This window comes from Engraulis encrasicolus, chromosome 1 (genome assembly GCF_034702125.1).
Source record: "Engraulis encrasicolus isolate BLACKSEA-1 chromosome 1, IST_EnEncr_1.0, whole genome shotgun sequence".
In the NCBI taxonomy this organism is placed as follows: Eukaryota; Metazoa; Chordata; class Actinopteri; order Clupeiformes; family Engraulidae; genus Engraulis; species Engraulis encrasicolus.
In genome coordinates this window covers 59833809-59905897 of record NC_085857.1, presented here as the reverse complement: position 1 = coordinate 59905897, position 72089 = coordinate 59833809, and the positions used below count along the sequence as shown (strand labels likewise).

The following is a 72089-nucleotide window of genomic DNA, read 5'->3' as shown; positions in this document are numbered from 1 at the left end:
CATACAGACCACTTACTAATAATATGGTAATACCATAGTAGCATCACATGACAAAACAAAAACAAAACAAAAATGGTCAGTTTCCATGGTCCCAGGTTTCAGAAACTAAGGCAGATGTCCATTTATACACACCAAATGATGATATGTGAATGTTTGAACATTCCTTCTCTGTGTACCTGTGTCATCTTCCCTTTACCGTACTTTAAAGAGATAATCAATGGCTACACTCTCATTTTGTACTCTACCAGTGCATTTGAAGCAGCAGCTGTGTCTTTTGTAGATAATGTAGAAGTACGTCCCGTTGCAGTTAGGTTCCACTACCAGAAGCACATCCTGATGATCCATGACAAGTCTATCTGGTCTGAAGGGAAAAGTGAAGGATGGAGATGGTCCATGAGTATGCAGGAAGTTCAGTTTCACCTCTCCAGTGCTCGGCATACATTCCTCAACACATGCTAGCCACCAGTTGCCATCATATACAGCTACAACATACCCCTTTGATGCTTGAAAATGTAGCACATTCCTTTACTGAGCTCACTCTTTCAACTCCTTCTCTGAATGCGGAAAATGGCCTAATGTCCATTGACAATGGGCAGAAGCTGTGTTGTTTTTGAGTACCTGGAATAGTTCTTGCAGATTCAAACCTCTTCAACAGGTTCTCAGCTTCATGATGGTGCATCTCTCTCAAGAACATCCATTGCAGTTTGCCACAACAGAGATGTACCATCATGAAGCCGAGAACCTGTTGAAAAGGTTGGAATCTGCAAGAACTATTCCAGGTACTCAAAAACTACACAGCTTCTGCCCATTGTCAATGGACACAGTGGAAGTTAGGCCATTTTCAGCATTCAGAGAAGGCAGAGTTGAAAGAGTGAGCTCAGTAAAGGAATGTGTTACATTTTCAAGCATCAAAGGGTATGTTGTAGCTGTATATGATGGCAACTGGTGGCTAGCATGTGTTGAGGAATGTATGCCGAGCACTGGAGAGGTGAAACTGAACTTCCTGCATACTCATGGACCATCTCCATCCTTCACTTTTCCCTTCAGACCAGATAGACTTGTCATGGATCATCAGGATGTGCTTCTGGTAGTGGAACCTGTAACTGCAACGGGACGTACTTATACATTATCTACAAATGACACAGCTGCTGCTTCAAATGCACTGGTAGAGTACAAAATGAGAGTGTAGCCATTGATTATCTCTTTAAGGTACGGTAAAGGGAAGATGACACAGGTACACAGAGAAGGAATGTTCAAACATTCACATATCATCATTTGGTGTGTATAAATGGACATCTGCCATAGTTTCTGAAACCTGGGACCATGGAAACTGACCATTTTTGTTTTGTTTTTTTTTGTCATGTGATGCTACTATGGTATTACCATATTATTAGTAAGTGGTCTGTATGATGCCATATTTGTGAGTCAAATTCTCTCTGAAATGAATAAAGAACCGAACACCAGCATTTGAGGTGTTGCTAATGACATTGCCGGCTACGTTTGGACAAGGAACTGGCCATTTTAAAATATAGTTTTTTTAGATATTCAATTTTAAATTTTTCAATGTATCATAATTCATATTCTGAGAGTTGTTGTATTCCAAGCTGATTGTGTAATATGTAGAGCCAGAAAAGAGCTTTCAAATAACACCACAGGCATCTTTTTGTGACTAACACTGACTGATATATTCAAGGCTGAATGTATAGTGTCCTACCCTAAAATGTGAACCTTTCCTAGTCTGTTTCTCCCTTAATATTAGTGTCAGATTCAAACCAATGCAGTTCTGGGGTGCTACCTTGCTACTAAAAAGGCACACCAAGTATGATTGAAATCCGGGTCGGTCGGGTCCCAAAGTGTCTGATTTCACGTGAAATGACCCTGTTGTGAAAAGCAGAGTAGAATGCACCGTCCGATCTGTCTCTGTCATCCCGTTGACTGTCAATTTGGCCTTTAGAAAATTTCCCGGATTTTGGCTTAAAATATGGGAATTTTCCCGGATTTTGGGAGCTCAAAGTTAACAGGTATGAAATAAACTCCAACATGAAATGAAAGTTCACACATTTTATGGCATGAAAATAAGATATATATATAGGCATTATATTCACTGATACATCCACCCCTCTTTAATTTCACCAAAATCCTGACTACTAAGAGGGTGGCCTAGTGAAATAACCTTAACCACAGGTGTACCACGTTCATGTTCTCTCTACCCAAGGTAACCACGGGACCATATTCCCCATTTACAGCATATATAGCTACTTAGAGTAAGTTTCGAAGTAAACAATAGGTGACCAGACTACTGTTCCTTCTAGTAAGTAAGGTGCCTTTCTACACCATACCAAACTCTTGAAAAGTTACTCAACATACAGAACAATACACTACAACAGTCCTGTTGCTATTTCCTACTGTTTAAAATAATGAAAGCAAGGACATTGACCTATTAGACCCCATAAGCTCTCTCGTGAAGGGTTTTTGAGCCATAGACTCGATCAGACGGTTAACTGCTCTAACGACCCTGCCTGTGCGGGTACGTCTCTCAGGCCCTATGTGTTGTGTGGTGCTCTGACTGTCAATAACTGGTGTGGGTGAAACGACTGGTGTTATCTAAGTCAGAAGTGTCAACAGGGTGTCGGTCAGTGGCAGTTGGGCATTAGGGACTGGGCACGTCTCTTGAAGACGGGGGACTTGTTAACTGATCAGGAGCACCAGGCAGTGACTGTGGCAACTCATCATCCATCTCAGTCAGTATCCTCTTCACCAGAAACAGAGTTGGCAGCGGGTGTCTCCATGAGCCATGAGCAGGTACGGTCCTCAGAGGCGTCCACTGCCAGGTTGCTCACAGCATCAATGGACAAGGGGTCACACTTACTGACCGCATCCGAGGCACCTGCCTCCAGCTCTTCACTGTCTGGTTGAACGATGGGCAAGAAGCTGACATCCAGCATCAGGTTGCGGTGGACAACTTTAGTTCTCCTGCTCTCCTCTCTGACTTGGTAAGCATGAGTCTGAGTTGTCTGCTAGTTTACGTTTCCCTCTTTCTGCTTTGTTAGCCAGCAGGACTCTGTCTCCAACGTAATGTCATTCTGTTATATTCATGGAGGCCTAGAGCTGTTGTGAAAGCTGTGTATTTTTTTGTCGTCTTCATTCCATTGGAAATCTGCATAGGCGAAGGTCACCATTTTTCTTCCAGACCATCACGAAGCGGGAAGCGTACTCACTCATAGACTTGCAAATTATTCCCTGCTCCTCCATCTCAGTGAGAACTTGCCGCAACTTTTGGTAGTATGCTGGTGGCACTCTGCGATATCGAGGGCGGAAAGGGCGGGCATCGGCGAGTTGGATTCTGTGCACAAAGTATTTGGCTTCACCACAGTCCAGATGGTGCTTGGAGAAGACGTTGTGATACTGTTCAAGTAGCGTAACCAGCTGGGCCTTCCTGGAAGGCCTCGCCTCATATCGGTCACCATCAACCTCTGCGAACACATGCCTGAAGTCGCTGTTTGAGATTGGAGTCGTCGCTGTGTCTGGCTTGAGTGATCTTAACTGGGTCATTCTCTCTCTGACAATTGCCCTGGAATAGTGAGATGTCTTCAACTGCAACACACGGAGAGACGTCGGCCACCTTGGAGTTCTTTCTCAGGGTAAGTGGTTTGTCCAGCCATGGAGTCCAGCCATCTCCCCACAGAGGCGTGATCACCCTGCCGACCATAATGCCTCGAGGTACACATCTGGATGTAGATGACTCCACTATGACTGTGCTCCCGGGTGACATCAGCACGTTACTGGGCAAAGGAGGTACTCTTGTCTGGGGAGGAGAGTCACGGCTTGGGTCAGCTTCACGGTACCCACTTTTTCAGGCATATCTGCACCCCTCCACCTCGTGAGGCTGGCCATCATCTCTTGCGTGTTGCGTGAGAGAAGCGTCCAGTAGTTGTCATTGCATCAAATGCCCCCTATGAAAAAATATCGCCTTGGCCCTATAGTAAAAATGTTCTACACCCAGTAAAAACACACTGTGTAAAATATTTAGAAATTTGGATGAAGTCTACCGGGGCCACCAGCCTCATGAAAATAGAAAATAATGGTGATAGTCAAAATCTTGGAATTGTCTGCTTGTTGACCATGTGTTGACCGTATGTTTGTATGTTGGCCTTTGTAAATAGCAATTTAATATTTGATTCCAGTCAGAAGGCCGAGATGCACCGAATTTCTCATAGACTGCCATGAACTGACCGTTCTAGCTGGGCAAGCTACTGTAGCTACTAGCTACAAGTTACATTTCACAGAACCAGACGGTCACAAGCGATTGTTATTAGACAATTTCTTGAAGGTGTAGAACGAAATCACAGCAGTTAAAAGTTACTTAAGATCAAAACACGCTAGTCGTTAACTCATGTAGACATTGTGTTGTGATACTGAGTGGGTTATACTGTATGTGTAAACAGACGTCAGCTGTTCATATGTGATCTCGCTGGATCTGTCGAGGGGTCAGTCAAGACTGGGAGTCTGAAACTGGCTCCCTGCTCTATTCGTGGGGCTGGAAGCTAACAGCTGCCTGCCAGGTAGTAGCTCCGGAACTATTGTCGGCCACGCCGCTACAGTTTGCTGTGTGGGGATTCAATGTGATTGGTTGTTGCGCCATCCTATTGCGTGGCATTGAGTGCCAGGCATTTTGATAGACAACCGATAATCCCTCCCATACGGCTTCCCACCTACTCTTGACCCATGTCAGCTTTCAGCTGTAGGGGTTTAGCTCGCTACGCTAGACGTGAGCAACAATGACATCAATGACACACGCCACTAAAGGGCACTATAACACAAAAAATACAGCAAAATTCCATATTGACCTGTTCAGAACTCCCACACACTGAATGCGTGCGCATCGTTGACTCAAACACACCAGAGAGGTTTTAAGGGTATTACGAGAGACTCCACTCCTCGGGTGGTACTGCACTCTAGGGGCGCCAATGGAGGAGTGCAGACTCCATTCAGAATGAATGGGCTGGCTGCGAACTCTCGACAGCGGCCCCTAGGTGAACTGCAGCCATGGGTAAAATATAGAGTGGGCAGGCTGTATGTAAAACTGGCTGTGAACACACACACACGAACAGAGAGTACAGACCTTAAAGAGAAAAGATCTGCCGTCCTGACGCGTGTATGTTGATTTAAAAAATAGGGATTCCGAAAAGTACACTTGTGTTTTGGAACCCGGGTTGAGTGCCCATTCTTTTGAACTTTCCCGAAGCTAAGGTTGCGGTTTCCGACAACCGAGTTTCAAAAGAATGCACCATTAGTGTGGTCTGGATCCCCATTCTGCAATCTCATTGAGTTAGAGATCGGCCATTTTTTGTAGTTCCATATCCATGTCTTATAATGGGTGGCAATGGCCTAAAAGACTACACTATGTATTTCAGGTTGGCTGTGGTGTTCCTGGTGGTGATTAGTGTGGTGTGGATTCCCATTCTCCAATCAGCCAATAGCGGACAGCTCTATGTCTACATCCAATCAGTGACAAGCTACCTGGCCCCGCCCATCACGGCCACCTTCACACTCGCAGTCTTCTGGCCAAGGACTAATGAACAGGTACACACACATTACACACACACACACACACACACACACACACACACACACACACACACACACACACACACACACACACACACACACACACACACACACACACACACACACACACACACACACAGGCAGTTTTCTGGCCCCGGACCAACGTAGTGAGTACATTTCTGCAGATGTTTAATTAGGCCGTATATCCTTTTATAGGACAATATTTAAGACATTTCACTTTGACAAAATGAACAGTTGCCAGTGTATGTATTTTTCACTCAAAACAATTTGAAATACAGTCATTAATGTCTGAAAATGTACCTCACAAAAGTGACGACACCCTATGTTAATATCCCATAGAATCATGACTACTGCTTCAGTAGTCACAGTACATATTGACATGTCAAAGTTTTTAGGGTTAGGGACTGTTTTGGTCTGGGCACAGCTTTCGTTTAGTAATTTTTTTTTAGCCCATCAACAAAGTGGAAAAAGTATTTCTTAAAAAAATCTTTACTGACAGGTTAAGGATAATGATTGTTTTGTTCTGTGTACAATTGAAATTGCTATAGTATAGCATTGAATTGCTGTAGTATTCTATGATATAGCACTGAATTGCTATATCATTCTATTATATAGCATCACATTACTATAGCATCTTATAGAGCATTGAATTACTATAGCATTCTTTAGTTTGGTAATATAATTTGGCATCTGCCTCAACTGGAAAATGTAGGCTATTGTGAGTTTTCTAATGATAGACTTAACAAAATACTCTGGAAACAATGCTCTGGAAACATATAGAAAGCACTTCCATGAGTCCAAAAAACCTTCGGTGACTCTAGCAGAGAATTTAGGCAAAACTGCCACAGATGTCGTGTTTAAAGCAAGGATTCTGTGAGATCAGGTGTAAGTGTGTAGGGGGCATTCTGGGTGTATAATGTGTGTTTGTGTGTGTATGTGTATGTGTGTAGGGTGCCTTCTGGGGTCTGATGGTCGGCCTGGCGGTAGGTGTGTCCCGGATGCTTCTGGAGTTTGCGTTCCCGCCGCCCCGCTGTGGTAAAGAGGCCATTTATGTAGTTCAATAGCCATGCCTTAGAATAGGTTTGAATGGGAGAAAAGACTACACACTAGGCTACCTAAAGATGCCATTTTGTAGTTCAATAGCCACATATTGTAATGGGTATCAATGGGAGAAAAGACTACACACTAGGCTACCTGAAGAGGTCATTTTTGTTGTTCAATAGCCACGTCTTGTAATAGGTTTCAATGGGAGAAAAGACTACACACTAGGCTACCTCAAGATGGCATTTTTGTAGTTCAATAGCCTCGTCTTGTAATGGGTATCAATGGGAGAATAGACTACACACAAGGCTACCTGAAGAGGCCATTTTTGTTGTCCAATAGCCAGGGGCCTGTTCCATTCTCCGCACTGTGTACTGAGATTCAGTGCACTTTCCACCCTCAACTTAACGGCAAAATGTGAGGGTGAAGTGCAGGTCCAATTCACGTTCTGTCTGATACACTTAACGGAAATGATGGTTGTCGTGTGTCATCAGAGTTTACCAACCGCCAATATACAATTCATCACGGAAGACACTGTTCCTTATGTTGACAATTTTTTTAGTTTACCCCTTTCTCTTATACACATGGCTATTGTCTTAGGAATTAAAACTATGCTGTCATCACAGAGATTCGGCAGTTTGACCGATCTGACACTCAACTAGGCCTACGTAACAAACATGGTGGCCGTTGAGTGCAAAAAGTCTGGTACCGCCCTGCGTACCCAAACACAGTGCGGAAAGGGCGGTGAGTACGAACATTGGAACAGGCTCCAGGTCTTAAAAGGGGTTTCAATGGGATAAAAGACTACAAATGGCTAATTCTTTTTAACCAGGTATCCATGACGACGCCCCCTCTGTCCTGCGTTCCGTCCACTATCTGCATTTCGCCATTCTACTGTGGGCCATAACTATGGCAATCATCATAGGCATCAGCCTCCTCACACCTCCACCACCCCCAGAGCAGGTACTCACACACACACACACACACACACACACACACACACACACACACACACACACACACACACACACACACACACACACACACACACACACACACACACACACACACACACACACACACGTGTAAATGCACCTCTAGTGGCCATGGTGTGTAAATGCACCTCTAGTGGCCATAGTGTGTATATGCACCTCTAGTGGCCATAGTGTGTAAATGCACCTCTAGTGACCATAGTGTCCAAAGCTGGGCTTACACTATGCGGCTTTTGCCCCGATTTTGCCCGGATTTGGCACTCACAAGACTTTTTGGGAGTTGGGCCGATTTCTTGCTCAATCGCATGTCAATCGTGAGTCTCGCATCGTGCAGTGTACATGGGGTAACGACAAGCGATTTCACCTCACGATCGTGCAATCGCAGTGTCGCAAGAAAATCAAAACAGTTTGAGATCCTGGTCGCTCCTCGTGACTAAATCGCACAGTTAAAGCAGTGCTACGACCCGATTTGACACTACACATGCACAGGTTAATAGGGCCGTGCGATTCGCTCTTGATCGCGTCCTCATCTCCACCTCAGGTGCGCATGTTCCCTCCTCTGCAGCCCCGGGAAATACGCGTGTCGTGTCGCACAGTCAGACCATCTGCTCGCATCCGACTGTCGGCTCGTATAGTGTGAGGACGTGAGTCATGAGATATGAACTTTTAAATTGTGAAATTTCCTTGTGTCGTGTGAGCAGGAGCTTAATACCCACGACTGAAAATATCGCACAGTGTATGCCGGGCTTAAATCAGGGGTCGCCAACCCGTCGATCCAAGGAGGAAATAAATTGGATGATTAAATTGGATGGGCTACAGAAATATTGAAATAGCCTACACTGCAGTAGCCTATCTGATTGGCGTTCATATTTGCGTCTGTATTCCGTTACGATTGGCTCACCACAGCTTTCCCCCAGGCAAGGCAGGCAGCCGCTTGGGGCCCCCACTGCATGAAAAGAGGAATTTGTGGATGAGTTTTGCACCTTAAATTGCCTCATACCTCAAGCCACAGCATTTGCGGCTCCCCCATGCCCCCCTCCCATCCCCTTCTCAGAAGAGCCTTTAATATGTAAATGCCAGTGATCAGGTCGGGAGCTGCCCCAGTCAATTTCAAGTGGGGTGGGGTGGGGTGAGGTCAGGTGGGTGGGAGGGAGTGGGGGGTCGGGGCCCTAGATAGTGAATAACAGCATACTGTACTACAGTAGTGGTAATTTTGGTTCGAATGTTCCTTCTTTTGCATTTTCGATTGGGGCCCCACCTGACCCTAGAATCGCCTCTGGGTACAGGGTTATTTTCTGTCTTCCTAAAAAAAAAATCTGCTGCGTTACACATTATCTTTGAGCGCTGTCACCACGGCAAGAGTCTCGCGTGCAATAGACCAATTGCAAGTGTGACAGAAAGCATACAGTTTTCATCAAGAACACGAGGAGGAATTCCTATTACTTTTCGTGAAAGAAAAGTGTGCGCTTGTTGTGCCATCAGCCACAGACATTATCAAAGAGACAACTTTTGTCGAAACACAAGAAGCCTTTTACAAACAGTGAGTCTGTTAAGACCACGTGCAGTGCATCAAAAAAGCGGTAGTCGTGTTATTTTCGCGGACAATACATAATATCGCCAAAATAATCTTCTGACCTTATCTAAATTATTTGGCGATATCCCTCACAACAGTGCAATAACACAGAATGGTGAGAGTGCTTCCCTTGGCACATAATGAAAGCTAATCGAACGGCTACTGAAACGTGGTGGTGCTGAAAGGACAGCGCAGGAGGAAAAGAAGTTGCTGCGCCACTTTTCAATCACCTTGATCGCTTTTGCCAGTCCAACCCAAGACTTCTGGATATAGAAAGTGAACGGCGAATTGTCAAGACAGCTGCAGGGTAGATATTGCCGGCAACAAAGGATTTTGGATAATCTGCGTGATAGGTAGGCTATCTGTGGCCTACTGGACTGGTTGCCTAAGCTTTGCGAGTGTATGGTGTAATGTTGTGTCAAATGCAGGACGGCCCAGTAGCCTACTGGCACCTGTCACACGCAGAATTGAGCAAAGAAATGGAAAGGGTCTCTATTAGAGCTGGGCGGTATACCGTTAAAAAACGTGATCTCGGTGTCACCTACACAAGGTTCTCTTTTAGACGTTTAGATACGTTTTTGTTGTTGTTGTTGTTGTTGTTGTTTTTGTTGTTGTTGTTCATACTAGGCTATGTGCGTGAACTTCATACTTCGTGTCACACTTCATTTCAACTCTGCTATGTAAGTCCACTGTTGCTTTTCTACTAGGCCTACTGAATGTCAACACAATTTAAGATGTTGATTGAAGCAATACAAATAATTGGTTAATCGCGCTACAGAAGCTGGTGAGAGTGAGGCATAATGAAGAACCCACATGGCATGGATGAATCATAATGAACATTTCAATTAACTTAGCCTACATTTGATCTCACAAAGTTAAATAAAAGGCTATTATAATAGGCTACAACAGTTCTCAGATTCTTAACTGTATTTAATTACCATCCCAACTGTGTGTGCAGGACTGCTGTTAAGGCTGCTTATGAGTTTTGCCATTGAGGCTAATTTTTTCCTAGCTTACAAAATGCAATGGGCAGACAAGATACATTGCTACATTGCTGTTTGAAAAGATTTGGGAGCAAAATAGGAGCGAAATACATCGCCATGTGACACAAACTACCTGACAAAATACCTTCTACATTAGATTTGGCCTTTAACTCAAAGAAAATATTCATAATGTCAAGTAAATCTGTTTGTCTCTTCAGTCTGTTTCGTTTCTGTCCCACTGTGTTTGCTCGCTAGTCAAGCACTGCGTAAGCACAACATGCCGGACCTAGTGATCAGTGTCGTCAGGTGTAGAACGAGAACTAAGCAATTACTGTTGCCAGGTGTAGAATAAGAAATAAGCAGTTTTGGGCTGTCTTGGGGAAAAAAGCCAAAAACAGCTGCTTCTAATAATTTATTAACCCTTTTTCCTTGAAAGGGAACTAAAAGTGTTGGGTAGGGAAATATAAACTATAAATTATGAACATATTATTGAAATGAAAAAGTGATAAAATAGAAATAGAGATTAATTTAAATTCATGATTTTATCTGAATTTTAAATTTAATTTCATTTTTTTTCGTCCGAAAGATTAAGATTTGGGGGGAAATCGCTGCTTATCAAAAAACCATGCAGAAAATAGTGATATCAATTTTCATCAAGGTAACCGTGATGCACATTTTTTCCAAAACCGCCCAGCCCTAGTCTCTATGCTGAGTTACTATCTGTTCTCTGTGTTCATGGAAATTATATTATGAAATGTGTTCTATTTGTAACCGAGAGTAGGTTGGAAATTTGGGTAAAGTGTGTTTTAACGACTACGCCACTGGAGGCCTTGCACCACCAAATATACTTGTTGAACAATGGCTCTTAGACCAATGTCACATGGTGTCAAACTATCGCGGGATGAATGTGACTGCAGTCAGATCTTGCAACCTCTGCAGTTGCTTATCCCCTTCAACGCTCGTCTGTGGACTGCCTCTGAGGTCATGCGCCCATGAACTGGTTGGTCAACAACTCACTCACGTGTGTATATGGGTCGTGTCTCACACCTCTAAACAAGTTTGCGCAGGTCCCCACTTCAGCTCCTCCTCACTGCCTGTCCCCCCACTCCTCACACGTGGTGTGTTAGTAGAGCAAACTGGTGCGAGCTCATCGTCTCGTTCATATTTGTGGCCGACTTTAAATGCGCTGTATTTAATAACACCCACATCGTGACAACAAGTTCTCGCTCACGTGCTTCGTCAATGTTGGTCGACAGCAATGAAGTCGTGTGGGGCTATTGACTCCCATAGAAATACAATTAGGCGTACTAGTTACTAACAGATATTGATAATAATCTTATTAAACTAAAATAAGGCTAAATTGAAAACCTCAGCGGGAAACAGTCTTGACTGGATTTTTATTTCTCGCTTCAAGAGGTAGATCTTGCTTGCCATCTAGGCAGAGGTTAGGGTTTCACATTAAGATTAAGTGAGTAAAATATACAGAGATTGATATTTGTACATATGCATCTTCAGTGAAATATTTCCCAAATGTTGCTACTGTCAGAATAAGCATTATTTTCTGTATTCCTGCTAATAGAATGGTTTTGGACAGAATAACAATTTTTAAATTGTAAGCCTACTTTGAAGTTTATAGCTTCTTCAAGAAATGAACATTAAGTGCACTTTTTATTTGAAAGAGGAAATATAAAATATGACTAAAAAATACAGTTTTGTGTTTATTTGATTGCTATTCAAGACACTTTGTAGCCGCCTATATTAACAATATAGTCATTCTTATCAGATAATAATTTGTTTTCATTATTTCAGCATTTTTGGTTGGTGGTGTGACACGAGATTTTTTCAAGGGAAAAAGTGTGCCTTGGTACAAAAAAGGTTGGGAAACACTGGCATAGAGACCTTAGCGCATTGTTTCCCAAACTGTGGTACGCATACCCCTAGGCAAACACATCAGGGGGTACGCAGGAAGATTTTGAATGAAAAAAAAAGAAGAAAAAAAAATGGGAAAGAATAGTTGCAATGTATTACAAGAAAAATGCGTCTTTGATCAACAAAAAAACATTCAGTTCATCTTTAATTCAGACATTTCACCTGTCTGGCAATTTGCATGATGAAGAGTTTCTTTCATGACTAGGGCCTACATCTCGGTGACTGCGTGTCCAAGAAGAAGACATGTCTTTGTTGCACGATTTTCTCTGTGAAAATGACCTCAGTCTGACAGACCGCATCAAGCACGACAACACATCTCATCGAGCTAGCTGCAGAGTTGCGCAGGTTCTCAGTAGGGCAGGGGTGCCCAACCGTCGATCGCGGACAGTCTACCAGTAGATCTCCAGTGGTGTGGCAGTCGATCGCGAGACATGTTGTGTAATGTGACTGGGAAAATAATGTCTTTCAAAAGCAAGCGGCTGGTGCTGTATGTTTTTGGTAGATAATACACTAAGTCCCAAGGGAACACAGAATGAGTGAAGCGCATCAGGAAGTGTCCGAGAGGGTAATGAAGTTGGAAATGCGTGCAAACATGTATCATCGGGTGGGTAATAGAACATGTAGGCAACAATGTGCTATGACACCGCGAGGTGCAAGTATGTCGGTAGTCAGCATGCAAGTATGTTGATAGTAGTAGACATGCATGCAATTCACTTCAAGTTGTGCTGCTTCTTGCTCCCATTCTGAGAAAATGATTGGCCAAACTCACAGTAGAAAGCCTTTGCTATGCTACTTTGAGCTGACAGAGCTGAAAAAACAAACCTTCATAAAGTAAAGTTCTCCCATTTAGCAGTGTGTTACCCAATCCAATGATCCAAACTCACTCTCTCTCTTGCTCTCTCTCTCTCTCGTTTATTTCGTTCCTTGCCACACAAAATACAGCGAAATGTATGCAAGGAGCGACGAGATGCCTTGGCTGAAGTGCTGCGAATAACACCCCAAAAAACGCTTGTTCCCCAACAGACTCTTTTCCTAAAAAAAGCTTTGTCCTGCACGTCCCTCCTGGTCCATAGGTGTCTGTCCCCTCTCCATCCCAGCTTACACTAAGTACCCTTTGCTCAGCCCGGCTTGTGGGCTGGCTCGCACCCAAACCAGGTCAGTGATTGGTGTCTCACCTAAGCCAATGGATTGCCTCCCCCCCCCCTCCGTTCACTCTAGGCTTCTACCACTTTCCAAATTCTCCTTCACTCTCTCTCTCTGTCTCTCACACACACACACACATATGAGGAAGCACTGCCTTAGAGAATGTAGTTACACTATTCACCGTGTGTGTGTGTGTGTGTGTGTGTGTGTGTGTGTGTGTGTGTGTGTGTGTGTGTGTGTGTGTGTGTGTGTGTGTGTGTGTGTGTGTGTGTGTGCACGCGCGCGCACAGGTGAGGAATCTGACCTGGTGGACTCTGAGCGGCGCCTGCAGTCGTGACATTCCCCTACAGAAGGTGGCAACCATCACAGGTACACACACATACATACACACAGCTCAAGCATTAGTGTGTAGTAGATAGTCACGAAAGAGAATATTCTTTACTTGCTTCTTGTAGGCTGAAAGAGATGTACCTTGTCTTGCTGCCTTTGGGAGACCGTTCCATCACTGAGGAACAGGGACAGAGAACAGTCTTGAGTGGGAGTAACTTCGAGTGAGCAGGTGGCAGAGCCAGATGCCTTGTGCTGGAGGAGCGTAGTTCTCTTCCAGCAGCATAAGCAAGGGCCGTTCCTGCAGTGGTTTATAGGCAAGGGTCAAGGCCTTGTGCATGATCCTGGCGTGCAACTCGATGAATAGAGGTGTAACATGAGTGAACACCAAATGTGACGTCACATTCCGGACCATCTGCAGTGGTTTTAGCACACAAGCAGATAGACCTGCCAGGAGTTGCAGTAGTCATGTTGGTCAAATCTGCAGGCCCAGGCGATTGAATTAATGTGGTTGGAGAATGACAGCTGGTCATCAATCTTGACGCCAAGGTTTTTTGCGACTTTGATTGGGGTCACAGTGGCAGATACCATCTTGAGGTTGATGCTGTGACAGATTGACTGTTTAGCAGGGATCACTAGGAGCTCTGTCTTGGACAGGTTCAGCTGTAGGTGATTGTCCTTCATCCATGTTGACAGGTCAGCAGTAGCGTGGTGTCAGGTTTTTTTTCCAAGGAAGCCACAGAGAAAAATAATAATAATAATAATAATAATTAATTATTATTACTAGTAGGCTAGTACCATTATTATTACAACTACTATTATCATTACATTGTTATTAACCAGTAGTGGCGGCTGGCTGGGACAGCAAGCAGGGCAGAAAGTTTGGCGATCGAGTCCATGAGAAATCAATAAGGTACATTTTTTTTGAGTTGCGTTGCATGTTTGCGAGCCAGGAGGGCGTTTACCAGTGGTCTAGAACTGTCCCTAATGTTATGTACGGTTCACCTGCCTCTGACTGGGACAACAAGCTGGGCAGAAAGTTTGGCGATAGAGTCCCTGAGAATAAAATCAATAAGGTATCATTTATGAGATGCGTTGCATGTTTGCGAGCCAGGAAGGTGTTTACCAGAACTGCCCAGAACTGCTGCGCAGCACAGGATGGAGAGGTCTTAACTGTTTTGTTGCGACAGAACACCACGCGTGCAGCTACAGTACAACTCTTGTTCATGCGGGCGACTACTTTTGTTAGGAAATAACAAGAAAAATACTTTGTTCAGAGTTGGAGTAGTGACAAGCAACACCGCAAGAATTTGCACTTTATGCACGACACCAGATGCTCCACAAGTCTCCTAAACACAATTCGGTCTCATCCTTAAACCTTTAGTGCCAGTTCAAATACCACACAGAACAAAATGTCATAACACAGACACCGAACACCAAGCACTGACTGACCTGAACTGAAAGTTATTTTGATGACTAGGTTCAACCGGCTGCTCTGAGACGTGAACGTCTTGTATCGAATGTCAAATGTTGTGCAGAAGCTTTCTATGGTTGCCAGATGTATGGCGATTTCCAGCGCAAACATGCTAAAAAAAAACATGGAAAAGTGGTGCACATGGTTGAAACAGAGCACAGAGAAGTGGCATGATGCGTATATTTAGGACCTGGTGGCACTTCATGCCATCTAATCACCATAGCTTATTGCCATGAATAATAGCAGCTAACAAGCAGCACAACAAAGCTAAAAACAAAGCTAGCTGTACAAAACGTTGTTGCTTGTTGCTGCTTATAATCTAACTTTCTGAAACAATTTAAGTTTGCCTAGCGTTGTAGAAGTTATCCTGAACGTGTATGTGTCCATGTGAAGATCCTGTCGTTATCTTAAATCCATTTAATTTATACATTGCCTGCCTTGACATTGGGAGCCATCGGCTGTGTGTGCACGCGTTGACTGTCACTATTTTGCCCGTAGGCTATTCAATGTAGTTTCTACTGGCAGGTTAAGAGGCTGTCAATCCTGAAGTATCATCTGTTTCCCTCCTTGGCAAATCATAGACGGGCTAAATGATTTATCTCGTGACCGATTCTGAGCAATATGATTGGTCAAGCATTCGTTTTTTTCAAAACTCCAGAATATTATGGCTGCCAACTCGAGTTGGCACCGTTTTTTTTTTTTTTTTTTAGCACAGAGAGAAGTGTAGTACTTTGTTTAACCATATGGTTAGCCTATGGGAGGGGGCGGGGGCGCTATTTCCCCAGCTGGAAAACACTTACTGAGAAAATGAGACCCAGGGAATATTAAAACAGGAGACTCGATAGACAGAAGGTTTTAATGATCAATGAACATGAAAGCTGTTGTTGGGGGAATAACGGATGCCTGGCATCCCTTGGCATCTGCCAGCACACGCCACTGCAGGTCGGTGAGGCAGGCATAGATGCATGCCGAAACCGTGGAGTCATCTGGCTTGAATGACAGGCACATCTGGGTGTCATCAGCATAGCAGTGGTAGGAGAACCCATGTGTTTGAATGACACGTCCCAGGGAGGAGGTGTACATTGCGAACAGAAGGGACCCCAGCACTGATCCTTGGGGTACGCCTGTGGAGAGGGTGTGAGTTGAAGACAGCTCTCCTTGCCATGACACACTGAAAGTCAATCTTTCTTTCTCTACCCCCCCTCTCTGTCTCTCTCTCCATCTTCCCTCTTCCTCTCCCTCCCTCTCTTTCCCTCTTCCACTCCCCCCCTCTCCCCCCCTCTCTCTCTCCCTTCCCTCTCTGTCTCTCCCCCTCTCCCTCCCTCCTCCCCCCCCCCCCCCCTCCCACCCCCTCCCTTTATCTCTCTCTCAGGTTCTCTGCGTAGGACTCGGTGTGTGAGGTCTACTGGTATCTGTAGTCCTCATCCCACTCGAGCGACAGCAGCAGCAGCAGCAACTACTACACTACCCACAATCCCCTCTACCAGAGAGGAGCCATTTTGGAAACACTTCTGCTGCGCCAACGCCATCCTCCTAGTGTGTGTTAATGTGTTCCTGTATGCTTACTACGCCTAATACACACACACACACACACTCACACTCACGCACACACACACACACACACACACCTAATGCCATCCTGCTAGTGTGTGCGAACGTGTTCGTCTACGATTACTACGCCTAACACACACACACACACACACACACACACACACACACACACACACACACACACACACACACACACACACACACACACACACACACACACACAAACACGGGCACACTCTGTAGATTTACTTTACTTACTTACTTCTGTAGTTTAGATAAGAAATAATAGAATGCTTCTAACCACACACACTCGCAGAGACAATATGTGTAGACATATAGCTGAACACACACACACAGACACACGCACACACCTAATACCATCCTGCTAGTGGGTGTTAACGTGTTCCTCTATGCTTACTATGCCCAACACTCACATTCACACACACACACACAGACAAACACACACACACCTAACGCCATCCTGCTAGTGTGTGTTAATGTGTTCCTCTATGCTACCTACGCCGAACACACACACACCTAATACCATCCTGCTAGTGGGTGTTAACGTGTTCCTCTATGCTTACTATGCCCAACACACACAGACACACAGACACACACACACACACACACACACACACACACACACACACACACACACACACACACACACACACACACACAAACAGATTATATGTACTTGTGTTAGTGTATGTGTATAGATTTAGATGTCATTCTTATGCCCTTTTGATTTGGAATAAATGTGGAAATCAAGTTTAATCAAACCTACAAGTGTGTTTCATTGTGTGTGTGTGTGTGTGTGTGTGTGTGTGTGTATGTGTGTGTGTGCGTGCGTGCGTGCGTGCGTGCGTGCGTGCGTGCGCGTGTGCACAATTGTGTGTGTATGTGACCGAGGTGTTCCTGCAGTTTGTCCCCCTCTGGGCCACGAACATGCCACCTCGTCAACACATCGGGTTCGGCAATGGGAGGCACCCCTTCCTCTTTTTAAAGTGTTTGGGCCTGTGGGGCCCTTTTTCAATTTTTGGTTTCTTAACTTCAGAATTCACAATACCATTTGATGGTAAAATGAATAGATCTTGTGTGTTTGTAAGACCAATACTTTGTCAAATTATTGATGTATTTGTGAAGACAATACTTACAGTCAGGGCTTCGAACCGGTTCAAGGAACGAAAACGAAAACCAGAAACTTTTTGTATTTTACAGGGAACAGAAACGAAACCGGAAACGTTATTATTTTTTATGTTCTGGAACGGGAACACTTATTTAAAAATAATGGTAACCGGTTAATACCGGTTAATACCGTTCCTCAAACAAACAAACAAAGTCATTATTTGCCTGCGCACGTTACTATGGCGGCTGAGGTTCACGTCCTGTGTGACAGACATTCTCTGACTGAATGGAGAGAGAGCTGTAGATTACAAAGTCTTCACTCCACATCTTAAATAAGAGAAACCACTGTCATACAAAAGGACAGAGTTTGCATTGCATTATTGTAAGACATTGCAGGGAAGTGCGTGCAAAGCGCACCGACAATGTTCAGCGTCATTGGGCTTCCATGGCCGCTTCAAATATGCACAAACTCACAATGTCCATCATAGTGCTCCCCGTTACCCAAGTCAGCGTGGAGCGCACATTTTCATCATTGAGGTTTATTCTCTGCTTCTCTGCTTAGGTTGTCCCTGAATGAACAAAATTCTGGAGGATATTCTTTTCATCCGCTTGAATAAACAGTTTTGAATGTAGGCTGACTCATTTGCACTTCCGTCTTTCTTTTTTAACGTCAGTTAGGCCTATGGGGAATAATCAGCTGACCGGAACGAAATTAACCGTTCCGGGAACAATAATTTTTGGTTCTAACCGGTTCGGGAACGTCAATATATTGGTGGAACTCAGAACCTGAAACGTTATAATTCCGTTTCTGTTCGGAACGGAACGTTTGGAAAAAAATAACGGTTCAAAGCCCTGCTTACAATAGCCAGACTGAACAAAGGACCCATCTGATCTTTGAAGAAAGATGTTAAAAATAGGGCCGCTGAGATGCCTAGAAGGTTGGGATCTTCTGAAGTATTTGGTGCAATCTGTGTAGAGTCACCCTTTATTTTACCACTATATGCCCTCTCAAACAAGTACACAACATTTACAACAATTACAAAAAAGTGCAACCTTCAACCTGGCATGACAATATCCTGAGGAAAGAAAGGTGTAGAGCATGCATTTCTCCATAAGCAAAGTATATGAATCAGACGCTGCGAAGTCAAATTATCAGGAAAAACAACTAAACCAACTGTTGCTGTCATCCACTCACTTCTAATCGAAATGCTTGCGTCCCGTTTGTTGTTGTCATACAATACAAGAAAAGCCCTGCAGAATCATGATCTTAAATAGTATGCAACTGTGCATAACTTTACGCCAAAATTAATATTAGAGCAGAGAGCAGTTAAGCCATTTGCTCATGAGAGGTGTGGGGTACCTGTTTGCTAACCATGCAGACTTCCACAGTTAAGTTCACAGACGACACATTTCTGCATTTGGGAAGGGGGAAATAGTCGGACACAACTGTCTCTGGGAAACTTGATCTGTGACAGATCGTCTGGTCATTTTCAATGAGAAAGTAACTTGCCAGGCCAGCCGACCGAAGAGACCCCGGTTCTGCGCTGTTTTTCAAATTATGAAGGGCGGGACTTGAGCTCGTTCTTTTTATTGGCTGTGCCGACAAATACAAATACTGTGATTGGTCAAACGTCGCTGTCGGTTGTGGCATCTCTCCTGTCATTACAACTGAGTGGGAGCTATATGAAATTTTCTGCGGTAGGCCTACACTTTTCTCCTCGTAATGCATAAACATCAGGTAAGTATCAAATAATAAGGTAAGTATAACAAAATATCCACACAAACAAGTAGGACAGATAGGTAACCGAATGCTACACTGAGCTTAGCTTCCATGCTAATTAGGCACTTAACACAAAGGAATTGCTAACATTTGCTGAGTCACACATAATTTCCAGTACAATAGCTTAGAGATGTCCCGATCCAAGGTTTGCACTTCCGATCCGATACCGATATTTTATTTCACTTCCGATCCGATACCGATACTGGCCGATACCGATACCGGCCTATCGGAGTATTTAAAGTCAAGTCAAGTAGGTTTTATTGTCAATTTCTTTACATGCACTGGTCATACAAAGAATTTGAAATTACATTTCTTGCTTTCCCATACAGACATAGACTAATTAAGGTAAGGACATAGACAGTATAGACATAGACAGTACTTATACATGGACTTAAGACAGTATGGACATAGACAGTGCTCATACAGACATTTAAAGTGCAAGACTGGACAACAGAAGACTTGTAGAGGACATACATTAAGAGGTATTTGTTGTGTTTTTGTGCTTTTCCTAAAAAAAGTCCTTTATAGCGTTCTGACATGGTAATAGTAGCATTTTGAAGAAAATAAATATAAAAAGGTCTGTCAAGTACACCAGCAGCAGTGTGTGTGTGTGTGTGTGTGTGTGTGTGTGTGTGTGTGTGTGTGTGTGTGGTGTGTGTGTGTGTGTGTGTGTGTGTGTGTGTGTGTATGTGTTTAGTGCAGGTAGAAGGTGCGGTGTGCGTCTTGTGTGTGTGTTCGTGTGTCTGTGTGTGTGTGTGTGTGTGTGTGTGTGTGTGTGTGTGTGTGTGTGTGTCAGTGTGTGTATGTTGGGTTTAGTGCAGAAAGTGCAGTGTGCTTGTGTGTGTGTGTGTGTGTGTGTGTGTGTGTGTGTGTGTGTGTGTGTGTGTGTGTGTGTGTGTGTGTGTGTGTGTGTGTGTGTGTGCATGTTTTGAGTTAGTGCAGGTTGAAAGTTCAGTCACAAGTATAGTAGTGCAGGTGGAATGTTCAGTCGCAGATATGGTGGTGGGGGATGGGGGGGGGGTTGTCAGTGGCCTTGCTGGCTAGAGGCTGACAGTGGGGGGAGGGGGGGGTTGTCAGTGGCCTTGCTGGCTAGAGGCTGACAGTGGAGGGAGAGTGGGTTGAGTGTTCAGCATCTTGATCGCTTGGTGCATTGTGCTGCTCGCCAGCCGGGTGGTACGGGAACGGAGGCGCCTGTACCTCTTTCCAGAGGGCAGGAGGCTGAACAGTTTGTGTGCAGGGTGGCTTGTGTCTTTGATGATCATCAGTGCTTTCCGGGTGAGGCGTGTGGTGTAAATGTCCTGCAGGGAGGGGAGTGGTACTCCAATGATCTTCTTCGCTGTGTTCACAACACGCTGGAGTGTCTTCCTGTTTTTCTCCGTGCAGCTTCCTCCCCACACTGTGATGCAGTTGGACACGACGCTCTCTATGGTTCCTCTGTAGAATGTTGTCATGATGGAGGGTGTAGCACTTGCCTTCTTTAGTTTGCGCAGGAAGTAGAGACGCTGATGGGCCTTCTTCGCCAGTGATGTAGTGTTGGTGGTCCAAGAGAGGTCGTCGCTGATGTGCACTCCAAGGAACTTGGTGCTGCTCACTCTCTCCACAGCATCGCCGTCGATGGTCAGTGGTGGCAGTTGTTTTTGGACCCTTTGGAAGTTGACAACAATCTCCTTGGTCTTGTTGACATTCAGCAGGAGGTTGTTGTCTTTGCACCATCTGGCCAGCAGGTCTACTTCTTCTCTGTAGTGAGTCTCATCGCCCTTGGTGATGAGGCCCACCAGTGTTGTATCATCCGCAAACTTCACTAGATGGTTAGTGCTGTGGGTCGTTGTGCAGTCGTGTGTCAGCAGCGTGAACAGCAGGGGGCTGAGAACACAGCCTTGCGGAGCCCCCGTGCTCAGGGTCAGGGTGCTCGAGGTGTTGTTCCCTACCCGTACTGCTTGTGGTCTTTGCATCAGGAAGTCCAGCAGCCAGTTGCAGAGGGAGGTGCTGAAACCTAGTTTGTCCAGTTTTCTGATGAGTTGTTGTGGTATTATGGTATTGAATGCTGAACTGAAGTCAATGAACAGCATTCTCACATATGAGTCTTTATTGTCCAAGTGGGTGAGGGCTGGATGGAGGGCAGAGCAAATTGCATCCTCCGTGGATCGCTTGGCTCGGTATGCGAACTGGTAGGGGTCTAGGGTGGGGGGTAGGGTGGCTTTGATGTGTGACAGGACTAGCCGTTCGAAGCACTTCATGATTATGGGCGTCAGTGCTACAGGACGGTAGTCATTGAAGCATGATGGTGATGATTTCTTCGGCACAGGTATGATGGTAGCAGCTTTGAAAAGTGATGGGATGACTGCTTGCTCCAGAGAGATGTTAAAGATGTCTGTGAAGACATCCTTCAGCTCTTCTGCACAATCCTTCAACACTCGGCCTGGTATGTTGTCTGGGCCAGCTGCTTTGCGTGGGTTGATGGTGGCCAGTGTCCTCTTAACACTGGCAGAGGACAGGTAAAGGGGTTGATCATGGGGGGGAGGGGGAGTTTTCTGTGGGTGAGTGTCATTTTGTGCTTCAAAGCGGGCAAAGAAACTATTCAGATCGTTTAGCAGAGAGGTGTTGTTGTCACAGCTTCGTGGTGCAGGCTTATAGTCCGTGATGGCCTGTATGCCCTGCCACAGGCTCTGTGCATCTCTGCTGTCTTTGAAGTGTGTTGTTATTTTGTCTGAGTATTCCTTTTTTGCTTTCCTGATGCCCTGGGACAGGTTAGCCCTTGCTGTCTTTAGGCCAGCTACGTCTCCTGCTCTGAAGGCTTTGTCTCTGGCCCTCAGCAGTCGGTGAACGTCTCCTGTGAACCATGGCTTCTGGTTGGCCCTGGTAGTGATGTGTTTTATTTCTGTAACATCATCGATGCATTTTGTGATGTAGGAGGTCACGGTGTCTGTGTACTCCTCAATGTCAATGTGATTGCTGTGGGTGGCAGTTGTTTTGAAAATGTCCCAGTCTGTGGTTTCAAAGCAGTCCTGAAGTCGTGAGATGGCTCCCTCAGGCCATTTTCTCACCTCCTTCAGAACTGGTTTGGTGAGTTTTGCCTTTTGTCTGTAAGCTGGCAGTAGCAGAATTGTCGTGTGGTCTGATGATCCAATGTGGGGGATGGGCTTTGCCTTGTATGCTCTCTTCTGATTTGTGTAAACGAGGTCCAGGGTGTTTTGTCCTCTTGTTGGGAAGTTGACATGTTGATGAAATTTTGGAAGTACTGTTTTGAGATTTCCGTGGTTGAAATCTCCTAGTACCACTGTGAAGGCATCTGGGTGTGCATCTTGTTGTTCACTGATGCCCCGATGCAGCTCGTTCAGTGCCTCGCTTTTGACGCCATTTTTGTTGCTGGGTGGGAGGTAGACGGCGACTAATAGGATAGCGGAGATTTCTCTGGGTAGATAGAAGGGTCGGCACTTGATAATCATGAACTCCACTCGTGGAGAGCAGTGCCTCTGTACTACCGTAGCATTATTGCACCAAGCATCATGTGTGTAGACACATATTCCTCCTCCTCGTTTTTTCTCTGCAAGGGCTCTGTCCGCTCGGTGGCACGTTAGTTGTTCCAGATGTAAAGCCGAATCGGGTATGCCGTCGTTCAGCCATGATTCGGTAAACACCGTAACGCAGCAGTTCCTCACGGTTTTGTTCGCTGATCTTAGTAGCCGTATGTCATCCATCTTATTGTCCAGAGATCTGACGTTTGCCAAGAGAATTGATGGTATTGCTGGACGAGTTGGGTTGGCTGCAAGCCGTGTCTCGACGCCACCTCGTTTGCCCCTTTTCCTAATTCTTCGGCGTCGGCATAGCAAGGCAGACGGGTCCGATGTAGTCCTATGCCGCCGGAGAATTCCTAGTTCTTCCAGGGTCTTCATTGGTACATCCAATACATTGCTTAAGTTGTCCATTCTTATCTGCAACAGCTGTTGCCGACTGTACGTGCGTTCAAAGTTACTTTCTTGTCACACTCATGTTGAAAAGGGGTTTACTCTTGATAACAACTAGCCAGCTGAATTATGTGAATTTGAGTAATACACAATGGTTTGTACTGAGAAACCTGTTAAATACAAATTAGGCAAAATAACAGTCAATTAACTACACAAACAAAAATGCCACCAGTGCTCTACTCTTGAACCAGATTCGAAGGAAACCATTGAAAATCCATCAGTGCAAATAATATTCTAAACTGTAAGTGAATGCTTATTCAATCAGTTGAAGTATTCATCTGTTTTTCATGTAAAGGTGGATTTTTTTTGTAGGCTGCCAGCATGTTGACAATTCAGGACGAGTTTACATTTAACATAGACAAAAAAGTAAAGAAAATTCCAAGACACACAGTAGGCATATCTTAGCCTGGTTCACACCAGATGGTGTGTGTGTAGCTTTGGCGCCCCCTGGCGGAGCAGAGCTACACACACTACCGTCTGGTACACAGCCATAGAGCACGCTCCGTCTCCAACCAGAAAATAGACGGAGCATTTATTTCTTAAATATAAACGGTAACTCACATTGAGGACTCACAAGACAGATTAGAGACTATATTGACTCTTTAAAGATTAACAGGAAGGTTTTTGATGGAATTTGTTGGTGAGGAGGCCGTGCAGAAGCAATAAATTCTCAGCCTATTTTCTGGTTGGAGACGGAGCGTGCTCTATGGCTGTGTACCAGACGGTAGTGTGTGTAGCTCTGCTCCGCCAGGGGGCGCCAAAGCTACACACACACCGTCTGGTGTGAACCAGGCTAGGCATACCTAGGCTACTGGATGCCATCTCATATGCCATAGGTAGCCTAATACAGCCTAGATTAATACCAATAAACAACAATCACAACTAAACAACTGCTACAAATTAATCAAAATGGAATTAGATAAATAGCTAAAATAAATCTTAAACTAATTCGGACACAACCACTGTCGAGTAGGCTACTATAATATTTATTTACCCAGGTCAGTGGACACAATAACATTTAACAATACCATTTTCTACAGTATGCTTTTGCTCCTCCATGTGAATTAGCACATCCTTAATTTAACATCTACTTAGCATCTTAGCAAGACGGCATTATCCATATTAAAACATACTCACACACGCGCACACAGACAGAAAGAGAGCGGTAGTGGCTGGGCAACAAACAAACATTGTGGGATGAGAGGAAAACGGTGCCTCTGAGAGAAACATGTGAAATCTTAACTTTCAGTGTTTGTAGCCAAACATTAGCGCTTGTTACTGAAATACCATCTGAAACGCAGGCAGAGTGGCATGAAGTGCGCAATTTTGTGTGTCTGGACTGTTCACGGACACTTAGGACAGTTTAAAGCTCTTTGAAACCACAGACTGAAAAACGTACACTGCCTGCGCGTCTGAGAGCTGAGGCGGTTGCTCCCACGTGTGTGCTGACGAGAGCTGAAGGTGTGCAGGAAAATGCGGACCGGAGTTTAAGAACAACCACAGTAAAAACTGGAATGAATTGCGGGTGAGCCGGAAAACATGGACTGGACTTTGAAAAAAAAATGGATTCTGGATCGGATTTTTATGTGCTTGCCGATCCGATCCCGATACACATTTTTTGCCTATATCGGCGGCCGATCCGATCCAGATATCGGATCGGAACATCCCTACAATAGCTGCATTACTGTTACCACATGAATAAACTTATTTTCTCACCAAAAGATCGTTTTTACAATTAATTTACTCATAAACTTCTTTCTACAGGTAAACCAACACAAATGTACTTACTGGCAATGCCACATCAAAATGAAGAGATAAAGTTCAGAGGAGCTGAGCTGACATATATCCTTTACTTTGAACAACTGAGAACTGACTATTCAGAGGAACAGGAAGTGACATCATACCCCAAACTGAGAATTTCTGTGTCAAAATAAAAGTCATTATCAAAATACATTCCCTGTGGCATCACACTCTCCGCCTGCCACACATGCCCCTTGATGCCACACCCCCTTAACCTTAAACAGTCTCTGCTTCTAGGAGCAAGACCATGTCAGAGACAGGTCTCAGGTAAGTCTTTGGCGGATGATGAGATGCGATCTTGGCGTCCACTTATCTGACAAGTCCATCATCACTGGGGAAGGTCTTCATGATCCTTCCAATGGACCATTCATTCCTTCTGGCATGCTTGTCTTTCAATAGTACTATGTCTCCTTCCTTGAGGTTCCATTTCTTTGCGTGCCACTTCTGCCTGGCTTGAAGTACGCTCAAGTACTCCCGCCTCCATCTTGCCCAGAATGTCTCTGGTAGAGCCTGTACTCTCTTCCATTGATGCTTCAAGAGACTGGCCTCTGAGCCATCTGTAGGAGGAGCTGGTTGAGTACCACGATTCTGCGTGAGCAGCATGGCAGGAGTAATAATCAATGGCGCTTCAGGATCTGAGGAGACTGGTATTAGCGGCCTTGAGTTGATTATAGCTGTGACTTCAGCCATGAGCATGCACAGGACTTCATGAGTGACCCTTGACCTTCTAGCTTGAAGCAGCATTGAATCGAGGATGCGACGTGCTGTACCTATCATGCGCTCCCAGCTTCCTCCCATGTTGGAGGCATGCGGTGGGTTGAGGACCCAGGTGAACTTCTGAGAGCACAGGTAAGTGTTCACACTTTCTTCCTCAGCTTCCGTTGCAGCATTCAAGTTGGAGTTGGCACCCACAAAGTTGGTTCCTCTATCAGAACGTAACTGTTTCGCTGGTCCGCGAATTGCAAAGAACCAGCGAAGGGTGTTGATGCAGCTTGAGGCACTCATTGTCTCAATCACTTCTATGTGAAGTGCTTTTGTGGACATGCACGTGAACAGTACTGCCCATCTCTTGCTGTTGGCACTACCGCCTCGGGTCCGTCGGGTGACGACCTCCCAAGGTCCGAAGACGTCAAACCCTACGTAGGGTGAAGGGAGGTTCCTGCTTTAGGCGCTCTCGAGGTAGATCTGCCATCTGTTGCTGTTCCAATTTGCCGCGTAACCGCCTGCATATCACACACTTGAACACCACACTGGTGATGGCTCGCTTGGCTCCCACGATCCACAGACCACTTGCACGCACTGCTCCTTCAGGGAAGTGCCTTCCTTGATGTTGCACTCTGAGGTGGTGGTGGCAAATGAGCAATGTGGCGACATGGTGCTTGCTAGGAATCAGGAGTGGGTGAGTCAGTGGGTAGGTTCGAGTGAGTGATTCGGCCTCCGACGCGTAGCAGACCCTCTGCGTCTACCACAGGATGAAGCTTCTTCAGAGAACTGTGTGCAGCTAAGTCTTGTCCCTGCTGGATACATCTGAGCTCCTCTGCGTACACCTCACGTTGTACAGTTTTGATGATGACATGCTCTGCGGTTGTGAGCTCTAACGCTGTTACTGCTTTCTTGCAGGGATGCCATCTAACACATCCTGTGTCTGGTGCTGGGTTTTGGAAACTTTGGGCTATGTGCCTCAGAGGTGCTATAGCTCTGCTAAGACCCTCCCAGGATGAGAACTTCTCAAAGCGTTGTGAGTCCAACTGAGTCCCTGCAACCTTGGTCAGGCAAGTTGCGGACTCAGGACGAAGTTCTGGGTCTACATCTGGATCGAACAACTGAAAGTCATTGTCATATGATGAGGAGCTGTCTGGCTGAAGCAAGAACTTGGGTCCGGTGAACCAATTGGTTGCTTGCAGCTGGCTTGCAGACACTGACCTCGTGGCATGGTCAGCTGGGGTATTCTTGGTGGCAACATACTTCCACTGACTGGGGTGACTGGACTGCCAGATCCTGTGTATGCAATTGCTCACAAACACGTAAAACCATCTGGACCTGTTGTTGATGTAGCCCAATACCACCTTACTGTCAGTGAAGAATGTGATCTTGCCAAGTGCTTGGCCTAGTTCTTCTTTGACCTGGTCTGCGATATCTGTAGTTAACACCGCTGCACAAAGCTCAAGTCTGGGGATGATGAGTTCCGCTAGAGGTGCAAGCTTGGCCTTGCCTATTACAAAGCTTACTTCTGTGTGGCCATTCTCATCCTCTACCTTGAGGTAAGCTACTGCTGCAATCGCCTTCACTGAGGCATCCGAGAAGACGCACAACTCTGTGCACTTTGCTGTTGTTACTGGGAAGGAAGCATAAGTGCGAGGGATGTTCAGCTGATCCTGACTCCTGCCATCTCTGCCACTTGAGGAACTTCTCATCCTTTAAAGGTGGTGCCCGCTCTGCATGTTGGTTATCCAGAATCCCCTGCAAAAACTCAATGAAGTCTTCCTTCATGTTGGGTCGTGTCTGGAAGTTGCGTTGCAGTGACTTAAAGAATGCGTAGGCATACCGCTTGTTGTTAGGAAGTGGTTTCCTTGGGGTCTGAAACGGCAGTGGGGCTATCCAGTTTCCGCTGTCATCCCTGACGAACTCTTTGGGTGCATCCCAATATGCCACCTTGCCTCCTCCACTTGTGCTTGTCTCCTCGCCCCGCCTCCTGGCCCCTCCTCCGTGGAGAAAACGATAAAGTTTCCCAGCTGTCAGCCTAGCCACAACAACTTTTGAGGGACTGTTTTTCATTCACCATAACAATTGCCAACGAGAAAAAGTCTCTACAATTGAGCTTTTGCAAGATATTGAAATATAATGCTGTTGTCAGTGATGTCATCATGACGAGAAGCGAGTGGAGGAGGCAAGTGGAGGAGGCAAGGTCCCAGATTAAGCTGCACTCTTTCTCCATCAGCTGCAGGAACGTGAGATCATCAATAGATGGTGCTAGATGATTGTCCTTGTCAGGTGGTCTTCTTGTCGCACTGTTGCACATGACCAAGGCCTATCTTACTTGAAGCTCTGACTGAAGTCTTCTTTGACTTTCACAACATTCAGACAAGGATTCATGCAGCTTGGACGGCCATTTTCCATGAAGCATGTCTTGAATGTGTTCACTGCGTTTGGAGAGTGAGCTCCACTCAAACAAACGTCGCCGACAATCACCCATCCAAGGTCGTGCTTCTGGGTGAAGGGTGCGCTTGGTGGGCCATTGTATTGCTGACGCACTTTGTGGACCTGGAGTACAGGTCCTTCTCATATAATGAACATATTGTTCATTTTCTCCCCATAATGTAATGATAAAAAATAAACTTTCATATGTTTTAGATTCATTGCACACCAACTGAAATATTTCAGGTCTTGTTTTGTGTTAATATTGATGATTTTGGCATACAACTCATGAAAACCCAAAATTCATTTCTCAAAAAATTAGCACATCATGAAAAGGTTGTCTAAACAAGCTATTAACACTAGAACTACCACGGAGGGGTCAATTGACCTTTTTACCTAAAAGCCCCACAAGAGGGTCATTTGACCCTTTGGACCCCCTGCGGACACTCCTTTTGTTGTGGAAATGTGGCTGTTAGCAGTTCACAGCTGTCACTTGAGACACTGTGTGTGTGTGTGTGTGTGTGTGTGTGTGTGTGTGTGTGTGTGTGTGTGTGTGTGTGTGTGTGTGTGTGTGTGTGTGTGTGTGTGTGTGCGTGTGTGGATCATTTCCAATGCCTGTTGAGTGCTGTATCTCTGCATCTTCATTCCTTGGAGAGGAGCTTCTTTCACCACAAAATTCTTGAGGGAAATGAAGCAGTAGTCCACATGCACTGGTATTTATCCATCTAACAATTGCCAGGTTGCATTCACATGAGTCGTTATGGTCACATGGAGATTCACACGTTACAGTTTTTCTCGATTGGTTTGGCTAATTTCTCGAAACTGAGATGACATTCTCAAAACAACACGGACAAATCCCCAAACCAACCTGCAATTTCCCAAAACAGAATGGCATTTTTCATTGCTTTCATCAGATATCAAATGCTTTGTACATGTCTCAAATGTTTAGTACATCTCTGCAGATGGATATGTACAAATACCCTTCAGTTGACACATTCAGCATACATTCAGCACATTTTCCAAATAAATTGACCTTGCTTATCTAAACGAATTAGACAATTCTCAGTCTAATGGTTGTCCTCTCCAAAACACGTCAGCATTATTTCATTGTGTAAGTCATCATATGCAAAGTGGTCTACGCAATTCCCAAAACAGTCAAGGACATCATATTTTAAGAATTTCATTACATAGTAAATTCATGACAGTGTTCAACAGGTCAGATGGTATTGTAACTTTACTAGTTAGTAGAAAATAATTTTACAACCGTGTATACTACAGTTTCCTCTGTTATTTGGCTAATTTCATGACATTTTGTTTTGAACAATTGCTAGTTGCTTTGGCATTTGTCCATGTTATTTTGAGAATGTTATCTCTGTTTTGAGAAATGAGCCAAACCAATGAGAAACCTGTGAAATATGGGCATTACTTTCTGTATATGAATTTACAGTAAAGAAAGTTACTGATAAATGTCCTTGGTAAATTATCTGTGTTGTCAAACTTCAATGGTTTCACTCACTTTTTCATTTTTATACATAGTCGAAATCTGTTAGCTGAACGTAGATAAAAGACCTAACCATTTTGACTGGCAGTGCTTACACAATGGCAAAGGGACAATGTATTTTGGGGGTACTAATGATATATGTGCGGAAGAAATTTAGTTTTGACACATGGGTAAACTGTTTTTGGGGTGATATGAGCGAGTGATGAGGATCCATGTAGTTATGCTGAACCATCCAGTTTATTTTGTCAGAAGGACTAAATGAATGCAAATGAGCCAAAGCAATTGAGAAGGATCTATGCCATTTTGATGGTACTGACTATTTATATGTGAGACGGTTTAGCGCTGATGCAAGTTACCTGAACTGTTGTGTAGAAGTGTAAGAATGTTTGGCCAAATGACCCAATGGTTATAGGAATGTCATCTCAGTTTCAAGAAATGAGCCAAACCAATCGAGAAAAACTGTAATTCAACCATTATCTGGTTGCAGTCATATGATTCGTCATGATCACATGGGACATTCACACGTTCATTGATGACTTATATGAAGAAAATGTGCTGACATGTTTTCAGGACAACCATTACACTTAGAATCAACCTATTGGGATAGATCAGGAAGCTACATTCATTTGAAAATTCTACTAAATGTAAGCTGATTGTGTTAATTGTAGGATACTGTACATAGCCATTTGCAAGGATGTACTAAATGATTGAGACATGTACAAAAGCATTTGAAATTTGATTAAAGCAATGATAAATGCCATTCTGTTGTGAGGAACTGCAAATTAGTTTTGGGATTTGTCCATGTTTTGAGAATGACATCTCAGTTTCAAGAAATGAGCCAAACCAATGGAGAAAAACTGTAACACACTGTCCGCCAAACTGTGCCATCTGTCTTTATTGCTGATATCTTCATGCAAGTTGCTATTTACCTGTGGTGATTTTGGAGGCTGACAGCCCTTGGGAAGAAGCTGTCTGTCCCTGTTTGTCTTGGCTGTTAGCACTGTAAGGTGTGACCCCCTCACCCCTCACCCCACACACGGCCCCTAACAGCCTCATTACCATAACAAAATGAGTGATTAGTGTATTAGGTAAAAGCCGCCGGGTCAAATGACCCCTCTATGGTACTTCTAGGTAGGCAGAAAAATCCTGGTAGTTCTAGTGTTAACCTAATCATCTGAATCAACAAATTAACTCTAAACACTGGTAAAAGCTTCCTGAGACTTTAAAAAGTCTCAGCCTTGTTCATTACTCAAAACCACAGTCATGGGTTAGACTGCTGGCCTGACTGTGTTTAAAATTGAAGTCAATGGCAGTTTCATTGCATGAGGGTTATGAAAGCCCAGGTATCATTGATGCTTAGCTGTCAGCTGTTTTTTGTTCTTTGATCTGGTGACCCACACTTCCCTCTTCATTATACCCTATAGATTTCCATACCACGTTTTTCTATTTTAAAAACTTCTAATTCTAATTTGCCAGAAATGAAACCCCATTGACAGTCAATGGAATGTTCTGTCTGGACATTCTACGAACGGATGATAAATGAGGCCCCTGGATTACAGATATGGAGGTTGTGAGTTCGAATCCCATTCGGACCCATGTTGATTTTCAAAATGATATCATATGCAGTGTTCCTTAGACAACTTAAAATACCATGTAGGTCATATAGTATCAATGGCAAATGTGCTGGATTAGAGATATGGAGGTTGGGAGTTCGAATCCCACTCGGACCCATATTGATTTTCAAAGTTATATCATATGCGGTGTTCCTTAGCCAACTTAAAATACCATGTATGTCATTTAGTATCAATGGCAAATGTGCTGGATTAGAGATATGGAGGTTGGGAGTTCGAATCCCACTCGGACCCATGTTGATTTTCAAAATTATATCATATGCAGTGTTCCTTAGCCAACTTAAAATACCATGTATGTCATTTAGTATCAATGGCAAAGGTCCTGGATTACAGATATGGAGGTTGTGAGTTCGAATCCCACTCGGACCCATGTTGATTTTCAAAATTATATTATAATTTATCATACGTAGAGAAGATCTCCCATTTCATGTATGAAAAGTAACATTTTTCCAGTCATAATGAAATGGCCTACTTAGAATTTGATGGTGATGGTAATTATTCATGAAAAAGGTAACATTAGTGAATGGGTAGCATGAATTCTGGAAATAAACAAATGAAAATCTTACACAGTGTACCTTTAAGTCTGTGATGCAAACTGTGTGTGTGCAGAAATCTCTGGTGTGTGTGTGTGTGTGTGTGTGTGTGTGTGTGTGTGTGTGTGTGTGTGTGTGTGTGTGTGTGTGTGTGTGTGTGTGTGTGTGACAGGCCGCATGCGCAGTGAATGGAAATAATTTCCACGTCCACGCGCACTACGCCGAGTGGAGTGGTGCGCATGCGTGACCAACAGAGCCGTTTTTAGAGCTGCCATTAGTTATTTTGGACTCAGACTGGTCCCGATGCCCGTTTACTATCTACAACCCGTCAAACTCTGACTCTTCGCCATAGCATAGGACGTAGCTACGGTTTCAAATATCACAAGCCAGCACGACGAGTGACCGATATAGCTCGCAGTCGCAGCTAAACCAAACTAGCGCGTGCTGAGGTTACCTCACGACGGCTGCAGCAGTGAGCCAGAGAGAGCCTCGTCTGACTGGCTGACTTAAACTAGCTGTGTTCAACTAGCTGACTAACTGTCTTTAACGTGTTGTATATATAACTGACTGACTTTAACTAGTTGTCCGTGTTTTGCTAGCTAGCTAGAACGTAGCCGACCCCTTTCGGGACTTGGGAGACATCAGACATGCCGCACACACCGAACTGGCCCCGGGAAGCTATGGGCTTTGGCCACGAGAGAACGGCGTACTTATTATAGTAAATACTTAACGGAAGGTTGATTAAGAAGTTTGTCTGCTGTTTAACAGTGGTCGGTAGAGGGGAGTTGGAGCAATTGTTTTGTAGCCAGTAGCAACACCAGTTAGCAGTGAAGTGTTTTGGCAGAGGCTAGTTTTAGCTATTTAGAGCTAGCCTGTTAGCTATTGCCTCAGCTACGCAGCCAAACAACCACCACACACACTTCATCAACACAGCTCTCCGTGCAGGCAAGCAGCCCAGCGGGACACACAGCTGAGCATGGGCACCTGAGGACGTTCATTCGTGGCGGAATTTCAAAGTGGTTTTGTGCAGTTTCGTTAGTTGACCACAACATCAGCAGCAAAAGCATGTCCTCGAGCGGATTCACGGACTTGCGCGAAAAGCTGAAAGCCATGACCCCGCAGCCTCATCACCGGGAACGGGAGCACCCGGAACGAGACGACGACGATCACGGTGATTTCATTAACCGGCTGCACAACGCGCGCAGCAATGGCACCGGCACCAAGAAACGGAAGCGGCGCGTGGAGTCTGACGAAGATGTCAGCGACCAGGAGGTGCGCGAGACGGAGGCGCGACGCGTCAAGAACGGGATTCAGCAGGTGAGCAGAGCCGACTGGCTAGCAACTAGCTGTATGTGTGCCTTTTAACTAGCAGTGCTTAGCTAAACTACCTGTCTGTTTGGCTGTGTTTAGCTAGCTCCCTCCCTGACTGTCCTAAACTAGCTGTGTTTAGCTAGCCGCCTGTCTGTATGACTAGCTGACTGACTGACGGACGGTCTGACTGTCTGTGCTATACAAGTTGTCTGACTTTTACTAGCTCTACCTGTCTTAAATTAGCTACATGGTTGGCTACCTGTCTGTCTTTAGCTAGCTGTGTGTTTGGCTAGCTGACTGTGTGTGTGTGTGTGTGTGTGTGTGTGTGTGTGTGTGTGTGTGTGTGTGTGTGTGTGTGTGTGTGTGTGTGTTGTACCAGTACAGTTTTTTTCTACTGCACGTGTGTGTGTGTTTGTGTTGTGAGTGAGTGTGTCTGAGAAAGTACACATTCATGTATGTTTTTTACTGCAGTGCGTGTGGGTGATTTTTGAATGTCATTTAGATCATTTATTTGCCGGAAAATCTCAAAATGGTCGAAATAACACATAAGATGCAATGTTTCCAAATCTCAAAAAGGCAAAGAAAAATGTATATTACCTTGGGCCAAAACTTGTTTCCTAATGTTCTGACAACGCTCCCGAACGCTGAGGACTGTTTTTTTTTAAAGAGAAGGACAATGCTCCAGCCACTCAGTCTGGCCAATGAAGCTGTGGATGGAGGACCACCAGATCGGTACCCTGATATGGTCAGCCCAAACGCCAGACCCAAACCCCCTTGAAAACCTCTGTAATGTGATCAAGAGGAAGCTGGATGGTCACAAGCCATCAACCCAAGCTCAGCAACTTGAATTCTTGCACCAGGCCTGGAATAAAGTTATCCAAGAACAATGTGAAGGAGTAATGGAACACATACCAAAATGCATGAAAGCTACAAGTCAAGCTTATTCCACCAAATATTGATTTCTGAACTCTTCCCAAGTTAATGCATTACTATTATGTTGTTTTTAAGTTCATATCAACTTGTTTTCTTTGCCTTTTTAGGGACTTGGAAACATTACGTCTTGTGTTATTTTGACCATTTGGAGATTTTCTGCAAATAAATGATCTAAATGACAATAATTTCTTTCGAAATTTGGAGGAAATGTTGTCGATACTTTATAGAATGAAATAACAATATTTGTTTTACTCAAACCCATACCTATTCATAACAAAATCAGAAAGACTGACCATTTCGAAGTGGTCTCAATTTTTTCTGCGGCTGTATCCCCCTCTCTCTCTATATCTCTCTCTGTATCTCTGTCTCTGTATTACTCTCTACCCCCCTCTCTCACTCTCTCTCTCTTCCTTCCTTCTTTCTCTCTACACCCCTCTCTCTGTATCTCTGTCTATCCTCTTCTCACTTTCTCTGTCTACCCCCCTCTCCCCCTCTCTATCTCTCCTCTCTATCTCCCCCCTCTCTCTCTGCCCCCCCCCTCCTCTCTATCTCTATGAGGAGTGTGTTCGTACTGAGGAGAATATGGACGAGGTGGTTTAACTCTCTCTCTCTCTCTCTCTCTCTCTCTCTCTCTCTCTCTCTCTCTCTCTCTCTCTCTCTCTCGCTCTCTCTCTCTCTCTCCAGGCGATTGTCTTCAGTCCTGATGAGTGTGTTCGTATTGAGGAAAAGATAGACGAGGTCGTTGCCCACGGTGATGCAGGTTTGGATCCTATACTTCACATAATACACTACTCTACCTAGCATGCACCACAACACTGCCCAGCCTGCAACACTAAACTACACTGCTAGATAGATGAGGTGGTTTCCTGTGGTGATGCAGGCTTGTGTGATGAAATTTAGTACAGGGGTGTCAAACTTAAATTTAAAATCTGGTATGAAGTCCAAATTTCATGTTCAAGTCATGTCATTTATGCTAAGCTTTTATCCAAAGTAACTATCGTTAAGGCACAGGGTACAGTCCCTGCATCTTGAACATTAAACACACAACACACACACTGATAATAATATTAAATACCTCCTGTGTACAGGTTTGTATAAAGAGCACACAGTGGACAGAGCAAGCCAGGCCTTCGGCATTGCTTCTAGTCAGGTCAGGAGCAGTACAAATATAGCTTCTGAGCTCCGGAGAAATAGGGACCTCCACCCACTTTGTCAGAAACCAATCAACTTTGAACAGCTCCAACAGCCCTGGGTAGAGGCGTGTTCAAGGCAGTGACATGGTTTACGCGGAGACATTTTATTGGGACTAATACCTCGTTCAAAAAGTCGAGAATCCCAAGAAAGCCGACTTAAACCCTCGGGAAAGTGGGCGTGAAGATTTGGTGACGCAATGTCAGATCGATAATTATCGAGGTTGATCTCAGGCGGAAGTATAGAACAACGAGTTCTCGACCTTATGTTTTGTATGACGACACACGCATCATCAACGTGGCGCCCATGCATGCAATTAGCATGTAAACAGTATCAGAAATGCTAAAATATCATCTTGTAATCACTATCAACAACACCAGTTGATGTCATTCAATTGCAGATGTACATATGTCAGTACTGCTGGTATCTGACTGTTTGATTTAGTCTACTTAAGCTAAAATGATATGTCGTGGGTGTGAAGGCTCAATGTGAGGTGAAAAAAAGAAAAGAGAACCAAAACAAAACACGCACGAATCCCGATTGTTCCGGGATCAGTGGCGTTCATGCGCCAAACTCCAGAACTCGATGGTCATGTGAGCAGTGTCGTCAGCTGTCTCGAGAGGTCCCGAGCTGGTGAAGGCGCCATAAGAATATGTTTGGTTTAAACTTCGGTCCAACTTTTTCTGGCCAGTAGCAAACCGAGGGAGGCGGATTAACCAGGCCATATGGGAAACATGAAACATTATGCAGGGGGTCAGATCAAGAGAGATTTGAAAGTTGATGATAATCAGGCTAGGGCATAGCACCTCAGGAATAATCACTTCTAAAATGTAATATTAACACATTCAATACCAGCCGTTTTTTGGAATTCAGCCGTAGACTCCCAGCCAATTTCATCATTTTATGTCATTTTTTGAACACCCACCGAATATTTTGTCTTCAACCCACAGACACATGTCAGGGCTTGTTCGCCCAAAGCCCAAAAACTCAGCTGTCTGTATATTTTTTACGGTTTGTTTCTAGCTTTCCGAGTTTAAATTGCGGGTCTAAATGCATTTTCACGCCCAAAGAACAACTCCAGTAGCTTCCAAGTAAACTATTTTGGTGCAAAAATCACCTGGTCAGGCAGTTCAGAGCATCTGAAATGCTAGCTGGCTAATGTCACTTGACTGGCAGTTTTTGTTCTGTAGATAAAAGTAGACGTGCCAAAGTACTCACCCAAAAGTAGGTTACTTACTGCTGTGTTGCATGCTGTTTTTCATTACAACCTTCCATTTTACACCTATCCTGATGGCAGCAAAACTCCTAATCCTTCCATATGTTTAGGAATAGGCTAGCTAGCAAGGCAAGTATGTTTTGATTCTACAGCCCAGGAAGTAACTCGAGACGTGACGTGACGTGACGTGATCAGGAAGTGGTTTGACTGGCTATAATAAAACTCAAACACTGTGTGTGTAATAAAATGCACAGATGATGAAATATCCAGATCCTGACTTTGTAGGAGTTTTGACTTTGTAGGAGTTTTGACTTTGTAGGTGTTTTCATGATCTATGGCAGTTCTGTTAATCACATTATTACGAAAATCACACAGAATGTGCATTAGAATGTGTAGATTCAGAATCCAATAAAAAAAAATGTAAAAATGCAATTTTACGGTTTGGGAGCCAACGCATTCGAGGCAAAACATATTTTTACGTGACTTGGTAGTGAATGTGTTAAGTACAATAAAATAATACTTGTAAAATACAATATTTTTATAAAGAAAAATCTGAGAGAAAAGTAATTTATAAAGTGTCCCGAGTAATTAAATTTATGAAATTAATTAGAGTTATTAAAATAATTAAATATTTGTTATGCATTTTATATGTATACTGTATTTTGTTTTCTACAGGTCTTTATAGAGAGCATACCGTCGACAAAGCAACTTTGAGCAATTCTCACTTATAAATAAAATAATATGCAATATGATGTATAATAATAATATTTTATTATGGAATAATGACATAATGTATACTTTACAGGTCTTTATCGAGAGCATACAGTGGACAGAGCCCCGCTGAGGAATAAATACTTCTTTGGAGAAGGCTACACGTACGGAGCCCAGCTGGAGAGGAGAGGCCCAGGACAGGAGCGATTATACTCAGAGGGAGAGGTAACACACACACACACACACACACACACACACACAGCTAGAGAGAAGAGGGATGGGACAGGAGAGCCTTTACACACATGCTGTACTCACACATTACATTACACACGCGCACACATACATACACACCAGGGCTTGACATTAACTTTTTTTTTACTTACCGGCCACTGTGTTTTTTTGTTTCATGACGCTGCACATCTAACCTCTGAAGATGAGGTGCTTAAAGCAAGAAGATGAGTGCCTGGGTTTCTGCATGGAAATAAAACAATGTGTGTATCTGAAATGTGTGCGTGTATGCACGTGCGTGCGTGTGTTTTTTTAGGTGGATGAGATTCCAGGTTGGGTCCATGAGCTGGTGATCTCTCGGCTGGTTGCTAGGGGGTTGCTGAAGGAGGGCTTCGTCAACAGTGCTGTCATCAACGACTACCAACCAGGTAACTACACTAAACTACCCAGCATGCACCGATGGCAGAAAATTTGAACCAGTTAACGTTGATCCGGTCGACTACCTGTTAAATGGCTGCCGGTTAACATCCCTAATTCCGACATTGACGCAATTATTTTGTTGCATTGCCTTCATTTAAAAAAAAATATATATATATTTATATATATATATATATTCTGAGAATGCTGACACTCATACTGTGAAGCCCTATCATTATCAGTACAGCCGATATTTCCATTCATATTCATATAACGCTGTTATATCATAAAGGAGCTGTCCACGCACGTGATGCTTAAATCAGCAACGTAAGACACTTTCCCACGCTACTTCTTAGAAGGGATAAACTTTGTTGCGAGATAATTCCATTGGGTAACTTGTCATGTAGGCTTCAATGTTACCAAAAACATGCAGCGACATGATGGAGCACACGACCCTTGTCTCTTTTTTTTAGTTCTAGAGCGAAGAGCTGTTGTTGTGTCCAAAGGGTTGGTTGTTTCGGGGCAAAAAAAGAGGAATTCCAAAAGGCAAGTCTTATAAATCTGGACACAAATTTACAGTAGGCCTATTAAACTGAAGTCGGTCCCTCCTCTTCTCCATTTTGCACAGGCCTATATATATCTTAAAGGCTACTCAATATATCTTATAGGCTATTCAATCCGTCATTGAAATGGCTTGTCGGTCCACTGCCGGTTCCACGGGCAGAACCGAGTCTCAGCGGTCGTTTCAGGGTTAAAGGCGGCAGATTTATTTCAACACTTGGGTTTTAAATATTCAGATTTAAATCCTGAGACTCTCTCATACAAAAAGCACCAACTTATGTCGCATTCAGAGTCTTGACGGGCGCATATTGGAGAGCTATATAAGTTGAAGGGATGCCTTTCTGCCACAGTCTGTTGTGTCATAGCCTAGCCAGGCCGTGCCCTCCTAGTGACGCAAAAGCTTCAGCAGGACTGGGTACTGAAATTCGGTGCTTTGATGGAACCGAAAGGAAGGCTAAGGTTCTACTTGGCACCAAAACGTGCCTTGTCTGTCAGTTCTACATATCGGTTCCCAGTGTCACAATGACTATGGGAATTTGAGTTTCCCAATGGGCTTTCACTTTCGGCTTTCACAGATGTTCATCACGTCAGTTATCATGACGCATTTGAAACCCCGGAACATCATTAACGCAGTCAGAAGCAGTCGCTTTATCGTAAAAAATCTGGCAAAATTAATTGTGATCACATTCGGGCTTGCAGAGACTGCTGGCAGGCTACAACCCCCTTTTAAACAGGTGGTTAAATCATCTGTGGATAATAACGCTGCTGTTACGAGAGAAGCTACCATCAGCCCATCTTTAATTTGTGTAGGCTTACTGAGAAGAGAAGAGTAGCCTATTTCTAGCATTTGTAGACGGCAAAGAATTAAAATTTCGTCTTCGACACAGCCACTGCAAGCCAAGAAACAGCAAGACAAGGTGTGCAAACAAAGCATTGCATGGTTATGACGCAGATGGTTACATCGGCGTTTGAGGAAAAGTTAAGGTCCTCAACACTATTTGATGCTCCCAAAAGTTGAATGGCACGTTTCGGACTCATGTTTGGTCCAGCACCTGTGCTACTGACGTGCACGCATTCTCTGACATTTTAGATTACACCGTGAATCATGACAAAGTTTCGACTTCATCTCAATAAAAAAAGGAACTCACACCAGCAGCATCAGGTGAGCTCAGTCACTTTTGCCCGCGAGATAACCTACTTTGTTTGGAGCTGTTTTGGGAGGATATTCCGCCACGGCTGACAGATTTGTAACGTGGGTTATCGAAACTGAAGACTCTCTGTGGATACGTTTGCTTGATATAATTATGGACAGTGCAAAGAACTGATTTTTGTGACATTCTGACATTTTTGGAAGAAATATATAATCGTAATAGTGTGCGCCCAGTGCTTTACTGCGTGCGTAACACGCTTCCATTGTTTAATAAAACCTTTTGCATTCAGCATTCAACTGTGAGACGGCAAAATCCCCTGATTTTAAGCCCAAAATCGGATTTTTTCAACAGGCCAAATCCTGACAGTCAACGGAACGGCAGTGACAGGTCACCATGCTTTTCCGTTTAACACTGATTGTCCGAGCGCGATGCCAAAATCCCCTTGTAGAGCATGTTTTAAAAGGAGCGTGTAGGCTTCAGCGTAAAAAAAGAAATGTGATTTTATCCTTGTTGTTTTCTCGCTCAAGTTGTCAGGGGCCGGTGCAAAACTGCATGCTGGTTCAGTTTGTGATTAGGTAAATTCGTACGATTCACTACTGTGTGTTTACTATGAACATTGTTTGTATGAACTGACACTGCGATGCAAAGAGAAGGCACACCCACGCCTAGGTCCGGAGCTCGAGAATGAGAGCTTTGATTTTTAAGGAACTTGAATTGTTGGTGGTATCTGGCATAAATAGTACTGGCAGGTAGGTGTGATAAGCAAGACCCTCTAGCTGTTGCAGAGCCCTATACGGCTCTGTGCTCGTGGGGGGTGTGTCAGGCTCGTCAGGGTCTGACAGCCGTGGGGATTATGGACCGACGCTTTTGACCTAGCGAACTACTGATTTTTTTTAGTGGGGATTTCGTCTTGCTAGCAATAATTATGCCTATACGACTGTTGTCATACGTGTAAATGGACAAAGTCATGTCATATTGTAGCAGGGCGAATTGTTGATGCAATGCAGCTGACTTGTTTTTGCCGTGTGTCCCTCCCGTGCCGTGAAGGGGAGTGAATGGGATTGAACAGATATTTGAGGAGAATGAAGCAAATCATATTTCACGTCACATCTATTACTGACTCTTGTTCTAGCTACCAGTTTTGTGAGGCAGAGATTCAGACTGCTCAGTATTCTGATTTCTCATGTTGCTTCCCATCCCTGGGAACATCGCACCGGAGACAAAGACGTGCAGCACGAAATGGATAGGGCTGGGTTTAGATTGTAGATCATAGTTCTGGATTTTAAACAACTTTTGAACTTCATGGAGACTTCAACCGGATAATGAGGGAGGCTCGGTGGTCGGTTATGATTTTTAAAATGTTCGTCATCCCGAGTGTTCATAAAATAGGAACCGAAAATAGAACCGGCAGGAACCGGCATCGAAACGAAGGTTCTGGAACCGGAACCAAAAATTTCTGATCGGTACTCAGCCCTAAGCTTCAGCGTTGCTACCAGTCAGGTCAAGAGCAATGCAAGTACTTTCTGAGTTCCCGCAAATATGGGAACTCCTCCCACTTTGTTGGGAAGCAAACAATCATTAACAAACCAAGGGAGGCCTTTTGGGAAATGAAGTCTGGGAAATATTAATTGTTATGCTCTTGGTCAGACCAAGTCTCGAAGAGCTTTGAAAGTCGATGATAATCAGGCTAGTCATAGTCTGCACCTAAGGTAAGCGTACCCATTAAGCCCATGTACCCTTTAAGCCCACTTTCAACTTTGAGGTCAATTAAAAGAAAGGGAAAAGGTGGATTTTGTTGTTCATTACCCTATCCAATTAAAGGGTTTAGTAACTGACAAAATGTTTTTTATTGCAAACAAATGAAAGTCAAATGTTTTGAAAATACTTTCATATTTAGTGAACTAAGAGGTAAATGTAATGATTTTTATATATAAACGTCCAGTGTTTTGCTAAATTATAGCATTTCCCTTCAAATGGAAAGATGTGTTTTATGACCGAGCAAACGCCGATATTCTCTTGATACAACCACACACCATCTTTATCTTACTCTGCCGTAAGACTAAAAGTGGTTAGGTATGAATTCTAAGCATATTCCAGTTTGTTTGGCATTGATCTTTAAAGAAATGCATCATAAAATGTTTTGTGGAGCTGATTATTTCCATAAAATAGCTTTTTGTGTAGGCGGACTTAATGGGTACTAGGTGGGCTTAAGTGGTACAGCCCATTGAAATGCATGCATGCAAGCTGGCATGCATGGTAACCAAAAATGTCTTTGAGGGACGTAAAAAGTGCTGTACAATCTCAAGTTGATGGTTAAAAAGGCGTAATGTAATGAACTAACAATAAGAAAAAAAATAAGTTCTCTGTTTGGATGAAGAATTTTATGAAGTATATGAAGTAAGAGATGCCGTAATTGTTAGTTAGGTTTTATGCATTTTTTTTTAGCAAATCTTACATTTTGGAAGAATATTTTGGTCTGTAACCATTTATGCTATGTAGGCTACACTGTTTAAACTCAATTCACACACCTCACCAGGTATTTTGATAGAGAAATAACTACAGTATATGAGCTTATTTGGAACACAAGTGGGCTTAACCACTTAATCCTCAGTAGAATTCTATAGAATTTTAGCATGTTTGCACTGCGCCGACTCCAGGAGTTACTATTCCTCCTCACTTTGTCCTAAACTAACATGCTTGGTCTTTTTAGAAAGCTGAGACTCTGTGCAATGTCACTAAATAGTCAGAATAGCTATCTTATTTACTGTCAAAATAACACATAGACGAAAACTTTTTTTTTCTTCCACGCGCAAAAAAACATATGTAAACAAATGTGAATGTAATCCACTGTTACAGTTATTATCCCTTGGAAACACAACTGAACACTTGCACCAGGTCTTAGGAAGCAATGTGTAAAATTTGGCTTTGTCAGCATGAAGGACACTCTTTCTGCAATGTTTTATGTAGAGAGATGTCCAGGCGTTTTGCTCAGTTCCCTTTAGAATCTTCAAGAATAACATTCCGTTTTACGTACGTAGTTTTGTTTACATTTAGACCGGAAATGCTGAAAATGCTAAAGTTGAAAGTTGACACGACAGTAATGAAATGTCTGGTCGCTGGTCTGTAAATTGATTTCAATTCTGACAACCATCGAGTGTTCATGACAAATAAATGCACACACAAAAGTGTGGTATATGACATATATCTTTATTAGGATGGCTCCGCATCAAAAAGTTTGCCCGTATGCAAGCGTTTGACAAGCTAACCGGATGTCGGATTGAAAAGTGAATGGGCAACAATAAGAGTTGCTGGATTGAAATAGCATAGCATCGACATGTTGAAATGCTTTTGGAAATTGCCGACATATGTGCTGAATCTTTTCCATGTTCACCACAGTCGAGTGTTCCTTATTCCTGAAAGAGGTGCAGCCAGACCAAATTATAGTGTAGCATTCATTGGGTGGCTCATAAATCAAGACGTATTGGTCGTATTTACATACCGGTTAGCATTATGCAACCGGAAATATCTTAGGGACTCATTGCCGGTCGTGAATCTGCCGACAATAAGCAATCAAAACAACAATACGGGATTTGCTACAGATAAACTCTGCAACGCGCTGGCTTTGCCCACGGCGTTTGCTTTGTATGAGCGTTGTATATACTTCTAAAATGTTTTTTGAATAAAATAGTGTTTATATTTTATTTCTTTGGACTCTTGTGAACATTTTGAGACCCAACAAACAGCGTGAACTCATTGATAAGGGTACACACAATGGCGATGTTGATGAAGCTCAACAAGGGAAACGGGATATGCCGGAGGTATTTTGACCAGCGTCAGACAGGATAATTTAGATAATATAGAAAATACTATATATTGATTCTGTGAATGATTTATTTGTGCAGTTTCGTGAAAAAACAAGCTTTTAAATGAGGTGTAAATATGACAGTTATTTAATTCGAAAACAATATGGTTTTATTTAGCATGATTAAGAGGGAGATGAGTGTGATAGAATCTCAACCCGCCCGCGGGTTTTGACAGTTAACTGGTTAAATGGTACTAATGGTACCATTTAACCCCACTTCAGTTCACTTTTCTCGTAAAAAATCTTCATATTGTACTTTGAAATATTCATCAACTCAGTGACAAACATTGAAAGGAGAGGTAAATCCTACTATTTAACAAATTAATTCACACAAAAAAATGTGAAGATGATTGAAAAATAAAGAAATTTAGTTTTTGGTGGGCTTAATGGGTACGCTTACCTTATCTGTTAATTTGTGGAATGTGAACTAGGGCTGTCACGATCAGGGAATTTCTCCTGCGGTGTTCCATTGCGCTTCAACAGTGAGGTATGCGGTGACACCGCACAAGTTCAAGGTCAATGGGTGCGGATAAATGTAATAAGAAGATATGCGCATTATTGGCATGGGTTATTATTTGTTACCCCAACGTTTGTTTTGTCCCTCATTATGAATAAAACAGCCGAAATGTTATTTTCAAGACCTTCATAATTACCCAGCATAAATAATAATAATTAAAAAAAACTCACCAGTGCCCACGACACCTGTCAGCTCTACATTCGTTGAACATCTGCATTCGTTGCACTAAAACATGCTTCCGCCCCCTTACCACAGACTATGCGAACTTGGAAAGTAGCCTAAATGTAGGCTAACTCTCCTCAGCTACTAATGATTTTGGAATGTTTGGAGGAATATTTGGCAATCGCACATGTAAGTAGGCCTACTACAGTAGGCTACTCTTATTGAAGGGTTAACATGGCCGAGTTAGCTGAAAATAGCTATTATTTTAAACGCTACTGATGCTCAACTTGCTCACAATAGCGGTCATTGAACTCGCTGTTGTTGTTAGATATGCCATGTTAAGGGTTTAATAAATGAATGCCTCAAGTAGACAACATTATTTTATCCATGACCGCGATGCTGGCAGGACGCTCAGTTGGCACGGAGTTGCATTTACTGAATGCTCTTGAAAAATGCACCGATTATGCCAACTTGGGTATGTCTGCCCTCCCTCCTGCGTTATCTCCTAGCAATTTTGCAATAATACTTGGATCGAGACAAAGCAATGTTTGGCCATTGCACATGTAGGCTAATCTGACACAAATTGATATGACATTATTCCCGAATAGTTGCAGTGGAAGGTCCATGTTTACAAAACAGTGGTAAATGCAGCAGACCCAGGCCTACTCTATTCCTGAAATGCACGAGATGCATGGCTTCTCCCTGGCTGTAAACCGTATACGGGGGCACTTTCTGACACACTCGCCTTACGTGTTGAAAATGAAAGATAATTATTATCAGGGCCAGAAAAGTGATCATTCTTCTAAAAAGTTATTGTACGATTTATAGAGCTCACAAGTACCATCGAGTTCCAGTATCTCTTGTTAGCATTTCAGGACTTCCTGGTTCCCTTTTCCGACTGCGAATGAATGGGGACAGTCTCAAATGAGGTGTGTGTGCAAAAACGTTTTTAGCGAACCCCTGCAAACTGACGAGGGTATTAAATATAGGCAGTAGCGATGACATGATTGACCATTCTTGTGTCAAACGCCGACATAAGTCGATGTTGCCATCACATGCTAAACCCGGAAGGGAGATTTCATGAGCTGTGTCCATGGTAACCCACGGCAAACTTCTCCTCGATGGTAAGTTTTGAAACTCTACTACTAAACCAAGGCGATTTGAGTAATTGCAGTTATGCAGTTATTTACTTTTATCAAAAGAGTGTCACCATGAGTGAAAAAACAACCTGTATCAGAGCTTGTTTAGAAATATGTTAAGTCTCGTACCAGTAAGGTTTGTGGTGGTTTGTCGTGGGTTACCATGGATACGGCTCGTGAAATCTCCCTCCTGTAGTCTGCTAGTTTTCCTGGATACGCATGTGATCGCAACATCGAATTACGTCTGCGTATGACACAAGAATGGTCAAAAGTAGGAACACGGGAACAAAAGTAGAAATCTTTCAGGTGTTGCATTTCAAAACATCGGAGCAGCTCTAGCTCACGTTATTCTCTTTTGTTTACATATTTGTTGCGCCATTGTTACGGCTGGAGTTACGTTCTTGGAGTTAGCTTGCAGTTTGCAGGCTACGACAGTGGCCAGACATCGTACAATAGGCTGTGAATTAGCTTTTGATTTACGTAGGCTGCGATTAGCGCTCAGCTTACGTAGGCCCACGACAGTTTTAGAGTTGAGCAAATCACGATGATATCGTAAAACAGGCTGCATATTCACCAAGCAACATAATATGTAGATACAAAGATTTGTATTCATGGCTTGGATTTTTTGACAAGTAATTACGAGTCCGAATAAATACATTTCAAGTAGTAAATGGGGCTGTGAATTAGCTTTTGACTTACGTAGGCTGTGTGTTAGCGCTTATCTTACGTAGGCCCACGACAGTTTAGAGTTGACCAAAACACGATATCGTAAAACAGGCTGCATATTAACCGAGCAACATCATATGTAGATTCAAAGTGTCTATTCATGGCATGGATTTCAATGTCAAAAGTAATTACGGGTTCAAAGTAAATCGGGTGGCGGCCATGATGTTTGTTTTCTGTTCCACTATGACCAGGCTGGAGTTCAAAATCATATGTAGATACAAGCGAAATCATATGTAGATACAAAGATGTGGATTTATCGCTTGGATTTTAATGTTAAAGCAATTACTAGTCAGAATAAACCTTTTTTTGTGTGTGTGTTTTTTTGGCCGAAAGAGGTCTGTCCGTGGAGGGTCTGATAGTAGAGGGGCGTGGTCAAGCGGTCTGACAGTGGTGGAGACAATACGATTTGTCTGCAGCCGGATGCTCTTGAAACTTTGTAACAAATATAATGCAAAAGGATCATATCTGGATGATTTGTGTAATAATGTCCCCACCACTGTCCAAGTCAAACCTACCCATTTGAAAGCAGCTCATAGCCTGTAGTAAAACAGCCTATAGTATATATATTTAAATATTTACAATATGCTATGTAATATATAATATGCCCCGAACCCCGTGCGCACGCAATTCGTCATTGTTTTTTTGGTCCTGGAAATTCAGCAAAATGTTTTGGAGAAGTCATGGAAAAAAATTGGAGAAAAAGTGTATAAACCCTGGCCAAGGGACTGTGAAGGGGGACAATCAGGTCTGTAGACCGCACCTGCCTGATTAGAATGTGTAGATTCAGAATCCGCTAAAAAAAAAAACAAAACAAAAAACAAAAAAACATTTTTTTACCGATTTGGGAGCCAACGTATGGGAAGTAAAAACAGGTTTTCCTGTGACTTGGGAGTCAATGTTTTAATCTCGGACTAGTAATTTATCGAGCAGCATATATAATATTGTAATAGTAGACTAACCAATCATATTGTGTTTCCTGTTTCTATTCCACCGATCAGGAGGCTGCATCGTGTCCCATGTGGACCCGTCCCACATCTTCAAAAAATAGTTCATATTGTAACAGGCCAGTGGTGGACAAAGGCAGGCCTGGGGGCCTCATGTTGCCCGCTGAGCCATTTCATGTAGCTCACTGAGCCTCATCAAGGAAGAATAACTTTTATATGCAAATTCATACGGTCACTCAACATTCTTAAAATTGCTACCTAAAACAGGGGACTTCCCAACTCAAAATTAACCAAATACATAGGTTTTATCTTAGTAAATTTCATTACAATGTCCAGGAATGGCAGAGCTGACAAGTTATGTTTGCGACGCTGCACACTATTTCTTATTATTGACATGGGCAAATTGCCTGCAACATCTGGCCCTTCGGTCAATATTCCAATACCAATGTGCCCAAAATAATTCCCCTGCTCTAACCAATCATGTTGTGTTTTCCGTTTCTTTTCCACCAGGCGGCTGCATCGTCTCCCATGTGGACCCACCCCACATCTTCGAGCGGCCAATCGTATCGGTCTCCTTCTTCTCTGACTCTGCCCTCTGCTTCGGGTGCAGATTCCAGTTCAAACCAATCAGAGTGTCCGAACCCGTGCTCTACTTACCTGTACGAAGAGGCAGCGTTACAGTGCTCAGGTGAGACTGCGTGCGTGTGCGTGTGTGTGTGTGTGTGTGCGCGCGCCTGCATGCATGTATTGAACAGTTGCACCACCTATAAGGGACTGTACATCGCGCGTCATGACCGCATAGTAGCGCTAACACAACAAGAGCTGCGCAAAACGGACAACTTCACATCCATTCATCATGAAACAAGTTTTAAAACAGACTGGTTTGTCCTGTCACTTGATCAGTGCACTACAGTGGGAGATGTTATCCATCACTCACCAAACTCGCCTGATCTTACATTGATTGATGAGAACAATAGGGAAGTTATAATTGTAGAAATTGGATGTTCATTTTATTCATATATGGATATATGCTACTCGACGAAGCTACTGAAATACCAACCACTGTGTACTGCTTTAAACAACTGCAATTACTCATGTGAAGTAATTGTGCTCATTTTTGGTAGTCTGGGCCATGTGCATAAACTATGTTTGCGTGGTCTACAGATCTGTGGACTGTCAAAAAGGAGGGCCAAGCAATTCACAAAATTTTGCTCAATATCTTGCATCATTGGAAGCCTCTTCATATGGAAACGCAGGTGTCACCTTTATCCTTAGGACATTATGAACAGAAGAGTCTAGTGCTGTATAGGACTCCTTTTAAACCAAATTTGGATTGTTCCATGATAAATGTATATCTGTCAATCCAAATAAAGAAGTAAAGTGTGTGTGTGTGTGTGTAATCCAGTGCTCTACTGAGATAGATGGAGAGAGAGGGAGAGAGAGAGTGTGTCAATCAGTGTGTCCGAACCCGTGCTCTACTTATCTGTACGAGAGAGAGTGTGTGTGTGAGTGTGTTGTCATGGCCGGAGTGTGTCTACGCTTTCTAGTGCAGGGTTCCACCACAGATTTTCAAGGAAGACCAGATACACCACTGATTGGTTTCACGGTGCATTTCCCGGTGCGTTTCGGAACGAGGCCAGTTTAGTTGCAGTTCCACCGTTATCCACGTCGGGGCCCGGTGAGGCGCTCAATTTTTGGTGACCAGAATGAATGGAGTCCTATGGAGCAAAACCCCTCTTGTGCCTTTATCTCAATATATGATTTTTTTTCTCTTGTCATTCGAATTTTGTTTTCGAAAGAGTATGTATACAACATTTTTTTGAGCCACGCATATGCTTAAAAAGTGATTTTAAGTGTCTATGACGTCACAAACTTGGCAAAATGCTAGCGCGTTGTGGGAAACAAAAACTCCCCCTGTAAAAAATCAAACCGACATATGTACTTTTTAATTAAACTTTTTATGTAAAACCCTCGTTGAAGTTTCCAGAACGACATTCAAATCTGAGCGTTGTTTAGGATACTTGGGTGAAATTGATCATTTTTAGCATTTATAGCTCCATTGGTTCCCATTTATTTTACTGTCTGCCGATGTCCCTAGTGGAAATCTCTGTGGAACTGCAGCCGAAACAGCTGGTACAGTGGGGCTTAATAGAGAGTGGCAAGGCTGTTCTAAAGGGGCTGTGGACACTATGGGGCAACAGGGGGCTGTTTCTGTTGTGTAACTGTAACTGTCCCCTTTTTGTGTCATGGTTTTGAATAGGGGTGTAAATAATAATCGAAATGTATCAATGCATTGATCCTACGGCCGGCGATTTAATCGAATCGCATCGTATCGTTGGGTATTCTTAAGTATAGAAAATAATCGAATCGCTGACCCCTATCAAATGAAAATGTTAGGGATCGGATCGGCCGCCGATATGGGCAAAAAATGTGTATCAGGATCGGATCGGCATGCACGGAAAAATCAAATCCAGAATCCCGATCCACTTTTTTTTTGAAAGTCCGGTCCGTTTTCCGGCGCACCGCGATTTGGGTAATCCATTCCAGTTTTTGCTGCGGTTGTTCAAAAGTCTGGTCCGCATTTTCCATCACACCTTCAGCGCACGCATTGGAATAGGAGGATATCTCACTCACCTCCGTAGCCCTCTCGGCTCACATAGGCGCAGGCAGCGTAAATGTTTCAGTCTTGTTTCAAAGAGCGTAAAAACTGTGCCAAGTTTCTGTGAACAGTTCAGACACACAGAATTGCGCGCTGCATTCCAATCTGCCTGCGTTTCAGATGGTACTTCAGTAGCAAGCGCTAATGTTAGGCTACAAACACTGAAAGTGAAGATTGCACATGCTTCTCAACAAGGCACCGCTTTCCTCTCATCCCCCAATGTTTGTTTGTTGCCCACTACCGCACACTTTGTGTTAGGGCTGGGCGATATTGAGAAAAACAATAATCTCGATTAGTGTCTGCTATATCTCGATATACGATATATATCTCGATATCTATGCAAGGGAAAAAAAAACCCACGAAAGTCAGCAAAGGTTTTTCTTATTCTTATTCTTATTCTTATTTAAGTGCAAACAGGTCGACCCCCCCCCCCCTCCGAAAAAAAAAAAATCCAAGCAAAGGTTTTTTTTTTGTTATTATTTTTTTAAAAGCTCGGTGGCAATCTAGCCAAAAGATGTTCAATGTTGAAATTACAATGTCATTTTTTGTTCTGTTTGTTATTTTAAGGAAGATAAAATGTACAAAAATAAAAAATAAAACAAAGCATCAAAATGCTTAAACCATGTGAGATGAAAGGCTAGACTAGAGTCAGACAGGAGTCAGGCCCGTTGCTCCGGACCGCTTCCAGGCGGAACGAAAATAAACCGGTCTTTGTTCCTAGACGGCACTATTTGTGAAGCGAGGGCTGCATCGTCAGTATGCAGCGGTGATAAACAGAAAACGGCAGTAATAAACGCTTATTAGTGTCACTGTATGCACTTATACAAACAGAGGTAACTTTCTAGAAACACTTAAATCATATTTTAGTTGTTTATTATCATTTCGAAGTGGTTTCCAATGATTGGGAAACGCATCACGGCTGTATTAGCACAGCCGGTTTACCCCACTCTGGTTGTATGGGACAAAGATGTCTGACAAAAAGCGTCACGGACGGACGGACCAACGGACAAAGCCTCTTATAGAGATGCTCCTCATCAGAGGCTCTAAATCCGAAATAACGCCATATTATTGAGCCGTTCGTCCTTTTCTTTGGAACAAATTCTGCTGTTTCGGCTTCTTCTGTGGGCGCCGCCATGTTGAAAGAGTTTATCAACACAAACACACGCCGCTACACGCAAGGGGAGGAGGAGGAGGAGCAGGGGGAGGGGAGCCAGCTCTGTTGGGGGAAACACACGCAAGGAGGAGGCGGGGCGGACCGCTCCACAGCACAGAAGGGAAATCAGAGTGGCGAAATCTTACGCATTTACAGCCTAAACTCGAGATATTCGATATGTCAAAATATTAATCGATTTCATAAAACTTCTTGAGAAACCGTAAAACTCGATTAACCGCCCAGTCCTACTTTGTGTCCCACGTGTGTGTATGTGTGAGTGTTTTAAATATCGACAGTGCCTTCTTGCTAATGGTTGGAAGATGCTAAGCAGATGTTAAAATAAAGATGTGCTAATTCACATGGAGGAGCAGAAGCAAACGGGAGAAAATGGAATGTTATTAATGTGTCCACTGACCTCAATAAATAAATAATATAGCCTACTCGCCAATAGTTGTGTCCGAATGTGTTTATGATTTATTTTTGTTGTTTATCTAGTTCCATTTTGATTAATTTGTTACAGTTTTTTAGTTGTGATTGTTTTTTATTGGAAGTTAGTCCCATTTGGGAGGAGTTCTTGTTGTATAGGCTGTTTTAGGCTACCTATGATGATGGAGGATCTTACTATGGGCATATATGAGAGGGTCTCCAGTAGCCTAGGCCTTCTGTGTGTCTGCTCTAGAAAGCTTGTCTTTTTGGAATTTTCTTTTCTTTTTTGTTTGTCTATGTTAAATGTAAACTTGTCCTGAATTGCCAACATGCCATCAGCCTACCAAAAAAAAAAAAATCCACCTATGCATGGAAAACAGTTTTGAATATTATTTGCACTGATAGATTTTTAAGCCGTGGATTGCAAGAGCAGAGCACTGATGGTATTTCTTTTTCTGTAGTTAATTGACAATTATTTTATCTATTTTGTGTTTATTAATATCTGAATAAACAGGTCAGTTTCTCATTAAAAACCATCGTGTATTACTCATTCACCTATTTCAGCTAGCTAGTTGTTATCAAGAGCAAAACCCTTTTCAACATGAGTGTGACAACAAAGTAAGAAGGCTAAATAACTTTCAACTTAAATATATGCTCCGATAGGCCGGTATCGGTATGGGCCAGTATCGGTATCGGATCGAAAATGAAATAAAATATCTGTATCGGATCGGAAGTGCAAAAACCTGGATCGGGACACCTCTAGAAAATGTAATTGGTGACGATGTTGCCCTCTCTCATCAAAGCTTCCCGTTTCAATACAATATGGTCTATTGTCTACTGCTGGTCCAATCCACTTCCATCAGGATGACTGAAGTTGCTGTAGTCTACATTTATGATGTGACAGGGCCGCACTCATCCTAACGTGTGTGGGTGTGCGTGTTCGCGCGTGTGTGTTTTCCAGTGGCTACGCAGCTGATGACATCACCCACTGTATAAGACCGCAGGACATCAAGGAGAGAAGAGCCGTCATCATACTTAGAAGGTACACACACACACACACACACACACACACACACACACACACACACACACACACCTCTCACTGTGACATCAGTGAGAGAAGAGCAGTCATTCCAAAAAGAGAGAGAGATGGCAAAAGAGAGAGATGGGGAAGGGCTGGCAAAGAACCCGGGTTGGGAATCGAACCCGGGTCGAGAATCGAACCCGGGTCAGCCAAGTAGTAGACGAGTGCCCTACCCTTAAGCCACGGTAGGGCCCTGAGGTCCTGTTTGATGCTGCCTGCCGCTGAAAGGCAGTGGGAAGAAGGGGTACTGCCGTGTATTTATCAAGGCATGTCAAGCGTTTTATTGAGGCCCTGTGCTTTTTCAAAGTTTCAATGTGAGATGTTTGGCAGCCAGTGGCAAACGAACTGTTACCAGCCATCGCATCTCCGCACTTTGCAATAGATGCAGTGCATCACGTTTTCGCCCTTGTCATATTGTACTGGCCTAGGCACTCTTTCTGGTGCGTTTCTGGACCATAATGAAATGTGTTTGCAGGGTTCCCACTGGTGCTTGAATTCCTTGAAAATGCTTGAATTTCAATTAAGTGTTGTCAAGGTTGTGAAAATGCTTGGATATTGGTGAAGTGCTTGAAAATGCTTGAAATTTGTGTCAAGTCAAACTCAGTAAACCAAATAAGAGAAATAAATTGTTCAGGTACATCAAAAAACTGAGGGAGTGATATGTCAGATGGGATTTGCCATTCGACATCTTAAAATTGATTACAATGCAGGAAATTGCATTTTAAAAGCACAACATTTTCTGGGGGAGGATCCTCATACCCCCTTCCCGCAACCTATTAAAGGTGCTGGAAAACTGAAAATTTGGTGCTTGAAGGTGCTTGAAAAGTGCTTGAGTTTGTTCATGAAAAAGGTGTGGGAACTCTGTGTTTGTGACTTAATAATGTCATAAATTCTGTGTGTGTGTAATAATTTGTACAATGTGTGTCCGTGTGTGTCTGTGTTCAGGACGAGGGCAGATGCGCCGCGATTGGACAGCTGTGCCCTAAGTCCCGTCCCCCTCCACATAAGCCCCTCCCACACCGTCTCAGAGCGACCAGTCAAACGCCGCAAAGCAGATCCTGACGCAGCACACAGGTATACACATACATACACACACAGAGTGCGTTGCAATATGCGACCTTGCCTCCTCCACTTGCCTCCTCCACTTGCTTCTCTCCTCGTACCAGGAAGTAAATGTCATGTTGACATCACTGACAACTAGGGATGCACCGATACCGATACTGGTATCGGTATCGGCACCCGATACTGCTCATTGTACTCGTACTCGTACTCGTCAAGCACTTGCTGATACCAGGAACGTTCTGTGGACTTGAAAGCAGCATGGAAAAAAGTGCCACCTCATACAATTACTAACATTTAAATCTACATAAAAATGGACAATAAAAATATCACAGGTGGAAAAAAACAAGGCCATGCATTTAATTTCATTGTATTTTGGTGGTAATCGGTATCGATACTCGGTATGGGCAAGTACACACTTAAATGTACTCGTACTTGTATCGGTTTTCAAAAAGTGGTATCGGTGCATCCCTACTGACAACAGCATTATACAGGGATTAAAGTTTTCCGTCGCTACGACGGATTTCCGTCAACTGGATTTTCGTTTGGACGGATTTCCGTCCATATGATTTATGTCAATTAATTTAATTTTTACTTTCCAACTGAACTCAAATCGAGAGCACTCCTGGTCATGAGAAGGGGACGAGAGGTGTGGTGTACGGATTTAGTCATACACTCCACCACTGGTGGGGAGATACAACATTCACTCATCAGTAGTTTTGAGCCATCCCCTGTTCTTCCATGTTCCAAAAAAAGTACACGAGTGGTCATCAATTCGATGGCGGCGCAGCGCGATTAAAAAAAAAGGAAAAAAAGCCATCATTGTTGCTGATGGCAGAAAAGAAAATAAGTGTAATACTATGTCTTTAAAGTGCAATGACAATCGTTAAACGAGTTGGACTGAGATTCCAATATTGGCTAATAAATAATGCATACCGGTATGCATGCATGGAACGCATAGCTGGAAGAAGGTAGGACACGTTTCCATTATCATTGCACCTGCCGTGGTAGATAGTTAGAAAAAAAAGAATAGTTTACTTCGACTGCGCATGATGTCCTTTTCATTAAGGGTTTGCCTTTTAAGCATTGTGACTTTTACCGACATTATTCATAGCCCCGGTGGGACGGCTATTATTGGCAGCTAGCTAGGATACCATGCGTTTCATCCTCGAAGTTTAGCGCGTTTGACTGGCTGCGTGTAGAACTAGCTCTAGTTGTCTGTCTGACGACGGATAATTTACAGTCTCATCTGTAATCATAGCAGATTAACTTTGTTGTTGCCGATATATATTTAAGAAATAAGTTAAAAATGGGTTGCATTTTACAGGGGTCACGGATAGGCTATCCTTGGCAGAGGCAATATTTTATGCCACGTCTTGTTCTGTGAAGCAGTGTTCTGATGGGTGGACTCATAGTCAATAAATGCCGTTTCGGTGTTTGTTTCACTTTCAATGCTTGTTGTAGGCTACTGTGTGATGCTATTTTTGCTAACTGGAATAGTGTGCAGCAACAGTTGTGTGTGAGCTTGTTTTTGAGTGGCTCAACGTCTGTGCCCATCTTCTCGGATGCGTTTCGTTTGAGTTCAGTTATTTGCACACCGGGCACTCAGGACTGATGGGTGGATGATTTGCCTCGATTCGAGTGAAAAGTTGCGCGACAAGCTTATGTGTGTTACTTTTGTTAAACGATAGACGTATGTCTGTGACTGGGTCGTGTCTGCTTGCGAAGCGTGCTTGGCACCGCACACCGAGAAGCAAAAAAGTAGCTATAGGTTTTCAAAACGGTAGAACACAGAGGTAGACTACCGCAACCTGTTTGTAAACGTCAACAAGTTATTTGTAACAGGATGAATAGTGAAAAAGGCAGAAGGGGAAAATATACAAATAACCAACAACTAGTTTTCTCCCTCTGATTGCTATGCATTATTTTTTAAATGTCAGAAATACAAATGCAAGCAATGCGCACCAGTGCTTTCACCAGAACAGTGTTTGCCCGTTCTGATGTGAAAGACGAAATATAACCTACTACTACTACAAAAAAAAAACATAACGGGATCACTGTATCAACACATTGCAATTCCAAGTCAATAATTCTGTGATATCAGCTAGACCATTTTGAAACAACACTTATTGTGAATCCATTCTGCAAAATGTTGTGAACAATTCACAAACAATGGGTAGAAATAAGAGGAAAATAACCAAAACATGTCCCAAATTGCAGTTCAGTGTTTGCAGTCGGATATAGTATCCATTATCCCTCCATTCTCGGCCAGTTCTAGTCAATCTGGTGGCCTAGGCCTGCCCCCTTTTCCTCTTTCCTTTTTTTGTATTTAGAAATTGGCATCTGTAAACATAGCATTGTAGGCCTACATCTGATTGAGCACATCTGATCTAGTACTTACTACCTACAGGTACATTCATACTGAGTGTATAGGCCTACTGAGTGTATGATGAATATTCATTGTTAATGTGAAGTGTAACGTTTTATGTTGGTTGAAGTTCTGATTTTGAGGCACTTTTTGGTATTACTGGCGCCCTCAAGACATAGGCCTATTCTGCTCTAGGTGACAGCCCTGTCTGCCTATGCCTAGCGCTGGCTCTGGCACCATTCTTTGCATAAAACCAGTGTATGTTTCGTTATGAGGGCAGAGCCTGGCTACATTGGTTTTCGTAGGGTTATGTAGTGATACTCGATCGGGTGCCTAACCGGCAAAAAAGTTCAGTCAGATGACTTTTTTTTGCTTTAATCCCTGCATTATATTACAATATCTTGCAAAAGCTCAATTGTAGAGTCTTCTTCTCATTTGCAATTGGGATGGTGAATGAAAAACAGTCCCTCAAAAGTTGTTGTGGCTAGGCTGACAGCTGGGAAACTTTTTCGTTTTTTCCACGGAGGAGGGGCCAGGAGGCGGGACGAGGAGACAAGCGCAAGTGGAGGAGGCAAGGTTGCATATTGCAACGCACTCACACACTGCAAAGACTTGATACAACACACACACACACACACACACACACACACACACACACACACACACACACACACACACACACACACACACACACGATACACTCAACTCATGACTCATGACTGTTTGTATCACGATCTTTGACCTACAACACCCCACGATTTTTTTACATGCATCTTTTTAAATCAATTAACGACATTCGCCAAGGTTGAAGAATTAGATTATGAATAAAAACGGTTTGTTGGTAAAACGGGTTACAAGAGGCTACTAATAATTGAAAGAAGTTTAAAAATAATAATGGTGATGATTTGAAGCTTTTAGGTCCCATGACATCATGTGGATGTTTTCTGGACTGAAGGGTGACAGAACTTTGAGAGGGTGTTTCACAATACAGACGTTTTTTTTTTTTCATTTCATTTGGAGCTTATTTAACAGGGACAATGCAGTGCACATTATTACAAACGTGACAAGGCAAGACCATGGCACAGCTTGTAGATGTGGGTACATAAAGGTTTATAGCTAGGAAGCTAATTTGCAACCTCAGTCCCTGGTCAAGCATACTACTCTAATAAAATACACGAATCACCTAACATATACCAAAATACACAAAATATACAGTATACAAATATATGCTGCCTTAAAACACAATTCCTATAACATTAAAACCTTGTGCAGGAAGAGAGAAAAACAATGTGGTGTGTGTCGTGTGACCTGTATATGCTGTGTGTGCATGTATGTGTGATTTCTATTGTGTATTAGCAAAAAGTGTTGTCGACTATTCATGTGTTTGGAACTACAGCTAATAACCTGACTTTCAATCAATCACTTGGCTTCAGAAGTCGTTCATGTGATGGCTACAACCCTCCAAAATAAGGTTTTATGCACAAATTTTTTTTTCACTTAACACATTGAATACTGGTGCTGCTTACAGAATTATGTCGTACAGTACCGGTGTTCTAACCCCCTTTTTTTTAATGTTTTTTTTTTGTAGAGGCACTGCATATTTTGTGATGGGGCCACTGAAACATGTTATGGCTAGTTTTGAAAGTGGAGACTTTGCCCTTTTAGTGGGTGGAAACAGTGTGTCTCTACGAGCTTTTATTGCCAGTTAAAGTTAAACCGAGGCGGGTAACTACTGAATTCTAAAAAGAAACAGAGATAACGAGGTTTTTGTGAACTATGCGCTGTTTCAGAATGTCACGCGTTCAAACAGGGACCAATTGGTATTGATATGAAATTGGCTGGCACAAAAGCTCAGTTTTGTGTTGTCCTGCTTTTCCTGACTTGACACACCTCCTGTCTGACTACCTCCGGCCAATCATAGCATGCATACATGCCAGGCTTCACATCAAAGTTTGGTATGCCCTGCAAGTTATAATGCCTTTGCACACACGAAAGCGCCGTGGTCTTCAGTCACACGCAGAAGGAGGAACTAGTCCCGAAAGTAATTTAGCCTAACCTTGGTAACAAAATCCAAAAACCCAATGCCTGATCCATAACTGGTGATCCATATGGGATGCAGTGTTTACGTAACCACATAGTTCACTAGTTATTAGGCTAGCATCTGGCTGACGGCAAGCTTCAGAAAATTAGTCATTGTCATGGGGGAGAAGTCACAGTTGAGAGAGGAGCATTGCTGCATCCAAAGGAAATATTTTGGCTTGACCACAAATGATCAATGACTTCTAACAAACACAGATGAACTAGTTAGCAAAATGTGTTTTAAAACATGCATGGGAACCCAGACCTTCACGCCGAGTTCAGGGAATGACATATGGGGAACTAAAGCATGCCAAGACCTCTGGAGGTTGACAGCTGCATGCATGCTGCTGGTGTGTGAGGGCTTTTATCATTGATTACATCATGAAGTTAAAAATGTATTGCTCTACGAATAGCAAATATGTCACCATCTCTCATTGAACTCCATTGATTTTCATTGTGTTGCTTTCCATGATTACAATGACCCTAAACATACACCTAAGGCCAAAGTTGATTTTCTGGAGAGGTGTGAGTGAATCAGTGATTAAGTATGACACCCGATCTGCGTATTTGAAGTGTTTTGAAGTAACTTATCTGCTCATTTTCACATTATGTTCGATAGGCGACAAAACTTTTGTCTTGTCAAAATCTGCCCTGTCTGTGTTCATTAAAGGGTCAATCTTTCTTTGGTGCATGAAATTTATTTTTGTTCATACATTTTCATTCGAGAGGGTTGTAGCTTTCATATGAGTGACTTCTGAAGCCAAGTGATTAATTGAAAGTCAGGTTATTAGCTGTTATTCCAAACAGATGGGTAGGCGACAACTCTTTTGGAGGCGAGTGTAGTGTGTATTGTGACAACATGAAATGTAATTAAATGATATTCAGTTGTATACAACTGATAAAACTACTATCATGATATAAACGATATAGGAGAAAGGTCACGATATACACTTTTATATCACGATAACGATATATATCGTCATATTGCCCAGCCCTATTGTGAAGTACAACAAGTTGATGGCGATGTAATGTCTGTAACCAGGATATTTTGATAGTGCTTGGTGTTAACTGGGACATTTGCAGGGGTTCGTCAAGACCTTTGACGGGCTTTGGGCACACTGCGCAGCTCTTGGGCAGTCACACTGGGCGTCTCTCTTCTGTTCACTTTAATGGTTTTAGTTGACAGTTCATATATTCATAACAAGGTTGGAACAAGCGCAGCCCCATTTCAGTGTTACTTTTTTTTTTGCTGTCACGCGCGATGCATAGACTACACACAGACACACGCACCGGAAAGGAGAGAGTGTGGGGCAGAGTTGTAGAGGAGGAGAGTTGCGCAAATGGAGGACCAGGAAAAAAACTGCAGCCCCGCCTTTCAACGAGATCGAGGTCGTGCCTAAAGCGGCTGTCTTTCCATAGAACCACCACATAAAAAGACAAAAATAAGGACTAACAAACTATACTGTGCAGTAATCATCACAAATATGTAAACTATCAACTGTCTCGGTAACAATAATCACAACAGTTTTACCATCTGTGATGTTTTGCTGTTCGTAGTAATAACTGCAGATAGTCTTGTCATATTCCCGGCATTGCATTGTATTGCATCTGCTGTGTGCTACGCCCACTTCTAGGAACTAACATTCGCAACGCTGAGCAGTTCTGAGACGCTAAACAGCTAATTTTGTTAATGCTAAAGTGGGCCCTAGCAAATAGTGGAGATTGCCCGACTCTGTTTCTATATGGCTCTTGGGTGGGGGCTGCTCCGTGGGCTGTGCATTTGGCGCATATGACAACAAATATAAACGCAACTCGTAGTTTCCCAATAAAATTTGAATCATAATGCAGTGAATCCAATACTGTAATGCCGTACAATATTGTCCTTTAGTCTTAGCGATGCATTGATTATTTGTTTAGGCTACGTTTACTGCCAACTAAATGCAAAGGGGAAGGGGGCTACATTAGCAAACAAGACAATTGCACAGTTAGCCTGCTACTTTAAATATCACCTGGGGCTAATAGCCCCCACATGGCTTAATCCATTCCTGTTATCAGTCCGCTTGAGGTTTTGGCTTCGGAAAAGTGAAAAAACGAAGTCCCAATCAAACTTCAGATAGTGTCGGACGTGACGGTGCCATAGGCACACGTTTTATGTCTCCCTGAAATCGCAAGTTTTTGACGGACCTGTGTGTGTGTGTGTGTGTGTGTGTGTGTGTGTGTGTGTGTGTGTGTGTGTGTGTGTGTGTGTGTGTGTGTGTGTGTGTGTGTGTGTGTGTGTGTGTGTGTGTGTGTGTGTGTGTGTGTTTAGGCCCCGGATGCTGGAGATGGATAAAGAGGAGGATCGTTTGTCTCGAGCTCGTGGTGGCCGGAGAGACCACACTTCCCAGAGTCCTCGGGGGCTGAGGGACTACAGTAGCTCCCACAATGCAATTCGGCGAGACGGCGGCACACGCAGAGTCAAGATGAGGAGACACTGAGGAGACGCACACACACACCAGCCAGATAGAGACCCTTCAGAACCCTCCTACACACACATGTATATAAATGTTCAATTACACACACACACACACACACACACACACGCTCACACACACACACACGTTTGTCTTGAGTTCTGAACACTTGCCACACCAACACACACACACAAGCAAATGTTCCCGTGCACGCACACACACACACACACACACACACACACACACACACACACACACACACACCCCTCCTCCTCCTCCTCAGTCATGGCCTTTTTGACTGTCTTCACGTTTGGACACTCAACGGGAGAGAGAGCGAGAGAGAGCTAGTGAGTGTGTGTGTTAAGAAAATGTTGATTTGCCATTTCAGATGTGATTGAAGTTATCCTCTTGCTGCTGTGCGTGCTTGCGTGTGTGTGTGCGCATGTGTCGGTGCGTGTGTTTCTGTGTGTGTGCGCGTGTGTGTGTGTGTGCATGTTTCTAGTAGGATGTATTTCAGTTTGAGTCTTTGAGTTGCAGCAGAGAGAGAGATCTGATTATATATAAAGACGTCTTCTGTTCAAAACACTCAGCAGTCACACGCTTTATTGTGTGCGTGTGTGTGTGTGTGTGTGGGGGGGGGGTCACTGATGGTCTGAGGTGTGTGTGCGCTAGGGCTGTCCGCAAATAATCGACTAATCGTTGGTCGACCAAAACAAATTCTAGTCGACTGAATCCCATTGGTCGATTGGTCGCAGCGGAGGGAAAAAAAAACAGCGTCTCGTCTAAGGGCTTTCAGGACTCTTTACTTGAAGGGCGTGACAAAGGAAGACGTGTTGTTGATTTGTTTGACAAGGATAGAAGGCTTTTTATCTTGGCCATGTCTGGAAGGAGCTCTAAAACATGGGATCCTTTTTTAAAAGGATACAGATTGCTTGTCAGCCAATGGTCACTAACGTCGGGCGAGAAGAGCCACGCGAATTCGAGCGACAGGTGCATTTAATTATGTAAGTTCACCACCACGGCAGATGCTGCTCTCTTCTCCCTTCCTCTCTCATATACACGCACGCGTACACAGACACTAGTTCTACCGGCACCGTTTACTACAATACCTCACTCGACTCGTTCATTCCATTGGTTGACAAAACTCCAGGGAGCCGCATACATCGGTCTCGTTTCGCATAATTATCCGTTTATTGCAGACTGTGTAAAAAGTGTGAAGACTGAAGACGCGTCAGCGCATAATCTGAAGCTCCAAAATGCTATGTTGCAACGTCATGGTGCTAACTCGCACTTCGTTAGCTTCCACTTTTATCACTTGGCTGTACAATTTTACTCCGTGCTGGCCAACATCCAAAGAAACACCACCAGATATGAACATATTTTGGGGTGTGTGTACGTTGTAACCCTAAGTCATTCACCGACAACTTATCAGAATTCTGTTTGCTGCCCTGAACGGCAACTCTTGTCAAGACTCCAGTCCAGCGATAAACAAAACAAGCGTGGGTCATTTAAAAGGGGGAAACGCTGCATATCATTTAAGACCATAAACAGACACTAAGTGTTTGATGGACATTTCAGTGAACAACTATACAGTAACGCTGCAACAAATGTCCAAATAGTAGGTATGACGACAACGGAGGGATATTGATTCTGCCCTCCAGTTGGGCTACACTTCTGCTTTCAGGCAGCGAGTGGCTTCTCTACCATGTGCAGTTTGTTTCCATCACCGAATATTAGTTTTAATTCATTTGTTATTTGTGTTTCATAGGCTAAAACTATGTGAATTCGAACTTCGAATAATCATTACATTATACCTAGTAGGGCTATCTGGGTCAAAATGGGATGGGATGTTAAAAAAAATATATAGTTTTTTTTTGGGGGGGGGGGATTAATAGATTAGTCGGAGTAAATGACGACCTTTGGTCGACCAACAAAATCCTTGGTCGTGGACAGCCCTAGTTTGCGCCCAGTCTTTATTTGGGGGGTCATTTATCAATGTGAGTGTATGTACAGCCCCCTTCCAAAGAAAGTAGAATATAGTAAAACAATTGATTGGCTCATTCATTCCTTTATGTATTTGCATGTTAGGTCATACTGTACACCGCCACAGAAAAGCAGTTTTGTCACATGTCCAGTCCGTAACCTGTCTTTAAACAACAGCGAAACAAGCAAGAGAAATGGCAAAATTGTATCCATACCCAAACCACCCCAACTCTTACCTGTCACCAGGCATTGTGGATTATAAATTAACATTCAAAGTGCAATAGATGGTTCAAGACGGTGTGTTATTCAAACGCATTAGCATGGTGGAATGTTGCTTCATTCAGAAATGACTCTTCATGGTCTTCAGCTCAGTTGTAAACTACGTTAAGTTAATCTTTTTATTCATAAAGCACATTTACAAACAGTGTAATCTGACCAAAGTGCTGTACAGCGTCTAACAAAAATGTTAATCAAAACAGTAAAACAATTTTAGCAGCATAATAAAACATTTTTGCAGCATGAGGGCAGTAAGCTATAAATAAAATAAAAAATGTAATAATAAAATAAAAATAATAATAATAAAACAAAAAAATATTTATAAGGTAGAGGTGGGCATAGATTTTTTTTTAAATCTAGATAATCTCACTGTAATAATGAAATTGATCTAAATAAATCTTTATCAAAATGGCTCATTCAGAATATGCATGCTAGCGAAATAATGATGAAAAAAATCTTGGGAGTTTCTTAAGACAGATGGCACATTAGACCAGAGCTCATCTCCTTTTTTCCAAAATGCATCTCAGCTTGAAAAATAATTGTTGTGATGAAAACAAATCACTGCAATATTTGTTAAGTGTGTCGAATATTTTAGGAAGCATTTGCAGTCATAAGATACTGAAATTTCAAAATGATCAGCGTTATAATTTGTACAGGAAAATACAGAGAGAGAGAGAGAAAGAATGAATCTACCATTGACTGTTAAAAAGGGCGGCGGCTCCTTTAGAGAGGATCTGCGCAGCAGGGACATCAAAGTGCCCACAGCAGAGCCAGGCTACTAGTCTAGATATCTAGAACGGACAGCTCTAGCCCTACGGCGATTTGACCTAAACCTGACAGTTGTTCTCAGAATGCCAGACACAAGTCGAAATGAATTCAGTTTGCGAAACTTTTTTATTAAGCGGGACGACCACTCTACACGTTTACCGTCTGACACACGGGCGGAGTGGGAAGAGTTTTCCCACCGGGAGAATTTTTCCCTTAGCGGCCCTTTTTACCCCCCCACCAACACCAAAAAAAAAAAAAACGTGAACAACATGGTTCCCTAACCAAAAAGACAAAAACCACGACATCTGCAGTCGTAGGCCTACTGCATGTGGACATTAGTGTTGTCAAAATATCAACCTGAAGTGGAGAATTGTAGCCTACACTTGATGAAATACACAGCCATCATCACAGTCCAAAGCATTCACCAGAACATTGCAGGTTAGGCTACATCACGCTACTGTTCCATGAAAATGTGCACTCCACTGTCATTTTGACAGTTTGTAGGCCTATTGAAATATCATTTAAGGAAGACAGGATGAGCACGGGCACAAAGTTTTGAGAGTGGGGATTTTTAGAAGAGTAGGCTAGCTTACAAAAAGTCTGTCTACATTGTGCAATAAACCCACCAGCAACTAAGCCAAACCTAGGCTACTTCAAAGCACAACCATAAGTCAACAAAATTAATAACCAAACGGTGTAGGCCTACCTTAAAACGCTGTCTTCGTCGCAGCAAATGTCTTTGTTTCTTGCAATTACATTTTAATCCACAGTTTAGGCTACACCCAGCACTGCTCACATCAGAATCTTCTTGTGTGGTAATTATTTTGTTCCATTTCTTCAGACATTACATAGGCTACATCCTAAATGTGCCACATATAAATATGTACGATATAACATTATTTCGACTGTAAGGAGATATACCGCTAGTTCTAACAAACCAATGCCATCAAAACATCTACAACGTGTTTTCCTGCTTAGCTGCAGTTCACTTCCTTACCACTTGGTGCAGTCTGTTCGTAACCCAAGTCAATAACCACAGAACAAGTGAATCTGGAGTGGCAGACTGTAAACTGTAACAGTCATGTGGAAATCGGAAAATAAATCACAACTTACAAATATTTCCATCCCTTGGTAACCAATCTAAATAGCACAGGTTCTTGAAATACTGAAAACGAAACTATGTTACTAAGATCTAGTAAACTTCCGCGATCTACGGTGTATGAACATTATCAGTAGAGAAGGGGTGTGGCCAATTTACTGTTTGACACCGTCACTGAGGTATTGCGGTCGGGTATATATACTGGTGAGTCACTTGCATGCGAATGGTAAGATATGAAACGTGGTTAGCAGTCTTAAAATACATTGGAGCTGGCTGTAAACAATAGAATGAATTTACATTGGGGCCGGCTGCGAACATGGTGCGGCCGTTGTAATTCATTTCGCGGCCGCGGCCCACCGGGACAAGTCCCCGATCTCCCGATGGCCACTCCGCGCCTGGTCTGACATGAGCATATCTCAGTGAGTCGCAAATGCGCGATCGCAACACAAGCATTTAGTGAGAGTAAAGGCTATTGACCGTAAAGACGCTAGATGGTCGTAAGTGGACATGCTGGAAATCACTTCCAAGCAGGAGGAGAAACCAAAGTTTCTTTTAATTCTAACGAGCTAATTCATAATAGACCGTCTCTTCAGAAAAGTCATCCAGAGCAGTCGTACATTTAACCCTTTTCGCACCAGGTGTTCTCTCTCCTATAATAAAGTGCATTCAACTATTTATCCATCAGAAATGGGGAATTGTTGAGCCATTTTTAATTTCTACATTTAGACTTTTGATGAACATTGATCAGATTTTTTATTGGCCATTTAATTAAAACGTGTGGGACCCTCAATTAAATTCCCATTGTCAAGTGTATATCATAGGCCTACAGATCAGTTCTTACTTGCTACTCCTTACACTAGGCCTATGTGTTTACCCTAGGCCACACTATACAAGCACAGTGGTCATATAATTATATATTATGTATCAGGCCTACATTTCATTATGGCAATGTAATAACATTAGCAATATTATGGCGCCTCACCCCGGCCGGTGGTCTTATTTTTTATCATCAGAGGTCTTAAAAGGTCCTATATTTGGTGATCACAAATGTGCAGAGACGCTTTATGCGATTTGGATGTTAATACCCTCACATTAACACTGAGAGTCTACAGTTAATGCACAGTTTGTTTTATTTGAAATCCATTGTGGTTGGGTAGGCCTATAGGGTGGCAAATTGATGATAATTGTGTTGCTGTCCAATATTTCTGGCCCCAACTGGATAGGGCTATACATATTTGGACATCGGCACCTTTTTTAAAAATCTTTTTGATTCTTGGAAACCACTGCCCTTGTTCCCAGCCACACTGTGTAATATTTTTAGTAGGCTAGTTTATTTCCAGAATTCAAGCTGCCCAAATGCTACCTTTTTCATGAATACTTACCACCACCATTAAATTTGGCCACCATCTTACACATTGCACCTTTAAGATATTAACATATTGGTTCAATAAATACACAAAGACTTTTAAAAAATATATGATATTGGAAAGAGTCACTGTAGGCTACTGGTTTATTACTCTATTTTTGAGAACAGACAGAGTAGCAGGGGTCAACAGAAGAGAGATATAATGAGTCGGTATTTATTTATTTATTTATTTATTTATTTATTTATTTATTTATTTAAAATCCATAGGCCTACAGTGCCACCCTGCGCGCGCAGTCCTACTGTCCCCGTTGCGCACCCCCGCTATCTCGTGAGGTAGAACTGTTAGAGCTCTTGACGCCAGCGGAGGTCGCCAGCAGACAAGACCGTCAGCTGTGGGTATAGCTCGAGCGCCTCTCCTCCAGCGAGTATGGAAACTAAATAAGCCGCACAACTGTCACACACACGCACACGAGAGAGAGGGGTATACGAGCTAAAGGCACCGAGGTTGGCTGACAGCTATGGCGGGTAAACCAGGTTCGTTTGGAGCAGGTCTGGCTGGAGCTGCATTGGACCCAGTCAGCTTCATCAAGGAACCCAGAACCATCCTGAGAGTCCTGTCATGGGTAAGGAAAGGGATTTATCTCGCCCATCTGTGTGTGTGTGAGAGAGAGAGGAATGGAGGCTATGGATGCGGACCAGCGACACAAAGGTGATGGTGTGTGTGTGAGCTAGAGCAAGGCTATAATATCGGCGCCTCCCGTGTGTGTATTGGGGACATTTGGCAGGGAGAGGAGAGGTGAGTCCATGCAGGCGGGATGTACAATGGCCGTGTCTTAAAACGAAAGCTGCTGTAGAGTTTGTTTCTCACTATGACAAGGCGTGAGGTGTGGCGACAAAATCAGAAGAGGATCACCACACCCGCTGCTATCTCTATCGGTGGCAGTGTTTTTAAGGCGTCAAATCGCTGGGCTACAGCTTCATAAGAGCAGAATACTTAAAGAAGAAATGAAACGAATATTAATTGTTGGAATTTTACAGTTTGTGCTGCATATTACAAAAGTTCCAAGCTTTGCGATTAAAACAAGATATTGTGTGTGTGTAATAACATATCCGGGAAATCATGTTAAAACGTGCTCAAAAGGAGCAATATTTTGTCCAGTAGTGCGAATTTATTGTCTTATGCGTGACGTCATAAGGTTGACACAGTCCAACTCCGAACCCACAAAGTTATAGTAGTCAATGGCGGCGTATATGGCTAGTAAATCAAAGCACAGTGGAAAATATTGTGTTCGTGGCGGTCCAAATGGTACAGGTTGCAACAAGTACAAGCTTCACTGAAGGCATCTCTCTGCACAAGTGTCTTTAAGTCAAAATTACTGGAACTGTTGCTGACAAGGAGAAGGCAAAACAACGCTGATCGTGTAGGAGGCATCGGCTTTTGAAGTGACCTAGATCAATGTTGTGCTCCGGGCGTTTTCCACCCCTCCTGTTGTTTACCTTAAAAAATCTGGAGACCGTGGACATGGTTGGAAATACACTCCTAGGCTACCACAAGCAGTGTCTATGGATAGCAGGTGTGCTGACGGATATCTCTAGCTCGAGTGCGACCACGGGTGAGTCTGGCCGACAGCCACTTAGCAGGATAGCAGCATGCTAAAGATGCTATTCATCTCTGCCATTGTAGCAGTAGCACCCTAGTACTAAGGGTCCTCGGTCAATGCGCTGCGGGTCGAGGTGTTTCGTTACGACTCCATGGCCGTCGGTCGTGGAGTTATTGCTTTAAATGCAACGAAATCGCCCCAGCATCCGAGCACGAACATCTGTGTTGTGTAGTTATGACTCTATCCATGGCCGGGCTCGTGCAGTTCTTGTGTTATGCAACAACAGCCCCTAAGCACGAACATCTGTGTCAAAATATACCTACCGACTTCCAAATTGTCGCATAATGATGGGTATAACGCCATTGTTTATTAAGATTACATTAAAACCATGCTATTGAGCTACTTAAGCATACGTTTTTAAAGTAGCTGATAGTGCAATTTCGCTAGGTTTCAACATGTCAAAGACAGAGTGCAGCAGCCCAAAGCATCGTCCCCCCCTTGTCACGTTGCCATAAACAAAAAAACAAGTATGCCGCGCGCTGGTTGATCGATAAGTTGTCGGCATAATAATTGAGATAACGCCATTGTTTAATAAGATTTTAAAGCTGGCTTTCAAAGTGCCACTTCGGTTTCAACCTGTCAAAGACAGCGCGGAATGTCACATGATCTGAGAAACCGGCAGCTGGCTGGCACCCTAATATGCTCCCATATTTTCCAGTTTACCACAGCACATACAGCCTACACTAATAGTGTCATATGATTGATAATATCTTAATAATGATCAGCGTGTAGCCTTCGTGTAGCCTAGTAGGAGCGCGGTGCTGTTTTGTGCCCGTCGATCCTGTGCCGAATATGGCATATCTTTCCAACCCATATGGCATATGGTGGTGCATCATCAAAGAAAAGTCTACTCGGCTTATTTGTGAGGCTTATATTCAACGTGAGTTTTTGTCACATAATGTTAGAGGTGTGTTCTTTCGACATGTCGATATTTGTATCTTAATGTTGGTTCCTTTATGAGATATGGGTCCTTCAAAATGTATGATATTTCCGCAGCCAACCATACTCGCAAAAAGAGGGTGTCAACCGCATGACGTCACGCCCCTGTAAATATTGTCGCACCAAAGGCACGGTTTTAAGTTGCCGTTTCAACAAGTTATGTCCGGAAAAATTATTTAAAGTTGGATTGATGTTTTAGAAATAGGCCCAATATTTAATGTGAATAATAGATGAATATTCGTTTCATTTCTTCTTTAAGGATGCGACACCTGAACTGCGTCGCGATATTAACAGTCTCGCTCTCATTCGCAGCTTTTTTTCTTTTTCTTTTTTATGTTGTGTGTGCAGAGGGGGGGATCTCTCCTACTCCGTAGGCCTATATTTATTTATTTGTATTTATTGTATTTGCTTATTTCCGCTGCATCACGGGGCACGTGCCACATCTCCAAAAGCATCTCGCTCATGCGCACATGATGTAACACCTTAGCGCGAGGGAGGGAGACACAAGCCAAAATAGAATTTAGCGAGGATGCACTAATGAGAGAGAGAGAGAGAGAGAGAGAGAGAGAGAGAGAGAGAGAGAGAGAGAGAGAGATGGTAGACGGAGTGCATGAGGGGAGAGGGAGTGGATGGGTAGAGGGAATGATAGGACGAGAGTGATGGATACAGTCAGAGTGAGAAAGGAGGGATGGATGCAGGGCCGTATTACCGACCGGGCGAGTGGGGCTGGCGCCCCGGGGCCCATGGGCAATCTTGCAATCTCCTTGCCCCGGGGCCCAGACCCACCTTAATCCGGGCCTGGATGGATGTGATGTTGGCGAGAGGGGGTAAAGAATGAGATATTAGTTAGGGAGTGGAGAGAGGGGTAAAGAAAGATATAGAAGAGTTAGGGAGTGGAGAGAGGGGGATGTAAAGGAGAGGGGGTAGAGAAAGAAATAGGAGGAGAGTTAGGGAATGGAGAGGGAGAGAAAGAGGGATGGCGGATATAAAGGAGGAGAGAGGATGGAGAAGGGATGTAATGAGTAGGTGAGTGAGTGGGGAGAAAGGCAGGGAATGGAGAGAAGGATAGAGGATGTAACGTAAGAGAAAGAAATGAGAGAGAAGAGTAATACTGCTGCCATTAATAAATAATGAGGTGTTTGTGTGTGTGAGAGAGGGGGGGGGAGGGCGAGCGAGCGAGCGCACATGTGGTTGTATGCATTTCCGGGTAGGCTATTGTGTTTTATCAAAACGGCCAAATAGATCAGCTCTTACTGCCTACTGAACTCAAACATCCGACATCAGACACTGGCTACTGAACTCTAATGGTGCATTCCCCAGAGGTAGGAGCTTCCTAGTAGGCAACAAGGAGGCAGCTACCTCCCACTTGAAAGCGTTCCAACCAGCAAGTCAAACAAACTACAAACATGGAGTGCCAAATGTACATATCCACTTCTCAAAGATGTCAGCAATGTAAACAACATCATGCGTTATTTTCATTTAGCCGCATTTCATCTTTGAAAGACGCAATGTCAATATAACTACACCTTAGAAAAGTTAACAGGCTGCTTTGCAACCGTTAACCTGTCAGAATCAACTTTATTTGTCCATAGAATGGTGATGTGCAACATAACACTGTGCGCTGCCATTGCTGTGATGACATCACGATAGTCAATGGGGCGAAGTCGGTTTGCTTCGCTTTTGCCCCAGCTCGCGACTTGAACATTCCGCTTTAACAGGCGTTCCAATGCATTTCAGCAAGTGGGAGGTCAGAAACATCCCATCTCCCAACCCTGGGGAACGCACCATAACTATCAGACTGCACTGTCTGTTAGAAACTCTTAACCATGTACAATAGTAGAAATCTTTATACTACACACATCTTAAGTTGGTGGCGCCCTGTGCGGCTGCGGCCTCGTCAGCTCCCTATAGCGATATGCATTAGGCTATTTGTTAAATGTGTTGTCCGTACCGTCGCAGTCAGCGACAAGAATCATGTACAACAGGAGTACATTAGGCCTACCACTGATTGTACTTTTGCTGCTGTCAATGTCTGTCTTAGGCATATATGTTTTTAGTTTAACTGCACATTGGAGACTTGTCAAACACAATTTCAAACGTGCTAACCCTGTTACCTAAATTTTTGACTGGGCCTATAAACATAGGCCTACACTTGACTTGACTTGATCTGTAACCTTCAGACACTGGCTGGGTACTATAACCATCATTCTGCACTGTCTATACTGGCACTGTCATGTGCTTGGCTCTCAGTATTTGCACCAGCTACTGGATACTCTAAGCATGTATAATGTAGTTATCAACAGTGGCTATTAGGCCTACTGCTCTGACTATGTACCATGGTAGGAAAATATTTGATCCCTTGCTGGTTTTGTTGGTTTGCCTACTTATAAAGACATGATCAGTCTGTAAGTGCATTCTAATATGGAGAGACAGAAGTAGACAGTGTGTTGTTTTTTAAATGAGTGATTATGATTTTAATGACAGTGTATGTATCAAAATATAAAATATAAAGTTAAATGAAATGAAAAATATTGGCGGATAACGATGCCACTCTGCAAGCCAGAACGAGAGAGAGAGAGAGAGAGAGAGGCCGCATGCACTTGATGAATCGAAGCTGGGTGAAAGAGCTTTTGGTTTGGCAGTTAACAAATGTATGCCTAGTCATAATTAATTGTTTTAATTTGCATTCAAGAGTCAAGTTCAATTAAGGCTACGTTCAAGTGTCATACAAGCATCGGTAAACGGTAAGTTATCTGTGCCCTATTTGTTGGTACTCGCCGATACGATACCTCCATTTTAGTGCCTATCTGGGCCATGAAGACTCCAGACAACTTTTTAAACGAAGGAACGATGCATTAGTGACGTAAAGGGGGAATCCCAATACTCGTGACGTAATTGGTTGGCAATCCTAGCGTGTTGCTGACACAAGAACCTTTTTTTGTGAATTGGTGTCTTTTTCATTATACTGCCCCCCACGGATTCCTCTGATATTGCTCCGTTTCATCCGTAGTCACCGGATTGCTGAGCACTTGACCAACGGACAAACTGACGGATGAAACGACCCCCGGAACCGAAAGACGAATTTTACCCGGTTCCGTAGGGTATACAAAGGCCTTTAGAATAATGGCACCTGTACAACACTATTTCTAATATGGTTATGCAGGAAATTCCTATAATAATATCAGTCCGTATTGACAACCATCAGTGGGGGGGGGATATTAATCAGGTCTATTGTCAGCCATCACTAGTGGCTCATATCAGGTCTATTGTCAACCATCACTAGTGAATACTCCTGCTGAGTTGGTGGATGTGGAGAGGTAGACTGTTTGTTAAGTCCTCCCACCAATGGGGAACATCCAACATTTAAGAAAGTTTTCTCCACAGAGGAGGGGCCAGGAGGCGGGGCGAGGCCACAAGCACAAGTGGAGGACGCAAGGTCGCATATTGGAATGCACTCCTGGACTCCATCTGCCCATTTTCCTATTTAAGCAAGTCAGGGTGGCAGCCTGGCTAGGCCTCTCTCCATAGAGGTAGAACATTAGACCTAGTGGTAACGCAGCAATTTGCGACAG

The 72089-nt window shown here is 43.3% G+C and overlaps 3 protein-coding genes across 3 annotated transcripts in view; all 3 read left to right on the top strand.

Moving 5' to 3' along the window:
* The first annotated feature begins 5328 nt into the window (after window positions 1–5328).
* Window positions 5329–17356, top strand: LOC134456276 (sodium/mannose cotransporter SLC5A10-like). The gene is made up of 5 exons (XM_063207656.1): window positions 5329–5583; window positions 6540–6624; window positions 7463–7593; window positions 13541–13619; window positions 16424–17356. Exons 1-5 carry the CDS (start codon window positions 5374–5376, stop codon window positions 16624–16626), a joined length of 708 nt encoding a protein of 235 aa, XP_063063726.1. The 5' UTR covers window positions 5329–5373; the 3' UTR covers window positions 16627–17356.
* A 14963-nt stretch (window positions 17357–32319) lies between these two features.
* alkbh5 (alkB homolog 5, RNA demethylase) lies at window positions 32320–61010 on the top strand. Its single transcript, XM_063207642.1, has 8 exons — window positions 32320–33392; window positions 35004–35079; window positions 37532–37662; window positions 37982–38093; window positions 47655–47832; window positions 52344–52424; window positions 53412–53540; window positions 60281–61010. The coding sequence occupies exons 1-8, from the start codon at window positions 33141–33143 to the stop codon at window positions 60447–60449; spliced, it is 1128 nt and encodes a 375-aa protein (XP_063063712.1). The 5' UTR covers window positions 32320–33140; the 3' UTR covers window positions 60450–61010.
* A 5273-nt stretch (window positions 61011–66283) lies between these two features.
* LOC134445051 (synaptogyrin-3-like) overlaps window positions 66284–72089 on the top strand; it is an 18086-nt gene continuing 12280 nt past the window's right edge. The window contains exon 1 of the mRNA XM_063194189.1: window positions 66284–66540. Coding sequence (XP_063050259.1) covers window positions 66436–66540 — 105 coding nt within the window. The 5' untranslated portion in view covers window positions 66284–66435. The remainder of the gene's footprint in view (window positions 66541–72089) is intronic.

What these genes read in the sequence shown, in the direction of transcription:
- LOC134456276 (XM_063207656.1), top strand. Translation starts at nt 5,374, where the DNA reads ATGGGTGGCAATGGCCTAAAAGACTACACTATGTATTTCAGGTTGGCT. An exon ending in GGCCAAGGACTAATGAACAG is followed by an intron (nt 5,584 to 6,539) that starts GTACACACACAT and finishes GTATGTGTGTAG; the next exon opens with GGTGCCTTCTGGGGTCTGAT. An exon ending in GAAGGTGGCAACCATCACAG is followed by an intron (nt 13,620 to 16,423) that starts GTACACACACAT and finishes TCTCTCTCTCAG; the next exon opens with GTTCTCTGCGTAGGACTCGG.
- alkbh5 (XM_063207642.1), top strand. Translation starts at nt 33,141, where the DNA reads ATGTCCTCGAGCGGATTCACGGACTTGCGCGAAAAGCTGAAAGCCATG. An exon ending in CATCAACGACTACCAACCAG is followed by an intron (nt 38,094 to 47,654) that starts GTAACTACACTA and finishes CTTTTCCACCAG; the next exon opens with GCGGCTGCATCGTCTCCCAT. An exon ending in GATCCTGACGCAGCACACAG is followed by an intron (nt 53,541 to 60,280) that starts GTATACACATAC and finishes GTGTGTGTTTAG; the next exon opens with GCCCCGGATGCTGGAGATGG.